At 38.0% G+C, this 72,089-nt stretch overlaps 2 long non-coding RNA genes across 3 annotated transcripts; both read left to right on the forward strand.

Moving 5' to 3' along the window:
• Positions 1–2,107: 2,107 nt before the first annotated feature.
• On the forward strand, positions 2,108–26,518 carry LOC138110798 (uncharacterized). Its single transcript, XR_011151066.1, has 3 exons — positions 2,108–2,245; positions 7,983–8,110; positions 25,982–26,518. It is a non-coding gene; the product is annotated as an uncharacterized lncRNA (long non-coding RNA).
• A 24,558-nt stretch (positions 26,519–51,076) lies between these two features.
• Positions 51,077–60,577, forward strand: LOC138110799 (uncharacterized). Of its 2 annotated transcripts, none has more exons than XR_011151067.1 (3): positions 51,077–51,149; positions 52,599–52,683; positions 60,375–60,577. It is a non-coding gene; the product is annotated as an uncharacterized lncRNA (long non-coding RNA). The 2 variants fall into 2 exon arrangements; XR_011151068.1 differs by lacking the exon at positions 60,375–60,577 and adding an exon at positions 54,035–54,127.
• Positions 60,578–72,089: the final 11,512 nt, after the last annotated feature.

The following is a 72,089-nucleotide window of genomic DNA, read 5'->3' on the forward strand; positions in this document are numbered from 1 at the left end:
ACCAGAAACGTTTAGGTTGTGTATGCTAAGTAACCTGTCACATGCCTAAAGCAGCCCTACAGTGTTTTGTTTTCTTTAACTAGTGCTTTAATGAAATTGTCCTTTGCTTTCAGCATTAGTATTGCCAGCTTGTCTCTTCTTCCCAAGCATCAGATTCTGGCTGATGTTTTTCTGTGCAATGCTACAGCAGCTTTGATTCTATGTTCTCAACCACAGGCTGCCATCTCAAACGGTCCCTTCCGTATCTCGCCTGAAGGAACTTACAAAGAAACAGGCATAATAACCAGTGGTTTTACTTTAAAAAATCCTTTCCAGTAATGCTTTTTCTCTCATGTTTTCTGGAATTTGCATGGCTTCTCTAGATCATGTTGTGGCATCTTTTCCTCCTCTTCCTTGTTCTTTCTTTCCTGCTTAGGAACATGGAGGAAAAGGTACCCTCTCCTGTGCTTTTCTGTTACTGGACTTGTTTACATCTCTCTCTGTGGATACAGAGAAAGAAGAAAGACAAAGCAACAGGGACTTGTAAGGACAAATCCCATGTTTCCAGGGTTGTAAGAACAAATCTGATGAAACTCCCTACTGAGCTCCAACTGTGGAGAAACTGCAAAAATCCAATACTTGCAGTGTCAGGAAGCCTTGCTGTGTCAATTCCAGTCTGTCAAGCTGGAATTACCTCTGGTGAAAATTGCCTTTATTTTTTTGTTAGCAGTCCTTTAAGTCAAAATACAAGATTAGGTAGAGCTCCACTGTATAATATATCCACAGCCAGTCTGCAGTGGCTGAGTGTGATTTACAGCTAGGTATATGTAAAACCTTTTAGAAATAAAATGGTTTTAATCAAAATTGAAGGTCCAAGGAGGTATGTCTTTAAAAAATTAACTCCGAAAACTTTTCATAATATGATTGATATTTTCATTATTTTAAAAGTTTCTAATTAACAAAAAAAGAAAAGGAAAAGCTTTGATCTTGGATGATGTTATGAAAACAGTGAAAAATAAGTTGAAACTGTTATAAATTATTGACTTTTTATCACTGGCTTTTTTGAGGCCTGCTTAAAAATTACCTCTATGAAATCAGCCACAGAAATAAATCCTAGATTTGAAGACAAAGAAGGTCTTGGCTTTGGTTCGCTGCTACTTGAATCTGAAGATTGTAGTGAGAGTCCAAATAATGTGGACATGTTGCTGTTAGAATACTGCACTCATTAGCACTGAGCAAAACTAACATTTATCTTGAATATACAGCATTTGCAAAAGATGCTATAATGCTTTTCCTAATGTTATGAACAACAATCATAATGTTGTTCAAACAGACTTAGAGATGAGCAAAAAATGAAATCACGTATTCATTTTAAATAATTACACGTTTTTCTACTTCACAGCTTATTTGTTACCTTTTGTTTCCGAGTTCATTTGTAGTAATGTTTTTTCACATTAGGGCATTCATATCTGTTTAAATTGGAGAGCAAAATTTTACATTATTTAATTACAGAAGCTTCAGTAAACACAATTTATACCTTATTAATGGCTTCTCCTTGATCTCCTACTCTTGCAGTAGGTTTTTAAAACAAATAAACTAATACTATCCTTATAAATAATGAGGCCAGAAGTCTGTGAAATGGTGGTGGCCATATTATTAGGTTAAATCTGCAACAGCTGTTTTCTCTCGATGTGAAATTACGAGGTAAGCTGAACTAGCCTTCACCCTGAGATTCTTTCATCTCTGAAATGCAACCAGGAAGAGAGGCATTTGGGATGGAAAGAATTGTGACAATAAATGATAACTGTTTATTATTACTTGATAATGATTATTACCTAACAAACAACAATCACATGTGCAGTAAAACTGTATATGTTTTGATACTTTGAGTTTCTTTACTTTTCCTTCATTGCATCTGACAAACAACTGAGGATCAGCTAGAGAGGTTGGGTTATTGCATTGATTAGTGCCTTCCTCACAAGCAGGAAAAAAACAAAGCTGTATTTTCTTCCTTATTTCACCTGTTTGTGATCAGAGGGACTGTCTTCCTCTAATCTTCTTAATGACACTATTGTAAACCTTCATTAACGTTCACAGTTCATTCTCAGCACCTGGGAGGCTGCAGTATTTTGCTCTTTTTAGAATAACAAAGGTGCTATGAAAGTTTACCTGTTGTTTGCTTTATCTTGCTAATGTGATATAAAAGAATCAGTAGAAGTCATAGCAATTATTAGAAAAGCAGATTGTGGAACAGTGATTTAACAAGGTACATAAGTCAAAGAGCTAAATGGTGAGAGATTGTTCGCTTGCTGTATTAGCGCAAGAATTGTGTCTTCTGAGGCTCTACCCCACAGCACAAGTTCAGTGGAAAAGCTGCAGTGGTGCTTTCACTGAGCCACTGCTGTAGCTCTGCTTATCCCTTGTGTTCTCCAGTTGGGAAAAAGTTAAATTTGTTATGTGGCTATCAAGATAGGAGGGAGGTAGACTTTTGTGTAAAAGCAAGTTTCAGTCAGCCCAAATGGCTGAACAGATGAGGAAAGTCATGGAACTTTTATGTCTGGTACTGTGCTGGAGTGGGGCTACGTGTCTCACTACAGTAATCAGGGAGAGGCTGTCTGACCTGTTGCTGCTTGTAGGTACAACTGGTTCATAAAAGGTAGTACATAAGTCAAAGAGCTAAATGGTGAGAGATTGTTTGCTTGCTGTATTAGCGCAAGAATTGCAGTATCCTGCACTATGATTTAAATAGAACCTGCAGTCTGGACATAGTAGTCTGGAAATGAAAACAGGTAACTAGGAGACAAAAGGAGAACTGGTAAGAAGCATGTAGGGACAGGAAAAAATGGGTATTGATTTGAGAAACTTATGATGTGAGCAACCAGTGGTGAAATTATTTTTGTGTGTGTTCTGTTGTCTAGTTCACTTGTGGGATTTGTCATACCTTGCTTCTCACAAGTGAATATCTCTTTTACAGGTTCAGATTTCCAGTATGATTTTAATTAGTACAGTAGAATTCCAGTGCAGTTGCACCGTTTTAAAGTCTGTAATTTCTCAGTACTGTTCACTCCTGCTGCGCTGAACAGCTGAGATATCATACTGTAATAAAGTCTTGTATAGGTTACTTATTTAATTTCCTTGTCTTTTGAAATAGATACCAGTTGCATAGTAGATGAATGTTCAGCATGGGTTGATTCTACATTGCATAGAAAGAGAAAACCACTGCAATATATTATTAGAATGACCTTCTTAATATTTATCAAAGCAGAATATGATTAAATATTACATTTATGATGATAATGAGCTGAGTGAAAATTATATACTATATTATAGACTTTCTTTGTTACAGATTTCAAAGTCTTGCTTTTATTTTTGAGAGTTTTTATAACTTGTTCCCTTCTGAAGTAATTTGATCTTCCTGATAGAAGTGTCCTAAGCGTCTTTATGTCATAATTTTAAGTGTAACATGGTCAAGAAGAATCATTCAGAGGCACATACTCTGGGACAGCATACTGAAAAACGTAGTTAAGACATTTAAAAAAAATAGCTCTTAAAAACAAAAACCAAAACCCTCAACAATGACAAAAATAGGAAAAAAAAAAAGAAAATTCTTTCTCCTGGCCCAGATCCATGGTAATATTTGCCCACAGTACACAGTGAAGTGTTAGCCTTTGTAGGTAAAATTTGGTGACGTCTTGAGCACTGGAATGCGTTAGTGTAGTACTGCATGGTGACATTCCTTGGCTGCTCACATCCGAGAGTGAGTAGCAGCCTGGGACACTTGATGAGTTAAGGGGAAAGCATGTATGGTAACATGCTGCACGTCATAGGAAGTTACAGCCTGGGTTTCTACATATAAGGCCATAGATCCGGTGGAAGCAGAGTGTCTGCAGAAAAACATCACAAGAAAAATAACCTATCACTGAATCTTTGAGCATTCCCAGATTACATCTGTACATTTTCCAGCAAACAATTGGCCTACATGTTTCTCTGAAATATGGAGATTCTTTGGTTGTGCAGTCATGTGTTGGCTGACAGAAGACTTCCTGTGAAATCTGTAAATCATCAGTAGTGCAATAACAAAAATAAAACCTAAAAAGATTATTTAAGTTAGTGTTCTCCTAAACAGCATATCTCCCTAGAGCATTAATGCATTTACATACAATTTTACAGCTTTGTACTGGATCAGAAATTGTTAGTGACCGAGGAACTGGCAAGAAAAAAGTACAACTGTAATGGTTTGATGACTGCTTGTAAGTAGCAGCTGCATTTCCTTTTCCTTCACTTTTGTGTTGCTTTCCAAGTGAACTAGTTAAACCGTCTTACTGCAGTCTGACCATCTTAAAGATTTTTTTTCCTAAAGCTGAGCTACTAAACTGGTGACCTAGCTCTCAGTGTGTTCTCAGCTGTTCTCAGTAATTGTTGCTCTTTGCATCAGGAAGGAGAGCAGAAAGAAGAATCAGAAGAAGGAGATGGCCAAGCAGTTGTTGAACTCTGCTCTTACCCCAGAGGCAAAAGCTGTCTGCTTAGAGATGATAAATGCAAGAAGATGCCATGGGGAAATCTTAGTTGTGGCTTACTATGCTGCCTCTAGAGAGGATTTCATTCTGCGGTGTTTGTCTTCAAGAACCTTTCATTAACAACCAATTAAGTAAGAGATTGTTCATTTAAAACAGAAGAAAATATTAGTTGCGGAGTCCTTTGGATGTAAGTGTTTTAGCTGGAGCCAAATGAATGTACTAGCAGTAGAAATAGACTGTGGTAAATTCTTGGCCACCACATTTGTCACCCCAAATGTCACAGGAATAAGTGTGTTGACAGATGAACTGGTCAGAAATCTTGCTTGTTGGTTTGAAAAATTAAAACACGGGTGCTCCTATTGCTTCCTGTAAGCTGGTCTTTCCCTAATAGGTTCAGTGCGAGAGAATGATCTGGTTCTGCAGCTTGGAGGAAACAGTCAGACTTTGTACAGGGAAGACTGGAGCATGTGCTCCTGTTGTGACCCCCTGCTTGCTATGGGAAGAGTATGGCCATGATGCAGGAGCTCTGTTTGACAGTGTTCATGTACTAAGACTAAGAAACCCTTTCTGTGGTTACTTGGATGTTGTTCTGTGTTGAGGTCCGACCCAGAAAAGCACTCCTGATTAACACAATACTCCAGCTGGTGCCCTATCCTGTTTGAATCACTTTGGGTGGTATTGTGTATTTAATCAAAGTCGTGCTTAATTGCTTTTCTGACACAGAGCCTAAAGTTTACCATTGCATGACAGTAATACTAGTGACTAAAAAAAGTTAAATTATCCTCTGGGTAGCACAGCTGCATTGTTTAACAGTCTCACGGATGTTTTACAATACAACTTTGCTGGGAAATTGCCCTCTTAAAACAGAAATCTTACCAAATATACTAAAAACATAATTCACTTGGTTAATCGAACAGAACTTCAAAGACCTCCAGTATATAAATGTGCAGCAGCTCAGGATATAGTGTGACCTTAAGCAGTAAAAATTTTGACGGACTATTTAAAGTTTTAAAATATCCCTTTATATCAACCTTGATTTGAGCAAAACATGCTTCTGTCATATAGTTGTGATATGACGAAGAGCTACTTTTCTACTGAAAATTACGATCTTCAGAGAGCATTTATCTTTTGTCCTCTTGTACTCTATTCCTATTCTGTTCTTCAGAACAGTAGCATGTTGAACAGTCTGCTAATTTGTTCAATAGGTATCTTTGTTTTTTGCATAATGTTGCTAATGTGTTGTTTGATGAAAAGGTTCATAGTGATTTATTGTAATATGGCTTAAGAGTAGTAAATGAGGTCTTTTTGCTTGCAACTTTCTTTAGTAGGGTTTTTGCTTTATTTAATTGATAGATATGATAACATGACCTAGTGAATTCCAGGGACTGAGTTATTACAGCTGTGATTTTAAAGAACAAAAATCAAAACCTCAAGAAATCCTGTACCCAAGGCTAAAGTAATATGCAGACAACATGAACTCAAGAAACCTTTGCGTAATAAATAAAACGACAAGATAGTGAATTGTCACAAACGTGTTTCCCTTGGTTCTGCTTATTAGGACTGACTAATATTAGTCATTAGTGAACAGGAAGAACTTTCCCCATGCGTGGCTTAAGCTGTTAAATATGTTGACTCATATGTTTAGAATGCATCATGCCGTGACTTATCCATGTTATATATAGATGTATATTTGGGATTCCTCATGCAAGACTAGGCATCAATGAATGTCTTGTGACTGAAGGCTGTAGCTATGAAAGGGAATATCCCAATTATTATAGAATCACACAGAATCATAGAATCAACTATCTCTATTGTCTGTAGGACCTGGACTTCACCTGTGAATGACAATAACATAAAAATTTGGGTATAAACAACAAAGCTATTTTTGTAACTTTGGGTTCTTTTATACATCTAAAGAGCCCTTTCACACTAATGTTCTCAAAACCATTCCTTTCCTTCCACTGCCTCCTTGCTCCAGGATGGCTTACTTCCAACTCATATAGTGAGTAGACCGCAGTGTTCCTTTTTTATTCTAGTGAGATTAACAACTAAGCAGTGTACACAAGATTCCAGGATCATCATCTTCCTGCATATGAAAAGCATTTGGGAGACTTTTTGAAGTTAGTGGTTTGGATTTTGAACTTCAGAAAGACCTTGTGTGGTAATATGGGTGTTAAGAATGGTTGACCTGCTCTGCAGCCAGGTATGTCTATAGACCTGCTTTATGCTGTAACAGATGCTGTGCTCAGTTCCCTGCTTGGAAGTACCTTGCATTCTGGCTTCCAGCACACAGCTTGGTTATTGGTAGCTTCTTCCTCCACTAACTGTACCAACCTTCTTTGGCTTGACATCATGCCAGATGGCTGTAATAACATCTGAGGTGACCGGTGCTTTCAAATGGCAATTCTTGGCTTTGCATGTCTAGTTTTAGTCTGTTGATTAGTTGTCTCTGAGATTTACTGAAAAAATTCTGAAGGTATTGACAAATGCCAAAATTCTTGAAGGGTTTTTGCTATACAGAAAAGCTTTTTTTTAACCACATAGGAAATCAGCCTTTTTGAACCAGGGATGGGATGGATAAAACCACTCATTCTTTTGTCTGTGACCTGTAGAAACTGAGGATGTGATAAATAGGTCAAGCTCTTTTCAGTATCCAACTCCTCCTTTTTTCTTGCCCAATAAAAGAGTAAAATAGCTGTTTCCCAGAAGTGAAATGTTCTTTAATCTTTGTGTGAATGACATTATGACTTCATTGTTTCGTTTAAAAAAAAAAATTCCATAAGCAACTCATTAAAGAAGGTAATTAGAAGAACAGTGCCTTAGCACACTCACTGAAGAACTTGCAGTCTTTCCCTGCTTGTGGTTCATCACGGTCAGAGGAATCTGGCATGCAGATGGTGTGGCACAGCGCTTTGTCAGACAGATAGCGAGAAGGCCAAGGGAGTCTAGGAAGAATGACAAAGCAGGATAAGCAGACCAAACATCTTAAAGATGTCTCACACATGCTCTCACCATATGAGAGTGTGTCAAATGTTCTCTCATGTGCCTTTACAAAAATTTTGGTGGACTGGATTATTTGGTGAGACTTTAGGGGAAAATTTTACTCTAAAAAAGGATTCTGGAACTTCAATCCTAACTCTGTTTTTTCATTCTTTTTCTCTTCTATGAGCTTGATTTTTGTGTTTCAGTTTAATTCTTGTGCTAAGGGCTTTGACTAAAGGTGATGTGAGTACTATTCTTGTGAAAGAGTCTAGTCTTTTGAAAAGTAATGAAAGTCGTATTTGCTGTGGTGGCAACAGGCCCGGGCTGCATTTAGTTGAATTGTTTCTCATTTTGCAATGTGACGGAAAAGTTTTCATTTTGCCAGGATTGTTACTAAAACCACATTGATAGTGAGGATATATGGTGCCTACTATCTAAGGGGGCTTAAAAAACTGATAAAAATGTTGGACTCGCAGGAAACCGCTGTGATCTCTTTTTTTATAGGCCCATGAATATTGTGAAATTGATGTTTGAAATGCATAAAACAGGAAGAAGGAAGATTTAGGTATCTGAGGAAAGCAGAACGACATGTTTTTGCTGTACTGAATTTTGTATTTAGAAGAAATGACAAGGTATGTTTCCCTTTAACCTTCCATCAGTCTGATGACCTAAATGCATATTTAAGAGAAGATTTTAACTTGATCAAGAGAGTTTGTCTCTCTAAATTCCATGGTAGCAAATGTCTAAAAATTGTCTGGAGAAAATTTCGCTGTCTTCTCATTTTGGAAAGCAAACCCAACTATTTGGCATATGCTTGATATATATTTGGGCAATACTGAATGTATTACTGGTGCAGTGTGACAGCAGCCAAAAATGCAGTTTGTTATTTCTTATGGAGTCATGTTATACTGGAAAATCAGTCAGTTAATGCAATAAACTGTTTTCTAGTTTAATGTTCTTCATGCTTTCTGTTGTTGCATCCTGTAGATGGGAGGAGTCCAAGGTCACCTTCAATTCTGGCCACAAGACTGTTTTTCCATGATACCCTCAACTTCCTCCCCTTTCCCACCTGGCCCCAATGACCTTCCAGCTTCTGGTTTGCTAAGATTAATTTCTTTCACATCTACTAGTCATTTTCACATCTACTAGGCTAGTATTGCTTTATTGTATTCCTAGCAATCCCCTTGTATTGTCTCCATGCTCTACAGCAATGACTAAAATATATATCTAGCAATTATTTAAAATACATATTTTTATAAGAAACCTCCATAAATGACTAAAATATGGGAAGAAAAACATTTAATTCCACTCCTTTCCATAACTTTTGGGTTTCATGTAACTTTTGATTTTCTTTCAGAAAACATTAAAATGATACATTAGCAAAAGTCTTTCAGAACTGGATTCCTCTGAATGTTGTCACATCATACAGATCATATGAAGAGCAAATACCACTATAACTCTGTGGAAGGAGCTCTCCTCTTCCAGATTAGAAGGGGGTTTACTTATTTATTTATTGATTTGATTTTATATACTTGCAGTATTGTCACAAAGCACAGCTGAAGTGAAAAGGTAGTCATTGTCACAATTGGCATGATCTTTAATAAACAGTTATCTCAGGCAGTAAAGAACAAGCCTACTGCATCGCTTTTAAGTCCTTCTGTTTTCCTGCTTTCTTTCTCCTTTTTTGGGTAAATATGAGATCTTCCTTATTGCATTGAAGATCTGAATCTTTTGACAAAACTCTATTAGTCTGGCAAATTATTTAAAGGGTGCTTCTTTTAGTAATGAAATTGCATTAATTCCTTGAAAGGAGTTAAGTGTCCTAGAATTAGTGTCTTTCAAATTTGATAATCTTACTATCCCATAAAAACAAGCACTTTGTCAAAATTTTTAATATGAATTAATACAAATTTTGAGTAGTATTTGTGCAGAAGATACCTGGAGTCTTGTGGGTAGGCAGAGTACTTCTGCTGTCAAATGAATTGATTGCAGTCTAAGAACATCTATTTTAAATAGCTTAACAATTGTCCTTGTGACTCAAGACAGCCAGATAGAGAATATAAACTGTCTTTATTTCATTGCCTTTAGTGATTGTCTGCCAGGATATGCACAATGTTCTTCAGCTATATCTGTCTATACTGTCATTCACTATCTAGACAAGTAAGGACACTTGTAAATTTTCCTACAAAAGAAGAGATGAAAGGAAACAGGTCATTGTGGATAATAATTTATGTTGGATTTAATCAGTTGTCAGAGCACTTATCAAATAAATGATCTATGGCTTCTGTTTACTCAGTTCTTAGTATGCAGTAAGTTTTTGGAGTAGCCAAGCGCTACAAAAATCTTCCTCAAATAATCAAAGAGGAACTCCAGCACTCTCAAGTAAGAACAGCAGCCAGCTCTGGTGGATATAGAGCCAAATATGTCAGTAGCTGTTTGGTTTTCCTTGATGTTACAGATCTAAGATTGCTGTCCAACAACCCATATCAGGTAGATTGCTATTTTTTTTTCCTATTTTACATATTGTACATGGCACAGCAGTTGACTTATTCACTCCAGGCTATATTTTAAAAGCGTATGCTAATTTCCGGTTTGAGTGGTCCCATTGTGACTGTGTTTGCAGGATCAAATGTTCAACTACTGTGAGGTGGATATGATTTTGACAAACCCTACAGAAACTTCAGAACTGGATACTATGCAACTAATTTTCCAAAAATGTAAAGCTTCAGTACTGCTTGTCTGCGGCCTTAGTTGGTGTTCCTCCTTCATTTCATTTCACTTTGCTTTTATATTCAAGGTCACATTATGCCCCTGACATTAAATGGAAACTATTACAGTAAAGGAGTTGAGAAACCTTCCTCCCTTGTCTGTTCCTTGCAAAATTAACAACCATACTGGACACATAGCACCTAGCTGCTTAATCTGTTTTGTAGCATCTGGCCAGTTGCTCTGTTTTGTGGAACTTCAGGAAAGCAAAAAGTCCTCACAGGTAATCTGAAAAAAAGAAAGAAGAAGATTTCATTTTTAATATTAGAGTTTTTTTAATAATTTCTTTCTAAAAGCTGTCCAATTAATCCTCCTATCAAATCGTTATCTTTAAACTTGTGGTTTCTTGTTTGCATCCCACTCTGCAAAAGGAATGTAATCTGTTTATGTCCTCCTTATTTTTAGATGTGAATCTCAGCCAGCAACTACTTTTTTATTTTTTCCTTTTTATTTTCTTCCCTTTTTTTAGCAGTGAGATTTGACCTGAAATGCAAGTAAACTTTATGCTTATTTCATATCAAGGCCTCTACAAACCAAAACTGCTCTGTGTGTGGGTGGATGGGAGGAAATGAACTGAAGTTGCAGTCCAGTGTGGGAGTTAGACAACTTGTCTAGAGGACCATTTACCCTTTCTCCTGTTTTCTTCAGAGAATTTTGAATGCTCCATCTAAAGCTGAAGCTTTGGCCATTCTCTCTTTTTGCTACCATTTGCTGCTAATTTGTTTCTGAGGGCAAATAGCTTGCTAATTAATTTATTTATTCCGAAGAGATCTGGGAAGGGAGGTTCTGATGTGAAGGGAAGCTAATGGGAGATTAAAAAACAGTCTCCTGTGCTGCTTGTCTAATTTATTTAACTTATCCTACATTAGTATCTGAAACCAGCTGATGTCATAGGTCTAAGGGGAAATTTGACTCAGTTTCACATTTTTGCAGCCTGAGTTCCATCCATGTACTCAACAGCATTTTGATAGGCAAAGCCTCAGAATGGAGACTGTTTTGGTTTTTTCATGGAAAGAAGTTTCAGTCTGTTGGAGGATTTAGAGGGACTGTTTGAATCCAGACTGAGTAGCAATATAAGAGGTAGGTACTATGTAGATTTAGAAAGAGCCCTTATATAAAAGCAGGGGGGCAGTAGATATTACAGAAATATGATAGTAATATAAAATATTTGAATAATGTAAGAATACTAATTATTTTTAGATGTTTGTTTAAATTTAGAATTTGCTTCTCTAACATGGGTATCTGTGTTGTGTATAGAGGTTCAAGGTTTAATCACACACCGTATACTGAAAATGCATAATAATGCAGCTTGGTGTTGCAAGAATGTGTAGGAAATTTCAGGTTGGAGAGTATCACAGGTTGTCTCTAGTCCAATCTCTTGCTCAAAGCAGGGTTGACTATGGGGTCAGTAACCAAGTAGCCCAAGAGCTTTATTTAAGCTTTCATCTTGAATATACCTGAGGCTGAAGAGGACACAAACTATCTGGGCAACTTGCTTCATCTGCCCAATTTTCCTCATGGTAAAGATGATCTTCCTTATATCCAGTTAGGACCTCTCTTACTTCAAATGATGCTTCTTGTCTTTTGTCCTTCCTCCATGTGTCACTATGAAGAGACAGGCTTTGTCTTCCCAATACCTGTCTCCCCCATCCATGTACTGGCATGGTACTGTTAGGTCTCCCCCAAATCTGTCTCCCACAGGCTGAACAAGCCTCATTCCCTCACAGGCATTTCCTCACAGGACAAGTGCTCCAGCCCCCGGCCATCCTAGTGGCTTTGCTGCCAATGTATATCTTTTCTGTATTGGAAGCTCAAAAGTTGTTACCATAAGGAGAACAGAAAATAAGACTACCCTTTATCAGTTCCTTGCTTACGTTTGAATTGTGCTTCTTACTTCTTTTTCTCTACTGATGCAGAATATAAATTGTTCCTTTTATGTTTTTTTTTAAGCTTTCTCTGTTTTAATGGCTGTTTAGGTTCTCTCTTCTTCAATGCTTGGTTTTGACTAAGAAATTGACTAACAGCAAAGCTTTTAAAATTTGTGATGCTCTGTGTTCTTTTCCCCTCTATAGTGGATGTACTAAGAGGAGGGCTGGGCATGAGATCTGTAATTACCCAATACTTGGTTTACAGATGCCAATGTTCTGTAACAATATCCATGACAATAAATAAACAGCTATACTCATTTCAGTGTTCTCCCATGCCCAGAAATAGTTTTAGGGTACTCCATAAAGTTTTTACTTTTTTCTCTCAATCTGTAGGATTCACACAACTGATCTGCCCTTTGCTTGTTACTTTTTAACAGTAAGGGCATCTTACTAATGTTGTGCATGTCTTGGATTCTTGAATGACCATCATTAATGGGAAAACCTTCGTGGGAAATGAGTCATGTCTCAACTTTGTTAGCCTGTGGATAAGCCTGTCCTGAGTCTTTTTATGTGGATCATGCATGGAACGGCATATATTAAAGCCTAACTGTGGAACTTGGATCAACTTTCTGATCCTACTTGGAGTAGGAGGGAGCCATTCAACCCTGGCTCATCGAGTGCATTTGTGTTAAGGGAAGCCTGAAATCAGCTTCCTTGGGATGTGTAACACTAAGGTTGTCTCTACCTCACATTTCCCCACACCAACTTTTTTCTACCTTCCATCATGTTGCATCTACATCCATGTCCATCTCACTTCTGTTTTGCTGCATTTGCTAATCTTTATTTCATTTTGCCAAAGTAAACACTTCTGCGCTAGATAGAATTGTGATACTTCAATGACAGAAAAACTGTTAAAATCTGGGCCAGCTGTGGTATCCCAGTTATTTGGAATCTGGTTGTATCTAGGAGTATCCAATTCTCAGAACAACTGCGTGTTCATAGCTGGAGTTCACAAGTTAGCAGTGCCACTTTCCTCTACTTGGAATTTTCATGATTTTGGCAGTGTTACATAATGTCACATGGAGCTTCCCAGAAGTCTGGGGAACACAGAGCATAAATTAGTCTCATAAAATGAGGAGTTTTGTCGGTACTTGTGGCTGACCTGCCTAACACTGGATGAATCCTTGTTCCTATAAATGATCCTTCATGCTGCAAGAGCTTTGTTTAGTGTGTGAGTTTGCTTAACTGCTGTTAGAAGGCTTAAATTTACTTTAGCAATAAACTTTTCTCCTTTGCTGAAAAAGGTTGAAGTGTCTAAAAATTAAGTTTTAAGAGCAAAACAGTTATAGTATATTCAGATAAAAGTGTACATACAAAATCTTGCAGGCTCAGGTTTCATAAGAGACTTGGCCTAGAAGAAATTGTTTTCTCAGACTAAATGTAAGCTAATAACTGAGTGTTTTGCTGCTGCTGTGACCTTGCTTGACTTGATCTAATACGCTATATTTTGGTTGGGGTTTTTTGTGATGTAAAAAAAGGGTATGCATATTTCAGTAATGCTGTCATTCAGAAACCTCATGCCTTTGTAAGCTATTCCCTATTTTTGGCTAAGGGTTGTGTGGAGGGTGGGTGACACACCAGAACTTGATGATCTACCCAGTACATTCTGTTCTTTGAACAAAAACTGCAAAACCCCTTTCACTGAGATTGGTTTGAACCATTTCAAGAAGCTATCAACGTAGATTAAATAGTAGTATGGATATTCCCTTCTGAATGATGACTTGGTTAACACTACTGACACGTGTTAAACTTTGAACTAACAGACTTTAAACAAACATTGCACAATGCAGAAGATATGGAAAGGCTTTTGACTTGGAATCCCCAGATGTTCAACACAGTTTTGCACATGAATACAATCTTTAAGATTCTGGAAGTGTTCCTTATAGTGTACTCCATTTACTTTTTTGGTGGTGGGGAGATGTTGGCTGAGTTAAACGAGTTGCTGAAATGACCTGAATTCAGCCTGAAATGGTTAATCTGATAATCTCTGTCCACACTTCGAGCATCAGAGTCTACAATACTAAATATCAACATTTCCTCTGGCATTCTTGACAGCCTCCATGGGTAACATAGACTTTAGATTGCTTTCCCCTAGAGAAGGTCTTTTTTGACTTGCACTGGCACTGAAAAGGGCCCTGTCCAGTAGGATGTTAGCAATAGCTTGTCATACTAATAGCTTAAGTGGTACTTTAAGGAGGCTTGCTTTTCTACTACCTGCAAAATATGTTTTTCTGGGGAAAAAAAAGGGGTTTCTACAAACGTTTCTTATTTTTAACTGCATGTTAACAGCTTCTTTAGGAGGTTTAATGGTGCTTGTGTGCTTCAACGTTACAGCATGAATGTCACCCTTTAGAGACAAATTGGAGAAGCAATTTCTGGCTGCTCTCCTGCATAAAACCAAAACCATTTCTGAGAAACTCTTGTTACTATCAGCTAGACTGTCTGGAGTGCTTTCACCCTCAGCTAAATACAAGGGCAAAATACAGGAAATTTGGTCCAGATACTGCAGAGGAAAAAAGGAGCACATGCCCAAGAAATGCAGCAAAGTTAAGTTTTCTGGAGGGCCTTATCCCTGTGTGCTGAAAAAATGAGACTCAAAGTTTTTTCATTGAACTAATGAACTAATAGCAGCCGTAGGTTCCCATGACTTGTGTAAAGCCCTCTGAGTCTTCAGTCCTCCTTTCTGAGGACTGTCGGCGATTGAATCACACACACAGACCAGCAGGGACTTTGAATTGTTTATTCAAAGGAATGAGCTGGTTTTATACGCCTTTCTAAGGCACAGTATTTCCTTACATGGCGTGACCTATCCCGTGTTGCCACATCAGCAACACACTTTCTCAGTGTCCTTCTACGGGGTGGTCACTCGCTGTTCACCCATCCGTCAGCTCCCGGCAGCCTCCTCTCCATAGGGGTCTGCCTTGTGACACCTCCTCCCCCCAGGATCTGGTGGAGACAAGCCTCTCTGTGCCGCCGTGTGCTCCTTTGTGCTGCCATGTGCCTCTGCAGGCAGGTTTTACAGCTCACAACCAATTCTACCTTATAATTCCCCATAGAGGAGCTGTTGTTGATCATCTCGGTAAAAAGATAAAAACAGCACTAACAAAGAACTGAAAAAGGAAGACACTAATAGTATAAAGGAGATAAAAGTACAAATTAACACAGAGGTCTTGTGATACCTTGCAAAATATATACAGAGTATGCATTTATAAATTTAATTAAGACTTTCCTTTTAAATTTCTGATACCAGCAATACTGTAGATGACTTTTAATGTGGATTTGACAAAATCCCTGAATCATGGCTACAGAGTACATTGTGTCACACTGAGGAAAAAAAAAAAGATGTTTTAAGAGAGCTGTAAACAGAAGGCTAAAAAGAGCTGATTAAAGACATATGGCTCTTTCTTGAGACAGAGTGAGCTAGCACTAAGCATGGAACAGCCAAAGTAAGGAATAATTCATACCCACTTACCTGTGCCAGTCATAGAATGGGGTAAGGAATAAGATATTTCACAAAGATAGTGAAATATAAGAAAATGCCTTCCTTACATGTTTAGGTTTTCTAGGCCATAATCTTGCAAGTATGATTCTGCAAGGCTACTGATGTAGTAGAATTCATTCATAATTGTCATCTTGCTTTGTAGTTACGGATAGGCAAAATTGACTCAATAGGGATTTCAGTTCTTTATGTGTCTAGGGAAGAACTTGAGAACAAATCTAGATGTAGGTCATATGAGATCTAAAGACTGACTGAAAATATAAATTACAGTTCTTCAGTAAATATTGCAGAATATTGTGCTCATCTGCTTTTGAGTGGGCAATATATAACAGAAGTACTTTCAATATGATTCTCCTTTTTCCCCAAAAATCAGATGCATCTTGGCTCAATCAGACATATCCAAGGCAGAATTAAATGTCTTCTGACATTGTATAAGGATTTTTCAGGAAATAATTTTTTAAAGGATACATTGTGCTTATTTTTTTAACCCACAAATGGAAAGCTTTTGTCTTAGGAGAACAACCTTTTTATTTCCTTTGTGAATAATGGTTTTGGAAACATCCATGTCACCTTGGTATTCAACATTTTTTGTAAAAGATTCTACTCTGCACTTGAGAAAATGAACTAAATATCTTCCTAGTGTAAAGACTGGTGTTTGAATTAAGGAGTGGCTTGATGAACAGGACACTAGTTAACTGTCTTGCTAGCTTACTATTTATTCAGAATGCTGCATTGAGACTGGCATGGATTCTGTTAATGAAAGAAAGGCATCACAAAGCATGCTAAAATTAAGACTATCCTATAAACTTTCCATTCTAGATCCCAAATTTGTGCATAAATCATGGTTCAAGAATGATAAATTGTTTCTGAAGAGCATGAATTTAGGCATTTGCCCATTTTTTTCTTGTTTGCTGAAATTCTTAAATGTAATTTTCTTAATCCCCTGTGAATCCTTTTAGCAATGAAAAAAATCGTTGTGGAGTACATGCCTAATGTAATTCCCCAAACTCTGGCAGAAGTTATGGCTATTCAGCTTAAGCTGAGGTGACCCAGCCTATGTTACCTTTCCAGTATGCTTTCTAAGCTCTTTGAACTGGCTCTCCACATATACAAACTGATGCAAGCTAAAATAACCTTGGTGAATAGGGGAGCATGGGAGAGGTTGATTTTCACCCAGAAAACCAATAGGTGCAGTAATCTAAATGCCCATACTCATGCCAAGGAGGTGATTATTATGCAGAGCAGAATTTAGCCAGACTGTTAGAACCAGCTGCAGCAAGTTGTAGGAGGATGGTCTGCGATCTCGTGGAAACCTGTTACCTAATGTTTCTATGCCTTCTCCCATCTCATCATCAGTTACTGGACTGTCTTCCTGTTTCTTAGCTGAAGTTTACTACTACTAGAATTCTTCTCTGAACAGCCTTTAGCTTTGGGAACTCCTGGGGCCCCTGGTATGACTCTCAGATTAGGAGAAGGGATAGTGCTTTGAGAAAGCCAAAGGTTCCAGTAAAAGGAGCTCTACCCCATATGTTGAAACGCAGGCCATGGAACCACCAGGACATCCGGCAGAGAAGCTATTCAGACTCTAAAGTGATGAGTCAGGTAGAGGAATACGTCAATATTGTAGATTACTGACAGCAGCGGAAAAAATCCCTGCAAAACAAAGGAATGTGCGCAAAGCTGAATGTACATCAAAATGATCGTGTTAAATTATGTCTGACAGCAGGGAACAAATGAAAAAAATTCTCCACAGATGATGAAATTTAGAGTTAGTGGTGTAAACTGCAATAGCTCCACTGACTTCACTCCACATTATACTAGCCAGCTTTCCAAACAACTGTGTTAAAAAATGTTAATAGCATAATTAAAATCTAAGCACATTGCCAAGAGAAAATCATAACAGCTTTTTTGTTGTCTTCTCTCTCTTTTTTGTAAAATGCTAGGATCTGAAATCTGATGAAAAAATGAGCACTGTATTTAATTTTACACTCTCTGTGGATAAGGTTTGATTAAAACCATGAATTAAATGTATACAGCAATTCAGAGAACCTGAAATCCGTAGAAATCAGGGACTGCAGCTTCAGAGATGGTTTTCTGAGGAGCTCTTCAGCTCTGTCTTCAGAGATGGCCATTTCCACCCCCATCAGCTCTTTGTTGTAAATACTGGCATACACCTCAGTGCTCTCAGTGGTCTCCAGCTCTCAGAGTTGGACCTGTCTCAAAAGCATTGCTTCAAGTACAAACAGATCTCACAGTGTATTAAGTGTTCTTAGACGTGGCTGTATTCTCAACCTTTCAGTGACTTGCCAGGATGTTATACCCAAATCAGGCATGGCGCCTGCATAGTCCTTGAGAAAGAACATTACAGAAGCTCCTGATAATGGTTTTTAAAGGGAATTTATTGAAATGTTTTCATAACTTCTTTTTAAAATTAGCCCAAGTAGAATAAAATTTAAAGCAGTGTTTCCTTACCAGTTTTAAAAAACTCTCTTCCTCTGTGTTTCTGGAAATGATTCAATAGCATCGAGGTAGGTCAGGTAGTATTATGTTCTCAGCTATATTTTTTATACACAAGAGTGCTTTCCCAAAGTTCAGTGACATGGAAAACTAAAAAGTAAAGAACCCTTGTTTCATTATCAGTACATGCAACAGACTGTAACCTGGATTTTTCTTATTACACAAAGAAATTTAATCTAAATAATTCAAACAATAATAAAAAAAAGTGCATGGAGTATTTAATGAACCAGCCAGTGAAGTTAACAAGGAAACATTTCAGATAGGTGAACAGAGTTAGCAGCTAATTATACTATAGCTAAAGCAATACTGAGACTCCTTGTTCTTTTTTTAAGTTTATGTCTGATGGAATAATACAGTATACTATGAGAAGCATAGTGTATACCCACTAAACCACTGTGATCAGACAAAAAATTGAAGGACAAATGGCGTTGATTGGTTTATGAATTGGATAGCCCCAAGCCCTGATTCAAACACACGTGCCTGGAAAAATGGTAGTCTTGCTCGGTTTCGAGGGCTTTCCAGTATGATTTATACAGTTGCAAGCTAAGCAACCATATACATTTTTCTCCTTTGTGCCCCAATGCATCCAGTACATGACTGGGCCTGTATTCCTGGCTGCACTTCAAGGTAAAAGAATCACAAATAAATCAAGACAAACAGCATTTCCTAATTATCTTTCCCAGGTGACAAACTGAATTGGCTGTGCATACTGCAGATTTGCTGTATACTCCGAGAATACCTCAGAAACTGAAAGCAGTCTAGAGTCACAAAAGTGCTTTCTCTCCACACCAAAAATATTTTTGTTACCTGTTACTATAGTGGCAATTGGCTCTAATCTTCTTGACTGGCTACTCTTGATATTGAATTTTTTTAACAGATTTTTCTAGTTTCTCTATCAGTGAGGGCTGCTAACAGTAATAGAATAATAAATATGTTTTTATATATAATTCAGACAGATCCAAAGGTCACTCCAAATGAGCCTGAGGAGTCTTACACTTACGGACTTTGCATTGTTCAGGAGAATTTAAGTGCATCCATGTTACTCGTAAATATAATTTTGATTTTGGAAGGAGAAATTTGAAATGTTTTACAGCAGTAGAAATTGAAAATCATGATGCAGACAGAGGGCTTTCTTTTTTGTAGTCAAGAAGTCTTTATGTCAGTAACATTTGAATTAAGTATTACCATTTTCTTAATCAAGACTTTTTGAGGGACATTTTTCTCTGAGTATGCGGGCTAAAATATTCCAGACACCACCTAGGGTGATTAGTAGCAAGGAAAAAAGTAAGTTGGAAGTCACTGAACCAGTAAATGGCTTAGAGTATTTGATTCTGGTTATTGGGCTCACCAGCTGTAAAAATGATTGAAAAGAGCTATAATACACTTCATGGTTTATTTTCTTCTTACTATGAAAGCATTGAAATCAAAATATAAACTCAAATGATTGCTCAGACCCTGAAAAAGGAGTTAGACTTTTTCCTGGAAATAGGCATCTGCTGATGTGGCTGTTACAGGTGACTTCTCCCTCTACACCTCTAAAGGTTGTCTCAAAGATCCCTTTATAAAGGAGACCACAAGTAATGCTGTGAAACATTCCTGCTCTCCAGCTCTCCTGCTTTACAGTCTCTGTAAACAAACATTAGCTTAGATCAGAGAGTGTGGATACAAGATAACCCCTTCTGCAAACAGCTAAACTTCTAAAGCTAACACAGCAAGTATGTTGTCCCTCTCCCTGGACCCTTTGCTCGGGCGAAGGGAGTCTCCTCATAACTCAGCAGTCAAAGGATTCTTTGATGTGTTTGAGCCTCTGTGCTGAGATCCCTGCTCAATGACATGGGAGTGTTTAGGAGCTCCAGCTTTGTGAGGCTGAAGTGTCGGGTCAGGCTGAGGCATGATTTGCAAAGTTTGCCAAGACTGTGTCTGATCTGAGAGTGCCTGTGGAACAACCAAAACAGTGCATCTGATGTACTGACGTGCACATAACACTGGAATGGTGAGTGTCTTTGATTGCATAAAGGGGTACTTTGCAGCCTCCTGTGCCTGTGACTAAGAGCAGATACTTTCCAAATGTCTGGGGCTTATTCTGTTAGAAGAAAAAAAAAAAAAAAAAAAGCATTTTCCTTTTATAAGTCCAAAGGAACATTTCACAATAAAAAATACTTTTTATTTTTTTTAAACCAACTCCCACTGGTATTTTTAATGTGTCTCTGAGCTCCTGATTAAGAGCCTAATCCAACTTTTTCAGGAGGGGGGGTCGTCTTTGCTTTGAAAATAAATATATCTACAGAGCTATTTCTAGCTCAGAAAATGCAACATTTTTGAATGGGATATATTCTTAAAAGGACCCTTATGATTTATTTATGTGTATCCCTGTGTTTTACTTCACAGTAGTTCTTATTGCTTGTCTTTTATACAAGAATCCTTTAGGTATTGGTTCTTTTCTGTTTAATGTTTTCATTGTTAGCTAGGATTTTAAATTACGAGGGGATTATGACAAACCTAGTCCCTAAGCAGGAATCTAAAATTTGGTACTTTTATCCATGTATAAGTTACTTATATTAAAGAGGAATGACCTGATTTCACCTGTAATGCCAGCATTGCAGAGAACAACTGAAATTATGGACAGAAATGGAGATTTAACCCAATTAAAAAAAAAAAAATCTATTTTTCTAAGTAGACAGCTAGGAAACAGTTATTTGCGAGTGAGTCTTTTTAAAACCACTATAAAGAGACCATAATTTGGAGTGACAAGAAGATCTTTAAGTTGTTGTTAGTGGTATCATCATGGTCCTCTACCACTGATTTAGTCCAATCAGTAGAGCTGAGGCTTCATCACGAATTTCTGTTTATTATACCCTAAGTTCATCAGAGCTTGGGAACTCCAGAGTCCAGAGCCTCCATCATCTAATACTGATGATTTTAAAGATGAAAATTAACAAGCTGTTCTTTTAAACTGAGTGCAAGTGGTTTGATGTCTGTGATATTGTAATGTTAAAGATTATTTTTCCCTCACATAACTACCTATTATTTCTATCCAACTGCTCTGATATTCCATCCTAAGTATTCTATTTTTGTTAAACAATAAAGTTTTGACAAAACCAGAAAGATGTATTTTCATAAGAAGGATCCATGAACTTGCAGAGTTGAAAATAGACCATGCTATACATAACCCCTTATGTGGCTGGGTGTGAGTCTTCCTGGACCTAGAATTCCTAAACCTGTGTTAATTCAGTTCTTGTAGTACATTGTTTTGGAGTATATTTCCATGACCATATTATCTCTGTTGGCTTGTCCCTGGCCAGGTCTGCAGGACACCTGTTGAGATAGCTGCAAGTTTTTCAAAGCTGCCACTCAGAGCAGCATTGAAAATGTCAAGGCTCTGCTGTGAGCCTTCATGCTGCAAAAGCTGGCAGTCCTGTGAAAGTGAAACCATACTTAGTAGGTGGTATTAAGTGTGTTTATTTCTCAGAGCCAAACATCTTCTTAACTCTCAAATCATATCAAATCTGAGATTAAATCAATGCAATCTCCTCATATAAACACTTTGAAACACACCAGGCTGCAGCAACCTGGTAGTTCTGCAAACTACTGAAACTAAGCTATGTGGCTCTGATTTTTTTAATTTAGAAAATTGCACAAAGCTTCTTTTTTTTTCCTTTTCACTTGGCAAATCTTCCTGGTCAGTTGAGCTTATTTGCTTCAGTTCTGTGCAGTAGGTGAGAGAATGCTTAAACATCTTGGGAATTGCTACATAAATCTGCTTTATCTTCATTTCCTCCATCTCAATTCCAGCTAAAAGGCAAATGTAAGAAATTATACACAAAGGCAATTTCAGGATATATCCCCAACATCTGCAATTATTCTGCAAAGGCTTTTAGTTACACACAATATTGTCTAGACAACATAAAAAATAGTTTGCTTTTTCTTCAAATAAAAATAAACTCTAAAAATTTAAAAAGTGTTATGGGGTCTGACCAAAAGTAACAAAAGCTAAGTAAGTCCAAGCTAAGTTTGATTCAATCAGAGCAACTTTGCTCGGTTCACGCTGGTCAAAAGTACACAAGTGTATTGCAAGGCAGACAGAATTTGACGCAAAAGTTAGGGCTTTGCTTTTCACTTATTTTTTTGCTTTTCATTTATTTTTCAGAGCTTTTGACATTTTGGGGTAAAGGTGTTGTGATTAATGGGAAGTAGTTCACATGCAATCAACAGAAAGAATAAGAATTAGCTTCAGTGATTCTGAAAGCTCATGAGGTCCCTATTTGTATATATCCATTATGAAATATTTCAAACATCTTCACAAGCAATTTCCTACATCATTTCGTTATTCTATAATTACACAATTCTTAAATTTGACAATATGCCACCAAATGCTTACAACATTGTGTTACATTCTGTTCAATTTTATTGAAATTTTCCATAGAACCCATGAAGTTCATGAAGGAGAAAAAACGGGACAATATCTTAATTGTGAGGGGAAAAAATTGAAGTGCTCTAGATCGCATAATGCCTTTTTATATCTGAAAAAATTAGTGTGTACTGGGGGTGACTTCATTACCTTCTGATCAAAACTAACCCATTCAATGTGGAGAATTTGGGTCCAGTATTAGCTAAACCTAGCTTTTGTCAGTTTTCTTTACCTGGGTATATTCTCCAAACTATTTATAGAGCTGAACCACAAAAACTTACATAGACTGAGGTGTGGGAATTCTCTTAAGGGTGAAATAATCTTATAACAAAATAATTGTATCTAGCACTCATATAGTGGAATTACAACCTTGCATCAATATAAGCTATTTTTTATCCACAGGTGCACTGCAGAGTTGACTGTGGTTATGACCCAAAGATTTCTTTGAGCATTAGCTTTGTCCGTATACAAACACTCATGAGTATGATGCTGCATCCAGCAGGAATAAGCTGGCCATTTGGAAACAAATTAGCTGCTTAGGCTGCAGGTTTAGAACAGTTTGCCAGCACTAACACGATCATGCAACATACCTCAAGTGAAATTCTGCTTCGTGTCCCTCTTTACTGCATTCAGCACACCTGATGTGGTCTCATCAGTGCTGCTTAGAGGGGAAGGATGTCTTCCCTCAGACTGCTGGAGATGCTGTTCCTACTGTAGCCCTGTTTGCATTCTTTGCTGCAAGGATGCACTGTGGGCTTAAAATCCAAAAATGTTGAACATGAGAAAGGTTGAAATCTTTCCTTAACAAATTCATTGCAAATTTTAAAGCCACTTGTTTTGCTGAAGAACAAAGTGATGTTCTCAGAAGTTTTACCAGTATCATGTGGATTTCAAGAGCATTAATGTGTGATCTTTTTGCAGCATAACTATTCGTGCCTTAGTTTGGCTACTTCAGTGGTTATCTATCTAACAATCCAGCCCTGGAATCATCAGGAAATCTTCTGTACTGATGTGCATAAGAGGAGGAACACTCCAGGTTCTCCATGTTGCAGTTGCTTGTAAAAAGAAACCAAACCAGAGAAAGGCTAAGTCTGCTCTTTATCTGTCACTACATGGTGCTGCTTCTTTGTTCTTCTCGGAGATGAGGCCATGGAAGTAAGCATGGTCTTGTGCATGCAAGGTTCACAGCCATTTAGCAGTAAGTCATGTAGAGCCAGATTTTAATATTATTTACGTGCCAGCCTGAGTTTTTAATACCTAACTAGTGTTAGACAACTGTGGAGATTTTTTTGTCTGTTTTGTTTTTCCTTCATAAACCTCAGTTTTCTATCGGTAAAATTCAGGCAACTCTATGTCCTTACTGAAGGAGAGCAAATCTGAAAATTGAAAAGCAACTTTGAACAACGTAGAGAATCTTTTCTGTTTCCACTTTTTGGACTCCATCTTGTTCTGAAACAAAAACTTTGTCAAATACTGCTTCACTCTAATGCCAGGACTTAATCTTATTACTTAAAACCTCTGTTGGATTTTACAGACTTTTGTAATTAAAACTGCTCAGAGTTTTTGCTCAGGAAAAACTGAATTGGATCTTTAGGGTTTAATCCATTATTTTTTATTGATATTCCTTAAATCTCTTGAGGGCACTTTGCTCTTAAGTGCATGTTTGTTTTCATATACAAATACCACAGAAGGGCTTATCTTTAATAATATTTTTATTAGTATGTGTGTTTTACAGTTTTTAATATTTAATACACCTAAATAATTTACAGAATTTTAACCTTTTAACCCATTTTAACTAGTCACTCTATGTGATAAAGACAGGACTTTATAAGGAAGGAATTAAATTCATCCTTCCCCTACTAATTTTCATTGGGAGAATAAATCCTCAGCTCTGGAAAGTCAGGCCCTTTGGGCCTTCTCTCAGGTTATGTGAGGTCCACACTTTATTGAGGCCTGAAACTGGAGGTCTAAGTGCTTATCCTGCAGCAATTAAAGAGAACTCAACCTATCCTATGTGCTGCGGTCTATATTAAATATTTATGTTTCTGATTTTGTTTTTTAAAATTTGTGTGTGTTTGATTTGACTGTTATTTACATTGCTTTTCAGAGTGATCTTTGTAAGAAAGGTGAGCAAAATCTCTCATTATTTTAATTTCTGTCTATTAAGAACTTTCATCCTAACTCATTTTTCTCCATCTCTTCCCGTTGCTCTACCTCCTATGCAGTGTGACATTTTTAGAGTATTTTACATCTACTTTTCTTGTTTGTAGACCAGTGAATATCCTCACGCTGTGCTGCCTCTGCACTCCGCTGTGCTGAACTAACAATTTTTGAGGGGCATTCTCCCATCAGTGCAGATTTCTATAACATCATAGCCTTTTTCCACTGTGTTTGCTTGGATTGATGGTATATTTTGAAAGAGAGTTACTTCTTTGTGCTGTTATTGAAATTATTATTTTTTTATTCTTGAAACTTTGGAAAAAATAAATGTTAACTTGGTCATGATATTAAATAATTTTTATTATGGTCACACTGTTATTTGTCAATTTTCATTACACTAAGCAAACTGAAATTCTAACATTGCTGAGTTTTGCATGTCTCTTTTAGGGCAAAATAATTAATTTGAAGTACTTTGCTTCACCTTAGGCTATTTTACCTAGGGAATTTATTGTTGCAAAATTCCTGACACTGAGCTATCATTCGGTTCGGTACTCCAAACCTGAGTATGTTTTTGGAAATTGGAACAAAAAGACTAATAGAGTTATGCATTTTTAAAATGTATCTATCCTTGTCAGTATACAAGTAGCAATCCTACAAGATATTTGCTGCTCCCTTGCTAATTGTTTTACAGAAGGTTGAGCCATACGTGCAAGGCAAAATCAATTTTTAAATTTCTCATGGTCCTTAACCTTTCTCTTTTTCTCATGATACTGTGTTGTAGAGTTCTTTAAGCATCAGGTATTATAAAAATGCTTTAAAACTTACTGATTTACCCTAGCTGTTCTCTCTTTGTGCCACAGTCTGCAATTTGCCATTTACAAGTGCAATCAAACTGGTAGACATTAATTTTGTAATTACAATATCTCATTTCTATGAGATATCAAATCTTCCCAGATTTATACCCGAGATTTAAAAAAAAAGTGATAGACCCTATCTATTTTATTCTCCGTCTAGATAAATATATTTGCTGTATAACGGTTTCCATATATGCCTAAATTAGATGACAACAAGACAGAGTTAGCCTAGAACTACAGGGTATTAAGCAAGGAAATGTGAGCTCATTAAATAATTCAACAGAGAAAACCTCACAAGTAGTTGTCTCATCTGCTGTAAGTTCAGACTGTGGCAAAGGCTTATAAATTAATTGTTTTTTTTTTTTCTAAAGGGCTGTGTTGGCGTTTTTGGCGAGCAAACGGGACGGGGAGCCCAGACAGGCGTTCCAGGAGCCCTTTATTATTTTATTCCATTATCAGTCTCACATACAGAGTTGAGACAGAGATGGTACAAAGCTCACGCCATCACAGGCATCTAAAGACTTCCTTGTTACAGAGCACTCTTAAAAGCTTCTTAGCCAATTAGCGTGCTTCTAAAATTTACAGACAACTGTTTTAACCAATCTTCAATAGCACACGTACATCTGTTGTACACAATACTTGCTTGTTATGCCTTATATAATAATGCACAATATTCCATTATTAGGCTTAAACTTATCTGTCTTGCTAAGCATATTTTTTGCAACTTCAAAACCTATCTCAGCCAAACCTGGAAACTCTAACCATTTTTTTAATGTCCTTGCTTGCTATATAATTGTATCCTCTTCCATCTTCAAGTTTTCACAGCTAGAGCTGATTCCTAAATTCTTCTGCTTTATTTCTAAACCCTGCTTTTTTCTCACACCTAAAAGATTTTCTACCTTTTTGTGTTTCCCACAGGGTTGCAAATCCTCAATAAAAAATAGCCTCATGAAACCAAGGACAATTTGTTTTCATTTCAAGTCATAGGGCCATAGAATATTTTGGGTTGGAAGGGATTTTAGAGGTCATCTTGCTCCAACCCCCCCTGCCATGGGCAGGGATATCTTCCAGTAGACCAGGTTGCTCAGAGCCCATGTGAGGCTGACCAGCCTGTAGTTCTCCAGGTCTTCTTTTATTCCATTTATAAAAATAGGAGTTATATAGTTGCCAAAATTTTCTCATGGAACTGAACTCTAACACAAAACTGTGTTTTCTTCTTAGACTGGAAAACCAGGGCATTGCCATTTACACTTGAATGCCTTTGTATCATTCTAGTGGTGTAATAGCAGTCTAAAGCATTTTAAGTATGGATAGGGAGAAAGGCTTCTGAAGACTACAGAGAGTATTAATACTCTATAATGCATCACCAAACAATTAGAACTTTTTTTTTTTCCCCAGAATTTGGTCTATCAAAGCGGCTTTACTGAAAACAATAACTCATTTCAGAGCAATGAAAAGTTGAGTCAGAATAAGTATGTCTTCACTGTACCTAAATAGAGAGAATATAAGTAAAATAAAGAACATTTGGAAAATTCCCCAGTTTCATCTTCGAAAAGACAGTAGAACATTTACACTTTCAAAAGCTACAAATCTCCTTTTTAGACTGTGTTTGAGAGAGGGAAGCAAACCAAAATACTGATTGATAAATGAGTTAAAAATAAAATTTTTTTCTGTTAAAAAATATTTTACATCCAAGGGCTTGGATTTTTTTCATAGTCTGAATCTCCTGTTTCTGCTGTCACAAAATGGCATCAGAGCACTCAAGTTCTGCAAGACTAAATATTGCTCAGTGTCAGCATCAGGCCAGGGTTATTTTCCGAGAGAAATTTTGTATTTGGGGGAAAGTAGAAAGCATTTTTGTGGCATGCTGATGTTTGGAAAACAATGGTTGTTTAGAATTGCTTAGAAGAGTGGAATGTCAGAAGTAGTCTGAGAGAAAATGGATTTGTTGGCAGAAGACAGGCAAAGTGGTCAAAGCCATGTGCTAACTGCAGTTTGTGACATGGCTTTTTGATTTGTGCTGTACCTAGCACACCTGTGGATTTGGTTAATGTGCAGCAATATGGAGCTGTCTCTGTAGGCTGTCCAATTTCAAAAGGTACGTTTTAAATGTTAATTGCCATAGCCAGCAGCCAGTTGTTAAATTCCCGTAATATTATTAGCATGTCTAGAAAAATGTCAAACATTTTGGCTAACAAAAAATTTGAATTCTCAATAAAGTTGATTTGCAGAATGTTTTTTAAACATGTTTTTCTGATGTGCACGATGAAAAGCTGTGGGTTTTGAAATGACTAATATACAACATGGCTCTAGTTTAAACAACACTGGAAGTTCCAGCCTGCCTGATTCTTGCTAGGGCTTCAGTGAATGATCTTATTGGAAATAGATAGTTCCATAAACCTGCATTTGGAGATAGGAGTAATAACACTAAGTGCAACCAGATTGCTGGAGTAAAAATCCAAGCACAATTGCATCAGAACAGCCCTGGAAAAGTGTAGTTTGTTTTTCACTTACAAGTACAAGCAAATCCTCAACTGTTTCAGAAAAATTATTGAAGTTTCAAACCAGAAAGATAGTCAAAAAAGTGAGACAATTGGCGCACTTTGCTCTCTATTACAATATTCAGATGCCTTCTTCAGTTAGATAACTGGAATGGTGTTTTGTGTGCAGAGCACAACTACTTAAGAAGGGCTTAGCTTTGCTTTTTAATATCAAATATGAGAAAAGCAATCATATGCAAAATTTGAAAGTATCAGAATTTTTTTGGGGTGTAATTTTTTATAACAGAATCATGTGTGCTTATATTTTCGTGTGAAAATGTGTAGACTTACTTGGAAGGGGAAAAAAAGAGCATTTTTTATTTCTCATAGTTTAAATTTGATTGAATCTCAGAGTCAAAACAGAATTCAGGAAATGTGATGATATCTTCGCATAAGCAAGATTAACTTTTACTTAAAGCAAAAGTAAAAACTGAAACCCCCTTATTTTTCAGATTGCTCTGCTATGTTAACCAGCATCTGCTATATCACAGTAGATGGATCTATCCATCTGTGGGGATATACAAGTTTGCTAACTTGCAAAAAACTTAGCTCTGTTAACTTTTCCTGTCCCATTTCAATACAATTACTGTGCTCGACGAAACATGATACTGCTGTGGAGAATCAGACTATCATTATCTTGCTTTTCTGATTATCTAGGTTTTCTCACTAGGTGGTAGACAGAAACAGGCATTGTGTGGCACACAGGGAGAAAGAAGCAAATAATACAATATGAACACTATAGTGAAGCAAAGTGGTGCTCGGCTCTTGTACCCCCAGGGGTTGCTTTGGGTCTGAGTCTGTTCAGAACTGAAGAAATACAAGAGTGACTCTGCAGAAGCCATGTCTGAGGTTGTAGACCATCTATGTAGACCTGCTAACACTTTGGTATTACTTTGCTTTAATGTGATTCACATACTTCTCTTTGATTTGATTCCATAGAATCATAGAGTCATGGAATTCCTAAGGATGGAAAAGACCTTTAAGAGCATCAAGTCCAACCACCAGCCTAGCCCCACCACCCTGATCACCATTAAACTGTATCCTCAAGTGCCATATCCCCATGTCACTGCAATCTCCTTTCAGATACTTGTTGATAAAGTCTCCTCCGAACCTGCTTTTCTCCGGGCTAAACTAATCCCACTCCCTCAGCCCCTCCTCATCACACCTGTGCTCCCAAACCTTCACCAGCTCTGTTGCTCTTCTCTAGTCATGTGCCAGCACCTCAATGTCTGTCTTGTAGTGAGGGGCCCAGAAGTGAACACAGGACTCGAGGATTGACCTCACCAGTGCCAAGTACAGGGGGGACAATCCCTGCCCGGATCCTGCTGGCCACACTATTGCTGATACAGGCCAGGATGCCACTGGCCTTCTTGGCCACCCTGGCACACACTGGCTCATGTTCAGCCGGTTGTTGACCAGCATCCCAGATCCTTTTCCACTGGGCAGCTTCCCAGCCACTCTGCCTCCAGCCTGTAGAGCTGCAGGGGATTGTTGTGATACAAGGGCAGGACTCAGAACTTTGCCTTTTGCGAAGCACAGATTTTGTAGCTGTCTTCTTCCAAGAAGTCACTAGTGGCATTTTTCATGTCTTTTGAGTTAAGCCACACATTAATTAATGGACCACTGCCACTCACTTTTCAACATTCTGATTGGGGAAGGGACTGGAACCAAATTTAGTTACTACGCAAAAAAAGATGGTGCTAATATTTCTTGGCCCTTGGTATTTCTAGGCTTACTTCCTTAAATTTTGCTAAATATCAACTTGGGTCAAGCCCTATTTGTCTTTTGAAGGCTTTGGAATCATAGTGAAATCAGTATTTTCACTTCTAGGGTTATTTAAACTGCTTCTTTCCAAAGCCGATTTGGGAACCTGTAGAACTGAAAGATTTTCTTTTATGTCACTGCAAATTAATATATATATCTTTGCTTTGATGACACCTGTAACTGCCCAGAACAAAAAATTTACAAACCAAGCAAATACACTTAAAATCCTGCAATCCCACATAGCTGCCTTCAGAAGCAAATTGACTTTTTGTAAGTGAAACTGTTGTCAGAGACTTAATTGCTTTATGGTTCCTTGGAAAATGATACATGACATGGAGAATGCAAAAAACTCTTACAAGTGTGATTCATCTGGATTTGATCTAAAGTGGAAAGGATGTACACGTAGAACAGGCTGAAAAGACAGACCTGTTTATGAAGTTTGCTCCTGCATTTTTACATGTTCTACTAAGCAGATCTCATGTACACCTTTGAATGAGAGCATTTTCAAGATACTTTTTTCTTAAAACCTAGCAAAAGAAAGCAGTAAAAAACTAAAGAGATTGCTGAGAAATTAAGACCAAATATATCCTATGCATGTATTATACGTGATCTTGAATGCAAGTCAAGCTTGTTCAAATTCCTTTCTTTATAACATTTGGCAAAAGGAAATATAAAAGGCTTTCTAAGGAAAATACTAATTTTCATAGGAAAATTAATGTATCTTTTCCTGAATTTTTTTTTCTTTCCACATGCACATGCTCAGAAAAATCTGACCATCCCTGCAGATGTTTATTGACATAGAAAAAGAAATTTAGTTTTGCATTAAAAGCCTCAGCAGCAATCAGTTTCCTTTTTCTTGCTTGTTCCTTATCAGATTTGTTCATCGACACTTCAGTATTTTCAAAGGCTTATGGTGATCCCTTTACATTTCTTTTTTAAATGCAAAATTCTATTTTGCTGCAATTCTGAGGAAAGGCTTTGCTGAAGCTTTAGACTTCTTTTAGGATATTTTGGAAATTCTAGGAATGCAAACACCATCTCACCACAAAAGCCATCAGCCATTCCAGGATTTTTCCTCTTTCCCTTTCACCTTTTACTTTCTGAGGCTGAGGTACAGAAGTCACCTAACATTTGAAAAACAGATACATTTTTGTAATAAGTCAAATGTCCTGCTTCACCTTTCAATTGCATGAGTGCAAATCTTCTAGTCATTGAAGCCTGAAGGAATCCTCTCAGGGTGCACCAAAGGCTGCTGGGTCCTGTGATATCAGAAGAAAGTGCATGGGTGCAGCTGTTTCAGGTAACCAAAGTTTAAGTTCTGAAAAACCTCCAGATCGGTCTCATCCAAATTTCTGTTTTGCAGAAATCTGGAAATTCAGCTGCTTCCTGCAAACTGCCTTCTCTACAGTCATTAGGTTACCACTCATTGCTCTTCTGCAACTTTTGCACTTTCAAAGCTCTTTTCCAGTGTACATTTTTGTTAGCTAAAACTTCTGTGAATGGGAAGAAGAAACAGCTACAGCAGTCCTTAGGTGATCTCAGGTTGTAGGCAACTTGCTTTCTTCAGTTTGTTATTTTTTCTCACTTCTTAAATATTTTTTCTTGTTCTGTCTCCTAGAGCTTTCAGTGTCATTGGAGATGTGGTGCATCTTCACATCAGCTAGCTAAAGGAGCTCTGCCTCCTCTGGATTTGCATGCTAAGCCTGAATTGTTTGAAGACCGTAAGAAAATGGGTTTTAAGGCATTTAAATACTTTAAAGATTTGGAAAGCCATCCCAGAATTCAGATTACTTGATCACCAATTGGCCATGATTCATCTAGAATAGCAACATTTACATCAGATGTGACAATTCTTGTCCAGGTCTAAGGGTAAAGCTCCTCATTTTTCTCTTTAAACCAGAATTCCCTGAGAAGCTACATCTTCTGTGATGAATTGTAATGATTGTTTGCTGTGACAAACTGATGTTTATATAGTAGAAAGAGACTTGAACTACTTGCATCATGGAAGCAAAACACAGTGCCATAAAGGAGAAAGGAAGGCTGAAATGATAACTTCTACCAAGCATTTTTAAAAGGCTATTTCTTTCTCTTTAGAGTCAAATTTGACTTTCACAAAAAAAAAAAAAAAAAACAAACAACCCAAAAAAACCTGCCTTGCTTGGCATTTCACATTAATTTGGTGTTGGGAAGAATCCATTTTCACAACGCCCCCAAAACAACAAAACAGAAAGGGACTAGTGGTTACATGGTATTCTCAGGGTGTTGCACCCTGTGGACTGGGGAGCTGGGAGCCACAGGGCATCCCTGTGAGGGCAGCAGGACATGTTAGCCAGGTCCATTGCACTGCCTCAGCCAGGAGTGGCACAGTGGAGCAGACCCAGTCCCAGACACTGGGCACTCCCCCGGAGAAAGGGATGGCCCAGGTCGGGACAGAAGGTCAGTGTGAGGGTGTGGTGAGGTCTGCAATGCTTCCCGGCTGGGGCGTGGCTGTGGTGCAGCCGGAGTGGCAGCTTTGGGACAGCCCAGCCCTTAGCCAGGCACCTACAGTAACTGTTTTACAGACAATAAGGGCTCAATTAATTCTATTTCTTTTTAATGGGGCTATTTAAAAATGAAGGTGCAGAATGTGGAATTGCCTTCACTCCTCTTTCTCTGGGTGCCTTGCAGATGTACGCCTCAACTCCTTCATCTGTAACTGGTTAATACAGTCCTTGTAAGACTATCCCTATGACAAGAGTTCATACCCCACTTTTGTTACAAGCATTATGGAACATGTATTTAACTCCAATGTAGTCAAAAGCTTTCTGGTTGAATGTGCCACTTTAGAGCTGAAGATGTTAAACAAAGGCACTATGAATAAAAAATGCAGATCAACTCAAAACCAATGTTATATATTATATCAACCTTGTAGGACATGATACATACATATATATATATATATAACACTAGGTATACTGTTCTGGCTGAAGGGCTTCCATAGGACATTCTTAAACAAAATTGCTGCATTGTAGGAGTGATGTTTACACCAGGTGCAATAATTTCTTTAATAGATGTTACATTTTTAACTACTGAAAATGCTGAAATATTTACTTTGTCTTTTCAAGGCTGATAACCTTAGAATATTTAGAAGTTTTATGTACAGAAAATCATACTTGATCTACTGATACCTTTAAACATAGTCATCTGTTTTTCTCTTGTTATCACATTAGAGCACAATCCTTGCTTCACGTTTATGGTGCACACAGAACCCTATTCCATTTATCATTCTTAACACACATCTGCTTGCACTTCCTTAGAATGAATTGTTTTCAGCTAAAAGTAGCACTTGGCTATAGATATTTTTATTTTTCAGTAATATTTAATATTTTTATTTGGGAAAGAAATCCTTGTCTTCAAGATTACTTTTTTGTAACTCACTGCAAATCATTATAATGTGCTAAACCCTCAGATTCTTTGAATGTCCAGCACAGGCATCTGTGTTTAAAGGTTACTTATTTTCTAGCAAACACAAGTCACTTGGTTCCTACAAGTGTTATAAACACTTTGTTAGTATTTGCTTAGAAGCACAACCTTTTCAGCATTATGTATTTTCTTAACACTTGCATTTGGTCTGTTTATTTATTTTTTTTTCTGGAAAATTGAAAGCTAATGTAAGTCACTATTTATGAGCCTTTGAAAGATTAATGTTTCAGCTTTGTACTGTACATTATGGAATAGCACAGTCACTCATCCGTCTAAGTCTAAACACACACATATGCAGGATGTCTGATGAACAGGAGCACTATGATATTTGCAAAAGTTAGGTAATACCAGAATTGAGCTTTAGTCTCCTTATGAATGGGCATATGCATACTATTTTTGTTCTAGGGAAACAGGTAGTTTTCTTCAGAAGCTTTCTGTCTTATTCACAGTAAAGCCTAGCTGATCTTCATTTAACAAGAGGATTATTTTAGTTTTTCTCTTACTTTGCAGTTGAATGGATGTCCCCATGTTATTTTAGTGTATGCTATTGAAATTCTCTCCTCAGTACCGAGTCGTTTTCATGGTGTATTTCTCCTTATGTCCACAGCTGTAGTTCTGGAATGCCTCATTTGTTTTCACAATATCTCAGTAAGAGGGGAGGAGGGTATTATCAGATAAACAAAACTGAAATGTGGAAATGTTAAAATTAGAAGCTTCCACTCATTATGGGCACAGTGTTTGAGAACATGTGCTTTTCTCCACCAGGTGAATCTAGTACTCATCTGACAGGAATGGGTGAAAGTAGGCTCTTTGTAAAATAGAGTGTAAATACATAAATTTTTTATTCCATCATCTTGATATCAACATTGTTTACAAGCTTTTTTGCTGATAAGTGTGTTCAGAAATCCAGGAAAAAGTGGTATTTAGAGGCCAGGGTTCCAGTCTGCATCTTTACAGGAGCATCATTCAAAAGACATTTTCCTTTGTGTCCAGGTTTTGCAAGCTTCTACTCTGCAGCTCATCTCCTTCTGGCTGTCTTTGTTGTAGTCCTGTATCTCCCCTACTACAACTCCTTGTACAGTTCCATTCCTTCCATTAAGTAAGACATTTTCTGCTTTCCAGTTTTTTCATTTCAGTCTCATTTTCAGCATTTTCTTGTTGCAGGTTTCTCAGGTAAATCCAAGTCTCTGTTCTGGGCCCAGCCTTTGCCTGGTCACTACTATGTGATCTGGTTTTGTCATATACTGCCTCCCCGGAAACACCCAGCTAAGTTTAATCTCACTTCTAAATTCTTGCCCTGGGTTTCTCACCCCATTTTAATGCTGATCTCTCTTGCCAGTTTGCAGTTAGATGCCATTCAGTGACTGTCCACCTTTGCAATGTTAGGTCCCGCAGGACTGAAGGTGTCCAGAGCACTGAGAGGAGAGTGCTGTACTGGGGAATGTGTCTGCTCAGCTATGCATTCCAACTCAGGAAATAGGAACTATGCATTTTTATTTTGCCTTGGGAGAAGTTGTCTAATTCAAAGTCATAATAAAAGGATCTCCTAAAAGAAACCATGAGAAATGAGAGAGTTTCATTTCCCTGGCTCTGTCTTTCTGTGACCTCTCAGACAACATGGTTCAACCATCCTTCTCCTGGGTCTGGTAGGGAAGGGGAGGGCAAGAAATGCCTCCTTCCTCTCACGGCTGCCAGACATGGTGAAGTGGAGCAGCTGCTGCAGTAGAAGCTGGAGTGGGAAGCCATTCCTGTGTGTAGGTCTCAATTCCCTGGTTGGTCTCCCCTGTAGCAGCCTTTGCTGTGTGCAGCCTGCGAGGAGTGCTGAGGAATGCTCTCCAAGGGCCTGTGCAGGGGATATGGGTCTGTGAGGACCATGGCCATGTTGGTGACCTGACTTTTCCTGTCATGGTAGAGACATTAACCTCAGCTTGTTCTGCTGTCTGCATGCCAAGCCAGCCACTCAGCCAGAGCCCTTGCCACTCATTTGTCTCCTAAGTCCAGAATGGAGGAATCATGTCAGCTGACCAGAGAGATGGGTGGTTTGGGCAGGAGAGGCCAGAGCACCTCATGCTCACCCCATTCTCTGTGACCCTGGTCCATTCTTCCCATCCTCTCTCCTCTCTGCTCAAGCCTGTGCTGCCCCTCTGCTCACCAGACCCTTGAGCTGGTGGCAGAACCAGAGCACTGGTGACATCAGAGAGACGCTGCAGATGACAGCCTTTCTGCAGGTCTAGTTAAGTGGTGTCAGATTTTGTTTTAAATAAAATGGAAATGCTACCTCATTTGCACTGGTAATTTTCAAACCGTGAGGGCTTCTGAATCTGTTACAATACACTTCAGAAAACTTCAAAGTCCTAAGAGAAAGCAGAAGTCAGATAATAACTGCAGGGAAGGGGAGAGCAATTCCTTGACGAGGAAATCAAAACAAATTAATAAACTGCTATTTTTATTTCTCACAGTTTGGGGATGAAAGATACCAGAACTTCAAGAATTACCAGTATACAAGCACTTTAGGAGGTGTCTCAAAGGAGAAGGAAGTTTCAAGTGTCTGCTTTTATCAATCATGCAACTTTGAGATGTTACTCAGTGTTTCTGTCACTTCCAGGCCTCTCAGTCATGTGTGCATGCTTGGCTTTCTGAGTGATACAGGTCAAGGGCAAAGTGCCATGCAACAGTTTTAAATTTAGTGGTTCCCAAAACACAATTGTGTTGATGAGGTAACCAGCATAATGATGTGCTTTGTCATTTTATAGAGTAATTTTTGAAAGATTAAAAACTTTTAAAATTTGGAAGACACAGTAAGGCATGAATGTTTGGCAAGAATTTCATAGATCCATCAGTAAGGCAATGAGACAAATTGATTCTGTTTCCAAGGGCTATTTGTTTTGTTTTGTTTTGTTTTTTATTTTCAAGTGCTCCTCAAATATGCCAGATTAAGAACTTTTTGGAAACTGAAGATTTTTATTACTGAATATATATTGAACCATTCAAGACCCAAAAATATAGTTCAATTTTTCTTTATTGAACTGTACTGCAGTTTAAGAAACTGCCCTCACTTTGACAAGCTTGAGGCGTTGACCTGTGGGGCATTAAATGAATAAATAAACTATTGCTAAGGTTACCAAACACTGCACTTGAGTAAACAGATGCTTCCAAGAGCCATAACTCACATACACTTTAAAAGAAGCAGTATTGCTCAAATCATGTGAGTACTTGATAATCTCAGATTCCTGTTTCAAGTTAAGTGCTGTGGTGGACAACTTTCTGAATTGCATATTTTTTGCCTATTAATGCTTTATTAAGGAATTAATGTCTGGAAAACGGATCTGTTTGAGATCAACTTATTGCCCAATACCTACACAGAGAAACAACATAAATCACAAAATACATTATTTTCTCAAAGGAGGCCTTGGCGTATACAGACATCCAGCTTCTTTTGGAATGAATCACACATAGAAGCTGAACTTCTCACTTCTATAGTGACTCATTTTAATACACTTCTTTCTTAGATCCTGCTCAAGAAACAAACAAATTCATCAGCACAAATATGCCCTATCTCCACTGTTTATTTCAATCATGTTTGGTTCTTATCATGTCATGTTTTGTGTGATGGGGGGACCCAGTGCCTGAAAATGGACATAAAGCCATGTGTAGTGTGAATGGAATGAAACCTTGTCTCCTTTTAAATTCATGCACCGGAGTGTAAAACATTTCCTATTGTGTGAAAACGTCAAGGAAATATTGACCTAGCTTGGTAAAAGGAGCATCAGCAGCCCTGTGGAAATGAGCACAGATTGTTTTGACTATTTCAGTTGAAAGGCACTTTGGTATCTGAAGCAATCTACATTGTGTGCTCAGATGTAACATGATTTTTATTCCCCTTAATTGTCAGGAAAAATGGAGGAAGATAATATCATTAGGTCACCAACAAAACCTCAGGCTCATAATACTTTCTGATGCTGAAATTGATAGTTCATAGATTGTATCTATTTGGAAATTACTATAGTCCAAAAAATGAGAGACTAAGTTAGATATCCAGTCACCTTTTGAATGCTTTCTAAACCAGCCTGGTGTCTGTGACTATGCCAGTTTTTTCTGTTTGGTGTAAGCAGCTTGAGTGGGACAACCTGGTTAAAAATAACTATTTACATTTGCCATTTTTTCATTCTCTGATCATCTCATTTTTTGTGTGTTTATTTAACAAATATGTAGGCAACATCTGGAAAGGACATCACTCTTGCAGTATCTCACTTCTAAAGTAATTTTTTGTATTAGATAGCTGTCAGAAACCAGTAGAATTACCAGTAGTTTCATGTATTTTAGAAAATCCATAAAAGAGTATGTTTTTTAAGCTAAGACTCAATACTGTTTGTATTTATCAGATATCTTTCACTGAAATGATTCCATACCATCTCTGTGTGTAGAGCTTTACATGATGTTGCAAATTTCACTGTTGTGGGATACATAAATTGTAAGTAGGAGTCATTCTATATAATTTTATGCTTATAAATCTAGAAGTGTATCTTGTGTAAATCTTTTCTGTTCTCATTGTAGGCTACTAGCTATTTATTCTTTCAGTGTTTCCCTGTGGAAAAGAATGATTTAGTTTTAACTCATCTTTCCTGTCATATGAAATGACTGACCATAGGAGAGGTTGGAGGAAGAGCTGCTGAAAAAGATGGGAGGGGACAGGGACTCTGGGGTCACTGATTTCTATGCCAAAGATTACAGCACAATTTTCTACTTCAAATAAGATGCCCTAAACAACAGTTTTGGATCATGCTTACTCCATGATTGGATTGCATTCCTTTTGTTGTGAAATATGCAAATTTCCACATAGTGACAATACCTGCCAGAAATAATGTTTAGTTATGGGGCCTGAAATTTTGGGTAGCTAGTATAATGAAATGCTCCAAAGAATTTCCAGCAAGATTTGCTCATATATTTGGGTAGTCTAATGAAAATCTGTTAAGTCTAAATTTTATTCATTCTGTTATCAGGCTACAAGGAAGACACTATAACTTGCAAGAGGGGAGGGGAGGAATACAGACATAAGAATTAACTTCAATTGAAAAATATGCTTGGAGTGGTTTTTTTTTTATGTAGGATTGAAGCTGGATCCTCTTCTATATTCCTTGCCAGTTCAACGGCTTAACTTAGTAACACTTGTCACAGCTAAGAACTATTTTAAATCAAAATGCAGTTGTGAGTTTGTGGGAGGTATCAAAGATCAAATAACCCAGAGAATGAAGTCCATTCTCTTTTTCCAAGATGATGTAGGTATATCTTTTCCATATTATGATGTAGGTATATTTTCAGACTAATACAGAGAGCTGGCCAAATAAAGCTCCCATAAAGGTACTGCTTGTATAAGTTGACATTATCAGTATATTAAAATAAGGATGAAGTATTGAAGGGAAAGTACTGTCAAAGCATATGTGCCTGAGTGTCCTGACAGCCTCCTTTTTCTCTGGTGTGCTAACACATATTCCAGTTTCATTCTACCCAATGTGTCATTTACTGAATCACTGTACTCTCAGTGTATGAACAAATTGTGAAGAGGATGTTTGTTTTTCTGACTGGGGAGAGAAATACGTGATTTCTCTGAGTTTCCTTTGTTAATTTGTCATTCATTGCTCAAGTTGGCTAGACTTGAGATAGCTGAAGGTGACCTGATTTTGATCCTGACAAATTCCATTGACTGTGATAGAAGGAAGTGCTGTAGAAAATATATAGTTGAGTGTCAGGACATAATTCAGCCACTCAAGATAGGTATGCACAATGCCTCATCTTAGAAATAGCACAATTGCAGCCTTGTTCAGTGATATTTTTTCTGCAAGTTTCCAAACTCTTTCATTGAGCGCAGTAGAAATTGCACAGACTACGCAGAAGGAGTGGTGAGAGTCTGTGACTATTTTGCAATATGATTCCACGGCTTCTCTAGCCATAATCTTGAAAGTCTTAATTTCAGAGAGTTACTACTAAGACTTTTAATCAGGTATCTGAACTTTGTATATTTAAAAAATTACATCTGATGTACTGACAAAGGAGGCTGGCTGATTGTAACTACCTTAGGTGTTACATACTTCCTGATCCCGAGTCACCGTGCTGTGAAAAGCAAGTAACAGCAAATAATTGATTTAAACAATGTTAAAAAGTTTTATTTACAGCACCTTTACTTTCCAAACATTCAAACAAGTTACATGCAACACTGATTTTCTCAAATCTCATGAGCTTTAGACAGATTCCCACTTTTAAAAATGACATTAAGAAGTGTATTACTGGGCTCATCTTTTCCACTGCCCTTTTGTTTTGAGTGTGCTCAGTTAACAGTTTTTCTCCCTAAAAGCAGACCAATTTATTCAGGACTGTGCAAATCACTGTAACTTTGCAGTTTATGCATCGTGTTCTGTAAGAAAGCCAATTTTTACACCAAAAATGCAAGCATTTAAAAAAATCTTCTATGCTACTCCACTGCCTCTTCTAGCTGTGGTTTGTGAGAAACCAACAACGTACATTTTAATTCCAAGAAAAAAAGCCTTTAAATTCCCAGAAAAATCTTGAAAAACTGTGAGTCTCGTTCTCTTTTTACAGAGAAGAAAAAAAAAAAAGTCTTCCACATGAGGCACTGCTTTTGTGGAACTCTTTTTTAGTTGCTTAACTTTGCAACACCTTGGAACATTAGCTGAACTGCCTTGTTCACAGCTATCAATTCCCTGAGGTGGTGGAAAGGTAAGTGCTGTGACAGTGATGGTAAAACCCTTCGTGGATCAGTTCCATGATAAATAATTCTGTTGGTGAAGCAGAACATTGTACAGAGAATCCTAGTCTTCCTCCAACTCTTTTTCAACCTTCTGGCATATGATCTAGTTCTGTAAGTAGATAAATGTTTGTTTGTGCCTCTTGAGGTAGCTTTTCTTTTTTCATTCTGTAAAATGCCTTGCTTCTGCAATTAGCATCTAGGTGTAGTCTGAAAGGCCCATCAGATTTTTGAGCTGTGTCATCCTGTTCCTTTATAACACATTTCAGGTTTTTTACGTGCTCAGGAGAATTGTTATTTCAAAAATTCTAGTGAAAAAAAAAAAAAACCAAAACCCAACAAAAACCAGCCAACCCAAAACAGAACAAACAAAAAACGAAGAGTGGTTGGAAAATTATGATACTTGCATCCCTCTGCCAGATTTTCAATCAAATCAGTGGTTAAGAAAGCAGTTCCTTCCAAGCTTTGGTGCAGGCTTGTGGCTCTTCAATGAAGGCTTTCATTATTAAGGGATTTTTAAAATGTGAGATATAGGGAGCAAGGAGGGCTTGTAAACTTGGTTTGTAGCAGCAGTGTATGTCCTTCATGTCATTCAAAATTCCGTCCGAATAGGGACCAGAGTCTGTACTCAAGAGAGCACTGCATTTCAGTCTGATAAGAGTACAAATAAGTGCTTTCATTGAAACAGAGTGGTTCAAGTCCATGCCAAAAATAAAGCATGTCTGTACATGGTTTACTCAATCAAGAGTGGTTTGCTGTGAGATAACCTCAGTGCAATTTTATCACTGGTATGCCAGTGTTCAGTAGTAGGCAGAAGAACCCAAAACTGTTACTAATTCCATTCCCAAACAGATGAAAACTTATCTTCTCACCTGGTCATCATTTCAGGCATTTATTTCATAGGTTGAATCCATAAAAAATGTCCTCTGTAGCTTTCCGTTGAGAAATTGTTATTCCTTTTTATATTTAAAATCAGTGTACATGCTTCCAGTTATTTCTTGTTACACAAACCAGATCTTACTACAATTAATAATTTGTCCCAGATTGTGATTGGTTTTTTAAAACAAGGTAATATTTTTTAGCTCTATAGAATTTTTATTGTACACTATACTCTTGTAATAATCATGTTATGTTCCTGTGAATTTCTGTGAAAAGAGAATTTAGCTTTACAATGCTGTAGCAAGACAGGTTGCTTTACATAATTGTCATGAAATCAAAGGGGTTAAGCCTTTCAGAAGAAAATATAATATAGCAGCAGCTGAAATTATGCTAGAGTGGCATAATTTTCAGATCTCTCCAAATTAAATCTGATAAGCTGTGGCTGGGTAAATAGAATGGTTACAAGTAATATTGTCTTTGAGAACGTTTTTCTTGTTTGCTTTATATCCATGTATATTTTGGCTATCTCCTGGGAAATTGCTTAAATAATTGCAGATAGAATAACATTAATTTTCAGCAAGTGCTGAAGTCATGCATCTATCTATCTATCTATCTATCTATCTATCTATCTATCTATCTATTTTAAATCATAAATTTAGTTTATTATTAATCTGAAAAAGGTACTTAAGACTTGAAGTAACCATACAGATGAGTGTCCTTGTTGAATTCATTGCTCCAGATTACAGAGAGCTGTTAAATTGTTTTAAATTGAAGTTTGGGAAGAAAAAACATAGTCTTATTTTTATTACTTCAATAATTAAAAAATGGGTAAATAGTATCTCTATAGTGCCTTTACACAAGCTTTTCCTGTAAATCCTTGTTGCATATCTCAACTTTGATTTCATCTCGAGCCTGCCAGGCTGAATGGAAGATCAAAAGTAACACTAGCAACATAGTTTATCATAGAGCATAGATACAAGTGTGCTGGATAAAATGCCAAAAGGATAGAAACAAAATAAAGAAGAGTCGGCTTCAACTCTCTACAGTGCAAACCACTATTACTGGCCTTGAATCCACCAATGCCTTTGTGCATACAACTGGAAAACACTGGGAGATGGCGAGAAGCTTCTCCCACAGTTCAGAAAACTAAAAAAAACTAAAAAAAAAACAAAACAAAAACCAACAAACAAACCAACCTAAAAAACGAAAAAAAAAAAAAAGATGAACTATCTTTTTCAAAATTAAATTTCTCTTATTAAATTAATTGAAAATAGTTTAGGTCTTTGTCCCTTGCTTTTTAAGGTACCTCTCAGAGTAAAGAAAAAAACTATTACAGGGTTAATACAATAGTTTTAAAATTTCTTTTCAATATCGTAGTGAGAGAGACCAAAGTCAGAATTTTACTGAATCTTTTTTTATCCTGAAACTCTTAATGCTTTGTTTATCACATCACAGCTCAGCTCATTGATTAGTCATCCTAAAATTGTGTTACTGTGGTGACAAGTAGTACTTCCATACAACATTAGGCAAAACCTTTCTATACTTTCATTCTTCTGCTTCATTAAGTAGCAAGAAATTTTTCAGTCACAATTAAAAACAAACCAAAACAAGCTCTAAAAACTAAAAGAAATCAGGCACTAGTCTTTCATATGCATCAAAAATGGGAGGAGGAAGTCAAATGCCTGATCTCAGCCTGGGACCTCTGGCAAAGGTACCAAATGTAGAACGTTTAGATTTTTGCGTGAAAAGTGGAATGAGTGGAGACATAGTGTCTGGATCCACAGTGTCTGGAGCTCATCAGCTTGTGGGAGGCAGCTACTGGAAAACTGGGTTAGAGTAATTCTGGTCTCTGAAAATGCCACAAACCCACAGTGGTGGCACCATACTCTCTCAGTAACTGCTTGGAAAGGTGACTTTGTGAAGTTCTCAAGTGTTGCAGTGGGGATACTGCAACACGCCTATATCCAACCAGGAGTCCCGTGGAAAAGAAATATATACGGACGGATTCTTGCTAGATGTTTCAGAGATGTTTATTTCCCCAGCCGCATGGCCGGGCTCTGCCGAGAGAACTCTTACAGTCGGGACCCGAGCTGCTTTGCCCGCGCAGGGGAACACAAACCAACCAATGGGGAACGAGGCTGAGCAGGGGCAGGGAAACCCCGTGCCTCCCCTCAGGCGGGGGAGGAGACCCCAACATCTCACCCGTTTTATTTTAATAAAAGGAGAATGAAGACAACTGGATAAACATAACAAGAACTGCTTCAAAACAAAACAAGCCACCCTCCTGAGTCTTTAAATGTCCAAACAGATTCTGTGGAACATCTTAGGGCTGACAGAAGGGAGACAGAACTCTCTGGACATGCCTGTGGGGAAACTGAGGCAGGAGAGGGTTCAATCTCTTCCCTCCCCCTTTTCATCCCCCCATCGGCATCGGAGAGGAACTGTAGGGGAAACAATTGGCAAAGGCAGGGTTTTGTGAGGGGAACCATGGATGAAAAAACGGATTGGGAATACACTGGGGGTAATAGGACATAGGGTAAAAGGGAAAGGTGGGATTAGGAAAGGGAGACTGTAGGGGGGGTTTACAAGGGAGATATTGTCTAACATGACTACGATTTTTTGCATATATACTGCCTTTTACAGGAACACCATCAGGCCCAGTGACCTGCGATGCTTGTAACCCTTTTCTACCTTGTATGATTTTGAATTCCACCACCTCTCCATCTCCCAAGCTTGGGATGCATTTTTCAGGGTTATTCTTTTTAATAGCAGTTCTATGCACGAATATGTCTTGCTGGTTATCACATCTTGTTATAAAACCATAGTTTTGTTTAACATTATACCATTTCACTGTCCCTAAGATCTTAGCTACTATGGTCTTTTCCTTTTTCCGAGTGGCTGCTGTTTTCTGTCTCGCTGTGTCTTTGCTCTCCCTTTCGGTCGCTCCCGTGTTGGAACTGTGGGGGCTGCTGGTTCCGGCGCGCTTTTCCCAGGGTCGCGTTTGGGGCCGTGCGGGCCGGGCCGGGCCGCGCCACTCCGTTCGCCGTGCGTCGCCTCCTCTGCTCTCAGCTGCGTTGCCACTGCCAGGGGCTGCGCCCACGTCTCGGCTGGGCCCCCGAGCCCCCCCGCGCCCCGCTCCAGCGCGCGTTTCGGCTGGGCACGGCTCCACTCTGCCGCCAGCCGCCGCCCGCGCGCCGCCCCTCTCGTTCGGGCGCTCACGGGGCTCGCTCCACCACGCGCTGCGCGGGGCCGGGCGGGCACTGCCGGGTCCCGCCGCTCCTGCCGCGCCTCGCTCCGCCGCCGACACTGCGGCCCGCGTGGCTCCGCCCGCGCACGGGAACCGTCTCGCTGCTGCTCGCAGAGCGCTCGGTGCACGTGGCCTGGGTCGCACGGTCCCTGAGCCAGGCTTCCCTTCACCAGGACACAGCTGACATTGCTCAACAGTCTCGGTTATTAAATAATATTCACGAAAATATTCTTCCATCGGCATATATTTTGACTCAAATATTAACTGGGTCCAAACGGTCTTCCAAAAGCTCTTGGTAAGAATTAGATCCCAAGAAACATAGAAAAAGTTCTTAAACAACCATGCCAGGAAGTGTTTCAGTTCTTTCTGAGCTTGAATCAAGCTAAAATTTACAAATCGTTGTTCAAGAATCATTTTAAGTTTAAGATAAATGTCCATATGCGGCTCTGAAAGCCAAGAGTCTTCCCACGGTTCCTCCATAGTTTAGATATGGAATAGCAAAACAAAACCAAGAAGAGGAATCCAAAGTTTCCAGGGTTTACTCACACAAAGTCGCTTAGGGATCGGGGATCGTTCTGCCCTCAAATCTCCACCATTATGTTGCAGTGGGGATACTGCAACACGCCTATATCCAACCAGGAGTCCCGTGGAAAAGAAATATATACGGACAGATTCTTGCTAGATGTTTCAGAGATGTTTATTTCCCCAGCCGCATGGCCGGGCTCTGCCGAGGGACTCTTACAGTCGGGACCCGAGCTGCTTTGCCCGCGCAGGGGAACACAAACCAACCAATGGGGAACGAGGCTGAGCAGGGGCAGGGAAACCCCGTGCCTCCCTCAGGCGGGGGAGGAGACCCCAACACTCAGGAGCATACCAAGCCTTTAATTTAGAAAGAAGAATGCACTACCCTTGAATTGGCATGAGCCTACTAAGGTCCAGAAGGCTGCAGCAGTCACAGGCATTTCTCTTCCAGTGTTGGATCATTTACAGAAACGTCCCATCCCTGCTCTTCCATGCTGCAGCTCTGTGTCTGGCAGATATTCCAGAAGATTGTGAAGCTCACAAGGTGAAGTGGAGAATAATATGGTCTCTTTACAAGAGAGAACACCTCTCTAACTCTCTTTCCCTGTGGGATACATATGCATTTTGCTGAAGTATTTGTTAAAAATTTAGACATTTTGAATGCAAATAGTAAAATACTTTTTTTCTTTGAGATGTGATTGCATCAAAATAGATCTATTTCTGGTCCTGGATTTTTACAAGGTTCATGTTTTTTCTCTCTCCAAATTTTGAGAAATCCTTACATAGCTCGGGTGCTGGAGATGACCTCAAAGCCACTTATTGATATTCCAGAATGTTAATGGCATAGCATGAGGAGGAAAGTGGGTTTCTAAGGAATGGAAGTAATAACTCAATAACTGAAGTTGTGCCACAGCTCTGTTATAAATTTTCATTTTGACACTATATCACCATGTCTACCCCTGCACCCACAATATTCTGCTGAAAGAGAAATCTTGGAATTAATGAAATTTAACACAATCCATCTCGACCTAGAGAAGATTGTTAAAATATGAAAACAGGTTTAAACCTAGGAGGAAGAAGGGATATGAAGTATCATTGTTTTTAGGATTGGCAGGATTTCAGTAGTATATATGAAAATTTAGTTGCCTTTGGTTTGCTTGTACTCTCCCCCCAGTGGTAACTGACTGCAAGTGTGGGAAATGTAGCAAATACAGTAAATCCATTTAAACTTGAACCAGAGTGTACTGGCCTGTGCAGTAATTCAGCTAAAAGGGAACACAAAAGGTGAATTCTGTGGGAACTGAGCATGCCTAGTACAGTCCGAATTCTCAGTAAGGATCTGTTGTGTTATTACAATCCTTTCTTCACTGTAAGTCAACTCATGTTTTTCAGAGGTTAGACTGGCCTTATTCAGTTGAAGTTCTGCAGACATCAGAATCTCTTAGATGGTAATAATTGAGTCATCCTGAAAACATCTTAAGTTTTAGCCAAAACAGTTAATATTTGCTGAAGAATTACAGAAGTGTGAAATGCTGAAGTAATTAAAATTTTGACAATCCTAAAGGACATAAAGAAGTTTGTCTTAGTAATTTCATCCATTAAATGATTACCACAGTATGGTAATCTAACTTTCACTCATGCTAGAAGCTAATAGCTTTTTTTGTATATATCCCTAGGTTCTGGAGATCTCAACTAAAATTGTAAACACATTGTACTTGACAGAGCTGTGATAAAAAGTAATCATGAACCCAAAATGTGATATGGATGATCTATCATTTTTCTTAGTCTACATCTTTGAAAGATTGAAGAATCATAAAAATGACATTCTTATATGTCTGCTAAATTTCAAAAGTGATCCCATTTCTCCTTAGGCTCATTACACTGCTTTAACCTCAGGCCTGTTCTTCTTCCCATGACTGCTTTCAGTCTTTTCTTTAAGATATTATCAATGCAAGGCTCATCAAATGCCAGGAATTTACAGATAATCCCCAATGTCATCAGAAAGAAAGCAAACTTCCAATAACTTTGTACACCTCATGTCACTTTGGTTTTAAAATTCCCTGGGAAATTTGGTCAGCAATCAGATTAAAATAAACATTTAAGCATTTCGAAAATGGCATTGCAGTTCTGTTTTTTCAAAATTCTTGTCATGTTCTTGGCTTATAATATCATTGACATGACTTGGTCATGTTTTGTTAAGTTGACCTCGCCGAGGAGAAGTCCAATTTTAGGACAAGGCAACAAGAGGTTGTTTTTGAATGTTCGAAGAGCATCATTTGTACTTATAAACAGTACTAGATTTGAACTGTTCTCTCTCTAAATCCAGCTGCTGGGTCATGGAAAGCATTGGTTTCCTGGCATAAGAACCAGGAAAAATGCAGAAGAGAGGGTGAGAGTGAGTGTATCTGGTGAGTAGAATGGAGATTGCTTGAGAGGTCAAGTAGTGCAAGGATTACAAGTCAGACAGGAACTGGAAGGCCATGTGAAAATGATGTAGGTATAACTTGTCCCAGTATGGTATGATACAAGGGGCAGGACAAGTATCTGCCAGGGACCTGTAGAGCTGTGCTGCTTGATGAGGAAAGCCAAACCACATGGCGTGTTTGTGTCTTTGGTCTGTTCCTTTTGACCTTCATTCTTTCGACACCATTTTTAGAAATCTTAGTCATTGTATGGCATTAGCAATATATTTCCTAGGAGTTCTGGGACTTTCTGGGTGTTGCAACCTTAAATGTTTCTTGGGAAAATGTTTTATTTGTGAAGCATCTTTAAGTAGTAAGATCAGTGTTCTGGTTTGGGGCAAAAGCTTCGCTCTTGTCAACAAGAAACTATTCCTGTATTATGTCATTTTCTCTTCTTGACTGTAAATTTTCCTAATGATGATGGTAACTTGTGTATTGTAGAAGAAATAGGTTATATTTCACTAGATGGAGTTTTGAAGAAAAGGCAAGAAAAACGCACCAATCAAGTTAAAAACAAACAGTTAAAAATTGCTGAGTTTATTTTGCTGTAACTGTACATATGTGTTACGCATTTTAAATCCTCATACTTTTTTGTTGGAGAAAACCTGGTATCAGAAAGCTACAAGACAGGAATATTTGCTACATTCTTTTACAGAGAAGTTTTATGTCCCAACAATTGCTAGGAAAGAGTTGGTTTCAGACATGCAAAACCATTTAAAATGTTCTCTATTTATTTTTAAGTTATATATAACATATATATGCAATGTAAATACGATATTTTCAGGAATTGCCATGGAAAAAAGAAATACTTGATAAAGGAAGTTATTCAGTTAATGGTAAAAAGTGTTACTTATGAGCAAAATCATCAGAAAAGTCCTCTCCAGCACCATCTGCAACACTCTTGCCTTCAGCAATTTATTTGTTCATAGCACCAATTTATTGCACCAATAACTGAGCATTTAGTTTTCAAAACTGAATGTCTACTATTTTTTATGATGTAATGATAAATTATACACAAATGTATTGTGAACAGGTGCATATTTGTCTTATACAAATTTTCATTCAGGGAAGATAAAATTATAGACTAATTCAGTTTGACAGGGCCACAAGAAAAGTTAAGGAATGAAGTTATACTGGGTTTATAATGTGATAAATTACTTCAAATGAATTTGAAGTGAAGGAAAAGAAAGAGGAGTCTTGATAAGGTGGCAACTTGATCATTACTTAAATGGTTGTGATTGAAAAACCTGGAGTACTGACATCTGTAACAGAGACATCAGTGCAAGGTTTGATATACAGAAAGCAAAAAATTCTATTTTGAGTGAACTGGAATTGTGAAGTAATAATTTCTCTAAAGACATATCTCAAGTTCTTGACATGGAAGATGCTAACAACTTTTTTGAAACATAATGCCATTTAGAGAAACTGTACTTTAAACAGTTAAAATTTTCTTTACAGTTCCAATTGCAGAAAGGTTTTAAGTGCTATTTCAAATCTACTTGACAGTATATCTTTACTTGTTTGTGTTTCCTTTGCAGAGGTAACTTTAGATGTATAGGGCTCCCACTGACTACCAAAAGTTTTGTCTGGCATAAGAAGATAAAAATATGGTCCATAATTAAACTTTAAATGTAAAAGCATTTCTGGCATTAAAACAGTTCTCAGAGCCATTCAGTGCTGTTGGGTTTTAAGGAGCAGATATGTTGCAAAAGTCAACTGCTAAATAAAACTGAATTTCTTTATAAAGGAAAATTTTCTGCCTGTGACTCTTATTCTCTTCGCTCTTACCAAATTCAAGCTAGGGCAATTCTGACTGCCTGGCCATTTCATTCATTAAAGTTACAACTTGAATTCTAATACTGAACATGTAGCTACCCTGAAAGTTTGATGTAGTTGTTCCTTGGATGTCACCAGAGATATACCAAAGCATGTCTATAGATGCAGAGGCATGAAATGAATATTGTTCAGAGGGAGCTGATACTGTGTCTGCATGAAACTTCTGAAAGACTGCTTGAAAATATTCTCAATGAGAAAATAAAACATTTTCTTCCTTGTTTCAGGCCTACATGAGGCATGAAATTGTATGAATTTCAGCACAAGAAGCAAGGAAGACTGATCCTGGGGCAATGAAGGGAATCTTAAGCACGACATGCAGGGTTACTCATGCTGATATTTTTTCATTGCAGTTTGTTTGCATTAAGGTGCCAAGAATTTTTAATATACATTAAGAGGAACTGTGTGCCTGCTTACTGGCTGCACAATCAGATCAGACTTGTATGGTTTGTTTACTATAATACAACTGCTAAAGTCTGCAGTTGAAATTATAAGAAGTGAAATGGTATGTTGTTTTTCACATCTTCGTGCTATGTTTCACAGAAACTTTTAAGCTGTGTTGCTTACAGATTTTATTGAGGTATAGATTCAAAAACAGATAAATGTCTGTTTATTTGCATAAAAAGAGTTAGTCACTTTCTGGAGCCAGAACTTCATGGATGGGCATTCTTTGGCCTCAAAGATTTTAAACATTTCTATCAATGTAAAAAAGCTATTTGTCTGAATGATTTTTTTTAAATTTTGCTATGCTGTTTTGTTGGTTTTTTTTTAAAGATAATCAGTGCAGTATAAAACAAACCAGGCCATGATTGTCAGTACCAAGCTAGTAAACATAATTGACTCTTGTTTTGAAGAAAAAGTAAGGTTAACCAGCAAAGGTTAAAATTGGATGATAAAGTCAAAATTAGAGAATCTCAGCAAGAAAACGGATTAGTTTTTTAGGTCAAAAAAGGTTAAAATCACTAAATATTAGGGTCTTCTCTGGAAGAGAAATTGCGACATAGATGCATGAATCCATGAGATAGACAAGTTCAAGTATTGTAGCCCTCCCTGCTTGACACACATTTCTGGCAACACACCATCCTCTTTATCCTCATGTTGCAGGTGGTGTAGAAACCCTGAAAGAAACATCTCAGTGAGCCTACATTTCTTATACCTCTTTATTATGGGGGTATGTTGAGTTTAACACTTCTTGACTCACAAATATGAACAGCAATGTGTGTATCAGTGCTTCTGTGTTGATGATGGTTACTTTGGTGCTCACCTTCCATGAGATGGTGCTTCATGGACATAGGACCTTCATACAATTGTGGAGGAATTTGGTCTTTTTGCTCAAGTGGACACCATGAGCAAAATGAACATGGGAAATTTATACTTTATTGCCTATTAACAGAAACTTCTGATCAATGTTTTTTGTATTAAGAAGAAAAGAACACAAACAATTAAACAAAGAAACATTATGCTTCCCCTTTTCCCAAATTCAACTCCAGGCAAACACCTGTCCTCCCACTTCCTAGTCTCAACTTCTCTCATTTTTATTAAGGGTTACACTTGGTCCATACAAATTCCTCCACTGAGGTGAGGAGCGGTGCAGGAGGTTGGTGCTGTGTGTGCAGATTTTGGTCTGCAGCTTTAAGCCTCTTACTGGTCTTCTGCTGCCATTTTTAATCAGTTCCCCTGCCCGTGTGTAGGTTGCCTGTGCACTCAGCCTCTCAGGGCCTTCTGTGGCCAAGTGTGGGTTGCCCAAGCACTGCAGCTCCTCAGGGGCAGCCTCGTCTTGGCAAGGCATGCAGCAGTTGGGAACCTGCTTCCTAAGACACACACCCCCTTCACCCCCAGTGTGTGCGTGCTATTCAAGGTGCTTGTATTTCATGAATAAAATGTTCTTTGAGTGTAGTTAGGGGATGGTTCCTCAGCTGTATTGGAGACTTGTCTGCAAGAGAAGTGACCCAAGTTCTGCTCCCTATCCTGACTAAAATCTAAATATTTTATTCTACAGATTAGAAGAGCTTTAGCTAAGGAAGCAGAAAGACACGTGGCCTGAGTGATTCCTGAAAGAATGCCTAAAAGGTAGGAGTCCTTGATCCAGACGTGAGTCTGAGACTGAATTCAGACAGGGACTCAAACTCGAGACCCTGTATGTGAACATGAGTGATTTAATCCTTAATCTTCCACATGCCATGTAAATGCTTTCTCATTTGCCAGTGAGATGCCAGTCACCACCATGACTGTGTGTCTGCAAGGAGCCTAATCCTGTCATTTAGCATGCCCTTATCTCAGCTACTGAATTTAGGTACCAGGTCATCTGACCACTGTTTTTCTAGAGATCTCAGGTTAAGAGTAACATCCCTTGTCCAGACCAGAATATTGCAGGAATGCCAGTGGCACAAGACTGTGATCATGTAGGTACATTTCAAGCCAAGGAGGAATGTGGTAGTGTTTTCAAGCACTGAGCATGAGGTAGATGTCTGTCTGGGATGATTTTCTGAGATGCTCAGTTGGTCCTAAAGGCTTAAAATCCTGTTTTAAGAACCAAAGGGCATTAGTTTATAAATGCAATTAATTTAATAATTTCATAATAAATAGAAAAATTTTAAAAGACTGTGGAAGAATAGGGTCCTTTTGAGAAGGCCTGATGACAGACCAATTGTTCATGTTTCCAGATATTTCTTGATTAGAAGAGCTTTATTATATCCTTTTTTGCCTGGTAGGGTATTCTATCAGACATGATAGATTGAAATAAGGTGCTGAAGGTTTAAATCATTTCATCACCTGTAGAAATATCTGGCAAAGATTTTTGTCTGTGGGTGAATATGTTCATAGAAGGTGCTTTGCATTTCTTAATACTTCTAGCTTATAAATGTAACAAAAAAGAACAATAAAATACCAATGTGATTTTCCAGAACACTGAAATAGTTGCAGTTCAGTTTGCTGGGACAACACACAGAGCTTCTATCAGGGACAGTGTAAATTTTCCATTCTCTCTTTTATTTTACAGTGAAGTATGTACCTATACTTTGTTTTTCAGAACATTTTTTCCTCTTATTTTAATGTATGGGGAAAAGACTCCTTTCTTTTTCCCTCATAGAATATTCTAGTTCTGACTAAGCTGCAATCAAAAAATAATATTGGTTATTTTCAAGTCACTCACAACTCACATAAGGTTGCACTGTGGTTACTTGCTATTCTTGTGGTAGATACACATTCATGGTCATTGTATCTATTGCTCAGTGCTTATGAGCTTGCTTTGGTGACTGCATTTGCAAGTGCTGAATGCTATTACTGATAGATGTCGGCATGAAACTACTTACTTAATTCCACTGAAATCTCTGGGACTACTTGTGTCCTTAGGGTTAAGCATGGTTCAGTATTTTGCTGGACTGGAGTCAGAAAGTTCAGTGCTCTTTCAACCCAGCTTATTAGGCACTGACCATTTAGTTTTAAAATCTTAATATAAAGCTTAATTTAAACCTGGACAAGACCAGATTTCTATCATGTAATGCAATCTACTCTTTTCAGTTTCCAGTGTAATGTTAACTTGCGTGGAGACAGAAGTGCAACAGGACCACTTGCGTAGTAAATGAAGGGCTGCCCAAGTCGTAAGGTAATGTGTTGACAATTCATTTAACTAACTGATTTAGCTTAATTTTTAAAAGAGTCCTAACTGTATATCGTGTATAGACAAACATGTCTGATGCCCAGAATGACTCACGTTCAGTTGTTAATATAATCCTGGAGATAAGGTATTTGACTAGAGCATGCCTTCTTGCATGCTGAAACTGAGATTGTTATATAATACCAGGAGAAGCAAACAACTTTTTCAAAGTCTCATGGAAACCATTCAGGAGAGGGAACTGAATGCCAATTTCATTACCACCTATAAGGAACCAAACAATAAGGTATTGTAGGCTCACAGACTGAGCTCAGAACGGGAGGTTTAAGTGCATCAGCCAGTAGGCAAACTCAACCAGGTTAACTCCTGCAAGATAGAAAATATCTGTTAACAGAGCCATTACATGTATTTTAAAAGTTTAAAAACTTTTGTGAGGAATGTTCATGGGATGAACAAGGGAGGATGCAATGTACCAGGGCAGTTCATAGTAAGAATGGGTTCATAGTAATTTTTTATTCACTGGCCTCAGGATATTTTACCATGTAAGCAGCTCTTTTAATCTGCATTTTACGGACCTGAAAATGAAGAAGTTAGGGGCTGGGCTCAACAGGAACAATAACATTTTAAACTAAGGAAGGAAGATGCTAGGGAAGTAGAGAGGAAGTGTTTAGTGTTTTTGTGGGGAAAAAAGTATTCTGATGATTCTAGTTCTGAAAAATACTGATGTAATTTACCAAGTTACCAATTTTTTTCAGAATATAAAAGTACTGATAAGAATTTTTTTCTACAAATCTCTTAGGCATTTATAAGAAAGTTCTCTTTATTCCCCATTAATCAATCGAGCAACTATGAAAAAGAATCAATGAGCAGGGTCAATGTACTAGGATCTTACCTTTGCCTAGTTACATCCAAAAATGAAATAACAGTGCAAAGCAGATGGATTTAAGAGATAGAAGAGCCAAGATGGATCTGACTATATAGAAGTCCTTTCCCGAGGGAGGAACTTTCTGGAAAGGTCTACAATATCCTTATAAAAAAATCACAAGAGAATTTTTTTCCCTGGATAATGATAAGGGCTACAACTGCAATAATTCTAATTATAGTCTATTTATAGCATCCTACTGTTGGAACTTTTCTACTTGAGCATACAGAATTAGAATATTTTTTTTATGTCATGGGACCCACTAAAAATGCAAAACTTCTGTCAAAGATAACGCAGGAGAAAATGCGCTAAATCAATACTTCCTTCCTTTTGCTCTGTAAGCCCAACAAGGATAAAGACAGCTGTCATTAAATCTGAAACAGTGATTTGATGAAGCAGTCAGAATATCAATGTTTGCAGTCTCATGTTGGTGGAATACTTCCTTCAAGCATTTTCTGAAGAGGACAGAGGCAGAGCACCACTGAATAATACTTGCAGTACTCTTCAGGATGTTCTGCCAAGAAGAAGCTCCATCTCTCTTCCTGGAAGAGGTGACAATAAAGATTTTCATCTTGAATTTATTTCCAGTTAGTGTTTACCCTCCAAACACAGCAGATTGCATTCATTAAAAATCATGTTCAAAAATGTTGACGAGGAGAAGGATCTTTGCTGCTGCTGAACTTTTACAGACGTGCCGATATTCACATGCATGCCTCACACATTGCAAGGCTAGCAGTTACATGTAATAAACATCAGATTGTTCTTCAGTGATGTAATTTTTTATACTTGTTAAAAGGAATAGTTCTCTAATTTGAATCTAATTGTGGTGAATCATATCACTCTTCACAAGTGAGATACTGTAGTCCCATCTTTATAGGTGAGAAAATCCAAAAGAATTTGTAGTTTATAGCAGGTTTTGCACAGCTATAAGGGATAAACCCACAGAATTTGGTACTTCTGTTGCTGTGTGCTGATGCAGCTGTTCTTCACCAGCACCTCCACAAAGCAGAAGAGTAGGAAAAGCTGTAGGTGGGATTATTCATTCATTTCTAGTGTATCCCAGTGAAGATTCTTCCATACCAAATATAGGACTCATCAGTCTTTAAAATAACATCATGTAAGGGAATTTCCAATACATTTTGTTTCTATTTGTTTTATATTCATGGGTTCTCCATGAATATCTCCAGGGAATATTTCTTTAAAATTCCCAGGATGACAGAAGAGTCTGGTGACAAGTTATTATGAGAGCCTTCATTTCCTTAGTGCAAATTCATATGTGACAAAGTTTGAAAATATTTTTTGTATTGCAATACTTAAATATTATGGGAGCAAGTAAGGCCTAGAGGGGCAGGGAAACACAGCTAACATCCGTTTCTCAAGAACAGTAGAATCTCATCAGTCATTCTGAGAAATGTGATTTTAGATCCAGTTTGGGACTTACAGCTAGCTGTAGCTGTAAACTTTTTCAAATGGTTTTCTGCTATTTCTGTGGATCCATAAATCCCCATTGATGTGCACATATAAAGCAAAATCATTAAAAGTTTCAACAATAGCAATGAAATAATAGAATTTATAGTCCAGTCTGGCAAATTGAACCCCTTACAAGATGCTACTCAAGAGGCCTGAGATAATTTATCCATTAAGTTAGAAATAGAGCACAAAATTCTTATGCTTCATGCACGGTCTCATTATTAACAGAGAACATAGACATTGTGAACACCAGGATTCATACAGTACTGTAGGGAGGGCCAAGAAGTCCAAATTTTTAGACTGAATTTAATATTTGAATTGGGTTATAAAAAATTATATTGTAAGATGTCCAATCCTCAAATTACTTCTAGTGTCATCTACTTGTGTCCCCTTCATAAGTCATCCATAATAACCCTTCAGGTTTTTATTCCCCAAAGACCTGTCAAAATGTGAAACGGGACTGAGCTATTTGCCTCAGATGTGGTCCAGACTTTTTTCAGTTTTGAGGAACATGTTAGTATTAGGTCCACTTCACATCTTGCTACTTTCCCCCTAGGTTTCACAGACTCGTGGTTCTCTCACTGGACTTTCCCATCTGTGACCTAGGGAAGCCAGAAAATTTTGCTGCTATAACATGAACATGCTCTTATTCTGTCACCCCTGACTTAAACAAAGCTAATAAATGTCTCTGAAATTGAGCTTTACTTCTTGAGAAAGATTCAAATGTTATCATGTAAAAGGACCTGAACTCATGTTTATTTCCAGGGTACTTACTATGTATTTCAGGGAAAACTAGCAATCTAGAAAGTGGATTAATCTCTTCAAAACTAACATCCTTATGTAGGACTTTCCTCTGAAAATGTAGTTCATGTACCTGACCTTTGAAGCTACCTTATTGTAGACCTCCAGCTGAAATGCTGGTTGTATAATCAAGCTAGGATTTGGTTTATTTTTCTTCTGTTGTCATGAATGGGTTAGTAATGAACTAGCATGGTTTGCAATGACACATAGAATATGTTGTCTTACAGCTTTTTCACAGAGTTCTGTCTCTATGTGTTTGCACATACATGCTCACAAGAATTAATAAACCTACAGAGCCTGTATTTTTCACAGTGAAGCTGGTAGTGTCAGTAGTGTCTCTGTTGGAGATTGCTTGTGTTTGTCTTCTGTTGTCACTGTTTTTGTTCAGCCACAAAAAAAAAAAAAATGCTGAAAAAGCTTTGTTGCAATTAAGAGTTTTGGCAGAGATTTTTAGACCAGTGTTCAGGAAATCCAGATAAAAAGAAATTTTGGTATTTGATAAAGTTTATTCCTTGCACTTGTTTCCAGAATGTCAGTATAAGTCACAGTTTGCTATGCAAGCCAGGAGGTTAAAAAGAAGAAACATTTTAAGCATTCCTGCTTGGCTAGTCAGTATTGAGCTGACTATCTCCCGAGGTTATGAATGTTCTTCTGCCATTTTTTTCATTCTTTGAGCCCAGGCTTTGCTGGTGTGATAATTTAGAATTTTGAATCTGTATAAAGGGTGTCATGTGTGTTTCAAAGTCTGTTAAAACCCAGCCCCATATAGGAATGCCTTCTTATTCCTTATGCCAAATTTTTCTTGGGAGAGAAATTCTAAGTGCACTGTTGCTTTACACTTTTAGACTTGAATGTATCTTTTTACAGCAGACATATCTCCTTTTGTTTACTGTAGTAGCTGTTATTTTATCACAGATTTGTGGACTGGCAGAAGTCTTTGTCAGATGCTCACATGATTTATTTTCATCATTTTGCATGTTGCTGTCTTACTGAAGTTATGTACTAGTTCCAAATTTATTATGCTGAGACACACATGGCAGTGTTATGATTATAACTTAGTATTACTGGGAAAAGGCATCAAATAATGTGTGACGTGTTGTTTTTAGTTCTCTTCTGTCATAAATTCTGCAAGTGATTTGGCAATTAAAGTGAAGCAAGATTATTTGTAAAGTGTGCAGAGAAGATAGTAAAAATTGCCCCTTTTTTGTAGTTTCCATATCCCAGAAACTGGAAATTCATTCTTGGTTCATTTTCATCTGTCTCAGATAGTGATTACATACCAAGAGAGAAACTGAGAACACAGCAAAACTTACCTGGTATTTCAAACAGTGAACTTTTCTCTTATCATGGACTTGTAGATGTATTGCTTCCCGTATCTTGATGCAAATGAAATAGAAGAAGAATATATTGAGTTGGATTCCTTTCTGTGCTTAACTTTTGAATGCAAGCTGGGAGGCAAGATGATGACAGGCTGTTGAGGACTGTGAATTACTTTGATTTCAATCCTATTTTTAGTGGACAGTTTTGGAATCTTCAAAACAATAAAATGTTCTCAGTTGAAGATAAAACAACTAAGCAGGCATCACAACTTTAGTTGTCCCTTCACCAGTAATGTTTTTCTCCCGACAGAAGTATGTAGAAAATAGCATGTGGTAGGCTTGATGGGTAATACGTAGATTGAGTAGGTGGATATTCATCACCACAATTATTTTCTAAATAATGTCTAAATGTATATTTATGGGAATACTTTTTAGATTTATGATCCAGGAGTGCAGACCTGTCCCATTTTCCAGCCTTGTGCCAAGGCCAGATCCATGTATCCACCAGTCCTTCCCTCTGTGCTTACACAAGATTCCTGTGGAAATGAAATTCTATGCATGGACAGGGAAGGAATTGGAGCTGTATTTCAGCATATCCCTTGTTTGGATAATGGGAGAACAGTATTCTAGGGACCCAGAAAGAACTGAGTCTCAAATATTCATGTATGTATTTCTAAAATTTTCCATGGGCAAAAGTAAACTTGGGAACAGTGAAAGTGAATATGAGTAAAGTGGAAGCAGGGGAGAAAAGGGCAGATGGGATTTTGCAGGAACAAAGGAAAAGTGAGTGCACTGGGCAATGGGAGTGGATAGTGAGGTGAAGAAAAGTGGACTGTGTGATTTCCTGTTTTTATGGACACTCTTCAACAGGTGGATGGTAAACCTGGATGACAGTGACAGAATGTGCGCCTTGAGTAATGTGGTAACACCAGCAAAGCCAAGAGGCTCTTCATTTCCTGCTGCTTCTCCTGTTTAAAGGAGCTCTGGAGGCTTCCACCCAGAGTACAGGGCTTGTCTCTTCTCTGCTATGCTGGAAGCAGCAGCTTCTTTCAAGGCTTGTCTCAGGGTTTTGAGGTTTTTATCTAATACTGATAGTTATGAAATAAACTGGGCTACAGTAAATTCTGGGCTTTAAATGTGTTCTGGTTTTCATAAGAACTTGTCACCCAGAAACTGATGATGCTTTCATCTTGATAAGAATTATGACCTGGCAACTAGGAATTTGATTTTGGTCTGGGGATTTTCTTTCAGTGTAAATTCAGTATCTTTTCCTAGAATATACTCCGCCTAATCTCTGATCCCTTTTACAGATGTTAGATGCAGTGCCATGTCAAAATTTGCTGCATATGGGAGAATCTCAGTTTTAATTCAGTGATATTCTAGTCCTAGTGGCCTTAAGAGAGGAAAAAAATACTAGTGGGTTAATAAAAATGATGAAATTAACAATGTTTCCCTCAAAGCCTTAGTCCCAGAGTCATGCAATTTGAGTTAGCGATTGTATATATTACTTATTTTCTGCAACTGATATTGACATTGCAAGTGATGACAATGAGCATTGAGATAAGATTTCTTGTGATAGCAATTGCAACTAATAGGATCTACCTGTTGACTAATTACTTTCATATGATAAAAGTAATACATAGCATAGTGGTTGCTCAGTTAAGGAAAATTATATTACATCATCCTATTTATCTCTTTGACACAGAACAACGATGAGTGGAAATACCCTATAATATTCTTATATGTTATGAAATTCATGTCTGAAATTGTACCAATCAAGAAAAGACTACTTAAAGGTCATTTCCTGGATGGGGAAAGTTATGACTCATAAACACCCCAAAATATCTGAATTACCAAATATTTTTTCATGCAGAATGGAAATATATTTTAATTATACTCAGTCATATATTATTAATAATTTCCCATCTTTGCATAAATTTTCCCAGCTTGCACAAAGAATTCTTTGGCAGATAACAAAATGTTTTGTGGCACTGTGATAGCACTTTTTACTACACAATATTTAAGAAATTCTGACACTTACAAGAGGTTCCAGGAAATATTAATCTAGTTGGATGTGTAAAACCAAACACACACAATGTGGCAGCTGTAGCTGCTGAAGTTTTTCTCCAAAAATGAGGCAGTGAGGTTACCAGAGCTAAAAGGAGACTAAATTAATGTATTAGACATGCTGTAAAGATCAACCTGTAAGGAATGATGGAGGAGGAGCAGGAACTGGGAAAGCTACTGAACCTTTGTCATCAGCAAAGAATTTCCTCTGTAGTGTTTGCTATCGTCCTTTAAAAGATGAGAAAGTGTGCAGATGGAGCACGTGAGGTTTTTAAGAAAGCTGTATTCAGTTAGATCATCTCAACTTTTCCAAAAGAACTTGTCTCAAAATAATTTAAGCCGTATGGAATTCTGAGAGATGACTGGAGTCATCTGACTGGCAAACATACAGGACTTATGGATGTAGAAATACACTTTATGGACATCTATCACCTTAAAAAAGTCATATAAATTTATCTGTAAACAAAAGAAACCTTGAATGTATTGTGATTTAAATTCTGCAGTTCATGGAGGTAAATTTCCCATTGAGATCTGCCCAAATCAGAATTTGCAGAATTTGGCCCAGTCACACAATTGGCACAGGGTAGATCTGTGGTGGCAGGAGGGCTACAGGAGTGGCTTCTGTGAGAAGCTGCCAGAAGCTTTGTCTGACAGTCAATTCTGTTCCATGACAGACCCAGCCTGAGCCCATGAATGGTGGTGGTAGGGCCTCAGTGATAGTCTATTTAAGAAGGCTGAAAAGCCACTGCAGAGCAGCAGCTGGAGAGAGGAGTGAGAATATGAGAAAGAAACAGCTCTGCAGGCACAAGGTCAGTGCAGAAGGAGGTGTGGGAGGTGCTCCAGACACCAGAGATTCCCCCACAGCCTGTGGTGCAGACCATGGTGAAGCATCTGTGCCCCTGCAGCCCATGGAGGTCCATGGTGGAGCAGACATCCACCTGCAGCCCATGGAGGAGCCCATGTAGGAACTGGTGGATGCCTGGAGAGGGTGTGACACCATGGGAAGCCCACACTGGAGCAGGCTCCTGACAGGACCTGTGGACGTGTTGGGAGAGAAGCCCATGTTGGGAGAGAAGCCTGTGTTGCATCTGGTTTGTTGGCAGGACCTGTAACCCTGGGGGACACCAGGCTGGAGCTGCCTGTTCCTGAAGAACTGCACTCCATGGAAGAGTGACCCACACTGGAGCAGTTCATGAAGAACTGCAGAAGTTCAGATGTCCTCCCCTGAGGAAGAAGGAGGGGCAGAGACAACACGTGACTAAACTGACAGCAACTTCCATTCTGTCCCACTGCACCACTGGCAGGGAGGAAGGTAGAGAAATCATGAGTGAATTTGAACTCAGGAAGAAGGGAGGGATGGGTGAAGGTGTTTTAAGATTTGTTTTGTTTCTTTACACTACTTTTATTTGATTGGTAATAAATTAATTTCCAAGTGTTGAGCCTGTTTTGCCTGTGACAGTAATTGGTGAGTGATCTCTCCCTGTCCTTATCTCAACCCATGAGCTTTTCAGTATCTTTATGCTTCTCCTCTTCAGCTGAGGAGGGGGAGTGATAGAATGACTTTGGACACCTGGCATCCAGCCATGGTCAACGCCAGTATAATATCTTGCCATTTGATATGTAACTCTTCATTATCCTCAGCTGTCCTGGACAAACATGTAAGTTGTGCACACAGAGCTTAAAAAGGACAAAATCCTGCTTGTCTGTTTTCCTGTGGTGGAACCAGTGTATGAATTAGAAAGACTGGAGTAGCATGACTGAGAAGGGAGAAATAAGTTTGGAGGTGTGGTTATCACACAAACCCAGACTTACTGGGAGAGGTAAAAAGAAATTTTGCATGCTTATGTGAAGCAATGGAGCACATATTCATGCAACAACGAGATGCATCTGCCCCTACAGCATTGTACACACCAACCCAGAGACCCCTATGTAGGACCAACAATCAGTTAGATGAAACTCATTTACCATCATAAATTAGGTGTACTCATATCCACTCATTTCCTAGCCAGATAGTGGTGTTGGTGGGGTAATTTGTTCTAATATGTTCAAATTAATTATGGCAGCAGATATTAATGAATGAAAAGACCCATTCCAATCCAAGAGCTAAGGTAAAATTATCAGAGTTTCCTGAGGGAATTTCCAAGTTCTGAGGTCTGTTGCCTCATTAATGACGCCATATTAAAACACTGGGTTGTACTGGCCCCCCCAAATATGAATTCTTCATGTTCTTTTTCCCTTGCAGGAATTTTTGAATGACCTATTTAGTGCTGGTAGACTGAAAGTGGGGAGTCAAATGACTGCTGGAACCACAGATGTTCTTGAAACATGTGAGCTTGCATTTACAAAAAAACCTGCAAAAAATATTTTGACACTAATGTTCCACCAGTTTCATGTTGGTGCTTGAATATCTTTGAGGATCTAGCCCTTAATTACTATACTGGAGGTAAACAGAAACATATTAGATAAGACAACCTGAGTTTTAAGAGTCTGAATATTTGCAGTTATTATCAACTTTGACAGGAACTGCCTGTTTGGTGCAGAAAAGAGGAGACTGATCACTACAGGCAAGAAAAATCACAGACTACTGTAATAAATTTGTCCCTATGAATAATTTCTTCATCTTCAACTAGAAGTCAAATCAAGCCTAAAAGGGTCCTAATAAAACTGTGTAAAGATGTGCACAACTGGAAGAAAAAGAAATTCTGAACAGAATGAATTCCATCCATTTTGCAATCTATAGGAAGACAGCTGCAAATGCAGGTGACTGCATCTTATATCACTGAGCTGCAAGACAAATCAAATCCACAGATATTTAATCCACATTTGCAAACAAAGAAGCTAGGAAACAGTCTGCAGCCCAAGGAAACAGATCTACTGTCACAGACACTCTGACTTTAGGAAGGTACAGAGAAACTGATTTAAAAGTAGTCTGTCAGTGACAATTCAGTCCAAAACAAATAATGTTAATTTAGCAGCATTTTAAAAGGGTGATGTGGTTTGGTTTTCTTCCACTATATCTCTGATATATCAAACTATGATATGTTTCATGCTGAAGGAATAGAAAAAAATAGCAGAAAATAATTAGGATGTTAAAGTGACTGAGTGACAACACTTACGTAGAGCTTTGCAAGAAAAACTCACAAAACGTAGTAAAAAACTCATTCCCACATAATTGTAGAAAAGGCAGAGGACAGAAAAACAAGTCTCCCCCTAAGCAGTTGTCATGAGTGCATGCTCTGAGGCAGACCTGATTTCAGAATAGAGGATATTTTGGCATTCAAGGGGCAGTTATGAAATATAAAAATGTGCGTACATCTCCTTTGTGTATACACATACTGAGATAGGTATGTATCTGTTTACATGTCCACATCAATGCACATTCTCCATCTGCTTAGCCCAGAAATGGTTAATTAATGGCATAGTTTCCTCTCCAGTTGGAATAGGCTTGCCAATGAGAATAGAGATATGAAGAAACGTGTAGCCTAGGGCAAAATGGGGTCAGTGAGTGGGATGTTGTGGTTTTTTCACAGCTTTGCTCAACCTATGCCCCAGAAGTGCTGCTAAAGGCAATGTGAAGTATGCAGGAGGAGAGTAGCTCAGAGGAAAGAGTAAGAAAATCTGCTGATATTGAAGTTATGATCTTTGAATTGTCAGTCAGAATGTGGCTTTTCCATGGTAGAAGAGCAAATGGTAACTCCAGACCTGATAGAACTACAAAATCATGGGTGTGGAAATATGGCCATTTGGACTTGGATATGACTTCTGATTTTCTCTGATGGCTAGTGTATGCCATTCCCTAGATAGCTAGGTGATAGAACAGTCTTGCTGTGAAACTCAGAGACTGAGCTTCTAGTCTTATTTTTCAGTAAAAAGAACTGATGCTAATCTGAATGGAAATTATCATACACTGAAATAGTTTATTATTCCAAAGTAAAGAAGTCATGAGAAAACATATCTCTGAAAAAACTACTTGAGAAATCACCTTTAGAAAACATGAGAAGCTGATACATAAAGGTCTTTGGGAAAGCAAACTGACAGAGAAGAAAGTGAAGAAGAGCTGTCATCTAATGAAAGCAGCTGTCATAAGAGTATAGTAGTAAATTATTTCCACAGAAAATAAAGATAAGAACAGCATATGATGTAACAAAGTTCTAAAAGTTTTCTATAAGAGAAGGAAAAGGGAATATTCATTTACCAGGACAGGAGTGCAAAGTACAGTTGATATTGAAAAAGCAGTGAACTATTTCTTTGTTTCCATTTTCAAGCATTACATGGAATTAAAAAATTGATTATATAGATATTTTCAAAAGGAGACAGAACAGTGATCCTGAATACATAAGTAACAGGTTGAAGGTGCCTAGATAAAATAAGTGTGGTCACATTGAATGTGAATGAAGTCCACTAATGAAAATTAGTGCAGCATTCTTAAAACAATACTAAAACTAGTCTCTGAAGGGTGAATAATTATCTTTGGAAATATGGATGATTTTAAAGAGGAAATGGATTTCAAGAGGGTTTCTGAAAAAAATTATTACTTATTTACAATAGGGAGAATGAATAATAGATAAACAACATGAAATTGTCTAAGACACATTACAGTAAATGTATGTTTTCTGTTTTTCTGAGTGGGAAATTGCCTAATGGAGCTGCAGATATGAGGTATCTTGAGCGTGGAACTTCTTTATCGTCACATCAATTCTCAGAAGTAAGCTACGGAAGTTGGGTCTGAGTAATGTTTTCCCCACAAGTTTTGTTGCACAACTGTCTCAGTGAGAAGTTATTGATTTACTGAAAAACTGGGAGAGTATTTAAGTGAGTCAGTCTCAATTTTTAAGGAATATTTTAGTGTAATGATTTAAATCTTGCAATAGAAAATAAACTGAAGCTAGTTTTTTTTTTTTTTGATACAGGCTAGGAAATGAATGCCATTAATTAGTGATCTACCAATGACACAGATATCATTTACTTAGAATTCTGTAAGGCCTTTAACATTCTCACACACAAAATCCTTTTCTCCAAACAGGAGAGATATGAATTTGAGGGATGGACTATTCAGTAGATAAGGAATTGGCTGGATGAATGCAGGCAGAGAGTTGTGGTCAATGGCTACATGTCCATATGGAGGCTGGTGACAAGTGGCGTCCCTCATGGGTCTGTATTGGGACAAGTGCTCTTTAATATCTCCATTAATGACATAGTGGGATCGAGTGCACCCTCATCAGGTTTGCAGATGACACAAAGCTGAGTGGTGCAGTTGCCACACCTGAAGGATGGGATGGCATCGGGACAAGCTCGAGAAATGAGCCCACAAGAACCTCAAGAGGTTCAACAAGGTCAAGTTCAAGAGCGCAGTGCCAGACATGAGTACAGACTGGGAGAAACCCCATTGAGAGAAGTCTTGCAGAGAAGGACTTGGGAGTTCTCATGAATGAGAGGCTGGATATGAGCTGGCAATATGCCCAGAAAGCCAGTCGTATCCTGGGCTGCATCCAGAGCAGTGTGGGTAGCAGGGTGAGGGAGGGGATTCTGCCCCTCTGCCCACTCTGGTGAGACCCCACCTGCAGTGCTGCATCCAGCTCTGGGGTCCCAGCACAGGAAGGACATGGACCTGTTGGAGTGAGTCCAGAGGAGCACCACAAAGAAGATCAGATGACTGAATCACCTCCCTTGTGGAGACAGGCTGAGAAAAACCTGGAGAAGAGAAGGCTTTGGGAGACATCATTGTGGCCTTCCAGTACGTAAAGGGGCCTTATAAAAAAGAGTGAGAATGACTTTTTACGTGGACAGACAGTGATAGAATGAGGGGGAATGGTTTTAAAGTGAGAGATTCAGATTAGATATTAGGATTAAATTCTTTGCTGTGTGGGTGGTGAGGTACTGGAACAGTGGATGTCACATCTGTGGAAGTTTTCAAGCCTAGGTTGGATTGGTCCCTGATCATTCTGATCTAGTAAGTGGCATCCCTGGCCATGGTGTGGAGGGTGGGAACTAGATGATCTTTATGGTCCCTTCCAACCCAAACTATTCTATGATTCTATGATGATCTGATTTGTGCTGCTTTATGAAGCAAATGTTGATAGAGAATGCACTCTTGGGTAACTCTAAATACCAAAGAATACTTTTTCTATTGGTAAAGAAGTCCTTGATATCACATCATTTACAAAGTACTGAAGGAACTCAGGTAAAGCAGAGGCCTGTGATGGTGCCTGACTTGCTCATCCCTGAAGAAAACAGAACCGTTTGTTTCTGAGCCAGGTAAATATCCAGGCTCTTCAGAGTGGTTTGCATTGAGGCCTTACGCACAAGTGCTTCAAAAATGTCTGCAGACCTGTTGGCAGCTAAGAAGCTGTGCAGTGTAATAAACTGGATTTGCCATTCTTCAATTCACTGTCTTTCTTGTATTATATAATTAGTGAATGAGAAGAGTAAATTGTAGGGGGAAGGACCGTTTCATACACAGAGGAGGGAGATGAAGGCAAGGAGATGTTGTCTGATGAGATGTTCTTTTCAGCTCTAAAGGTAGTGGAAAATGTTTGTTATAATACCTATCCTTCTAGATGGAAGAATAATATAAACAAGTCTGTTAAATAGTGCTGTTAATAGTCCAAGCTGTATGAAAGAACTCAGCCTTTCAAATGTTGAGAATGAAGAGGCTAGAACAGTGCAGAGTTTGAAGATGATTATTGGCAGGATCACCACCATAAAAATAAGACTTCTTTTTCATGTCTCCTCGCATGCATGTGGCTCAGGCAATTCAATAAGCCCTAATTTCTGACAGAAGTTGAAACACACAAATATATACACATATACAGGATTTTATATAAGAATACTTATGTCTTAGGAGGGACACTGAAAATTCCCCTTAATCATGTGAAAAAATCAACAGCTCCCTTTTGATGGCTCTACAGCTCTAGTAACAAAGAAACTTAAATTGTTGTCTTATGGTGTCACAGTGCACAGGTATATAAAATATATTTAGGTATAATTACTGGATGAATGGTCTTCATGGGGTAACTTGACTTAAAGGGTGACTGAATATGAAATAGGTATACAATTTATTCTTTAGAAAAGTTGGTTTTAGTGCAACAGACCATGTCCATACCATGCTCTCAAAGGTTCATGCTACATGGATTTCTGAAATTCAGAATGAGATTAAAGAGCTTGGTCTGCACAACATGGATGAAGTTTTCATAAAGGATTTTTCTGCTAATTGTTTCAAGACTAGGAAAATCTAGCGTAATACAACATGTGATAGCAATGCAATACAGAGATTGCTGATTAACAGATAGAAAGAATACCAGCTTTGCAACATCCTCTCTGCCTTGCACACTTCACTTCCAAAGTTTGCTGGAGCATGTAATGGTTTCTATATTATACTCAGCTAGAAATTCCACAGCTCTGGCAGTGCCAGATACACTATAAATTGAATTAAATATATCCTTTAGCAGAATTTATTGCTCCCATTCTGTGAATTGTTGCAAGTTTCAAACATCTGGACCTGTCATATCATATTATCTCAGAACAATAACCATAAGCTGAGAGACTTATCTGTTTATGAGAATGGTATCTGTGCAGGGCCACAAAATCATAAACAAGAACATTCATATTTCCCTACTTATCACCTTACTCTAGAGCAATTTACACTATACCATTTTGTGCCTTCATCTTAGATCTTGAGTGGAGATTGATTTAACAGAAAGGAATGCTTTGTTTATGGCTGAACATCTATTAAACATAGGCCTGGAAAATCCTTGAGCAGAGCAGGAAAAGTTAGAAGTCCTCTACTAAGGTTTCATTTACTGCTGCGTGTTATATAAGCCTTTTAATAGGCATTCAAACAGATGAACATTGATCTCTAATGCAATTTATGTTTCATGGTCTTATATCTGTTTTTTTTGGAAAATGCTGTGTGAGTAAAACATCCCTTTACTTAATTATCTGTATGTGGGTATTTTTTTTTTCATTTTTATAAATTATGATAAATACCTAAATTACTTGCCAACATTCTTTTTACAAATTATTGTTGTTATGATAATAACCTACTGAGGAGTCCTTTGGACACATGGGAACCTTATATAACCCCAAACCTGGAACATGCTGTGTGAGTGTAATGGTGGGTTGTGTCCACAGCCCACCTATAGCTGCTATTGGCCTCCTTCCCTACCAATGGCAGGTCCAGGGAGAGCTAAGAGTAAGTTTATCCCTACAGCATAACTTCACTGCTGCCTAAGGGGCAAACAGGAGCCTGGGGAGGCACTCAAGCACCACGTGGGAATGCATTTTGAAAGGTAAGTGGGAGCTGTGTAAGCCTTGGCCAAAGTTTTCAGAGGTGCTGAATGTGTGTGCTGACACAGACGTGCAGAGTGTCTCTTTCTCTGCCTGTACTTGTGTCTGATCAGACAAGCACCATGTTGGGCTGTTGTGGGCCAAGGCTGCTTGCCTGTTCTGACAGGATACCCCAGGTCAAATGCGGTGTAAAACTAATGCACCTACCTGGCTTCTGGTCTGAACTGACTTATGTTTGTCCAGGAACACATGCAGGGTCATAAACGTACTTGTTTACACCCATGCAGGTACAGATTATGTCATATGAATTTTAGTGACTGTAAATTTTCAAATTATTTACACATCTTTGAAAATTTCACTCCTAATAGCCTTTATAAAATTTGAATTTTGCACTTTCAGCCAGGAAGGCTAGTGTACATTAAAGAACATACAGTATCACACAGATGTGACACTGCCTCTGAGGAAGTTTTTAGCTTAAAGGCATTTGCTTATACTTCATACTAAACTAACTAGAAACATTTCTGTAACTGAAATGTTGCATAAAAGTTTACTTTTAGAATATAAAAGTGAAGAAAAGGTATATTTGTAGAAGAATATTTAGGTATAATTAGTATTGCTTACTCTTTATTGAATAATTGAAAATGACACTTCCGAGGAGTTAACTCACAAGTGATTACTGAAGCATGTGTATTTGTACTGTATGGAGTCTGTATTTTTATATAGTACCTTTCAGATAATATGACCTTTTCTTTTTGTTAGTGCTTATGATTTCTTCACATTTCAGCATCACTCTAAGGAAGCAGATGAGTTAATTTAATTAATTTCATTTTCTAAAACTAGTGATTGAAAACCTTTTGGGGAATAAGAATTAAAGATACAGTCAAGTTATTCTTAGTTGTCCTCCATGTTCAGATCAGATAAAATCTCAATGAAAATGGTTTGAAATTATGGCAAACCTTCACCTCAGGTTTTTCTTGAACCTTATCCAGCCCCAGTTGTAATCTCACATGCAACTCATCTGACAATTCATCTTTTCTTCCTTCTAGAGATGATCTCTGCACAGAATATACCAATAGCCCAAAATCACAAGCTCCCAATGGCTGATGTCTTCTGTATTCATGGATTGTGGCACTGGGATGAACATTTCCTGCGATCCCCTTAAAGGCTTTACCTTAAAATTCTGCACCTTGGCAAAAGGAATGTGTGCTCTGTGCTTCCAAACTTGTAGACCGTATTCACTTCACACTTCAGCCTACTAGTGCTGATATAGACAAAAGTTTCTTTATATCTGTCTGTGGGAAATTTTACAGAAGTTTTTCCCTTGAAGGCCATTTCCTTACCTGAGCTTCAAGTGCAAAAATAGAAACATGAAGTAATATTATGGGTTCCCAGTCTCAAAGAAAAAAAAAAAAAACAAAACACTTATAAGTTTTATTTTGTGTGTACAATTCAGCCCAGTCTTAAAAAGGCATGAAATAAGATTCAGGTTGTTTTGAACTCCGTGGCCAGGTTTTGTTGAAAGACTGAATCTCTTCAGCCTGAATTCTGCATTGAGAACAAAGGATAATCTGCTATTGTGTTCCTCAGTGTTGCAGTGTTACAAGGTTGAGTGAGTCAACCTTCCCCTGTTCATGTGATGAATGATCAGATTAAGATATTTCCTGATTTATGAACCAGGGCTGGTCCTCGTAAGGGTCAAATGGAAGATCACTCATGCTGAAAAAACCCACTCTGTTACAAGAGAGCATTGCACCTTTTGCTTGAAGGGTCCACCCATCTTGTGTTTACTACAGCAGACACTTGTCTTGAATTATGAGAGAGAATGCAGTATTTTGTTGGGTTGTTTTTGGGTTTTTTTTTTGGTTGTTTTTTTTTTTTTTTTTTAATTTTATTTTGTTGTTTTGGTTTTGGTTTTTTTTTTGGTTTGGTTTGGTTTGGTTTTGGTTTTTTATTAGGACATGTAAGTGAGACCCTGAAACTGTTTTTTGTAGTAGAATTTACACTGACACACTGTCTTTCTGATGTGTTTATATGAAGACCAGTGAGATGTGCTAGAAGCTACATCTGAATACTACCCACTGCAATGATTCTTAGATTAGAAAGGATTCCACCGCAGTTTTTCCATTTTATTTCATTTTATTTATCAACAGCTGTTGTCTGTTGAATGCTACAGAGCAAGCTCACCTATGAGGCCAATTTATTAAATTCCTGGGAACAGCAATGAGCGGCAATAATTTGTATATTCTTTTTGTGTCTACAAGAAAGCACAGAAGAGTAGCAAGCAAGAAATATATTTTACTGAATGAGTATCTCTGCTCTGTAAAAATAGTTTCTGTTTTTCTGTGGACAAAACAGTTTAATTCAAAATATTTTCATTTAATAAAATAAACAATCCCTGGGTTGAATTTACTCAAATAGTACACTAATGCAGGATGAACAGCTGATGTTAGACTACTGGCAAACAACACAGTCATAAGAAATTCTTTTTCTTATGCATGTATAGTTGCAAGGCTCCCTACCATAATTTCTGTGTGTTCTTGGGAGGGAGAGAGGCTTTGGCAGGTTTTTCTTCATGCCTTGGCAGTGGTAAAATTTCTAGCAGAAACATTAAAAAATATAGTTTTAGAGGTAAAATGCTACATACTGTAACATGGTCCAACTTACTCCTAAATTTTTGCTATTTTGTCAGGAAATAGTTTTACACAGACCACTTTTAGAAATCGGCTATATTGGGTCACATTTAAAGGCAGTTTTCAAAAATTCTGTAAAGAGTTTCATGCTATCTTTATGGCAAAAATCAGATTTAATTATTTGTTTCATTACTTATATAGGTGATACTACTTTGACAGCTGCTGCCACAAAAAACTAATTTGGCTTAAAATGAGCACAGCAGTAACATCAGTACATTTCACAGAGTTTTGCTGCAGCTGCTTTGGGATGAAACACAAAGCCTCCCAAATGGCTGCAAATGAAAAAAAAAAACCAGTATATGCTGATTTATATTGCATTTTGACGGTCAATAAAACTGGAATCTAGCAAGGGGCACATTAGAGCAAGTTCCATAAGAGACATCTGCCACTGATAAGTGGTGTTGCCAGTGCTACAGGACTCAACATCAGAATTTGACAGTAAAAAATGTCCTTACTGGTGTTTACATGTTTAATTAGCTGCTGATAGGTACCATGAGGACACAAGAATGTATTTAGGCTTATGTTGGTGAAAAGCATATGGTCACATGGTCAGTCCAGCAGAAAATATTTACAGCCTTCAAAGTTACGTCACACCCACAGCATGTGAGCGGCCAGTGGAAGGCTGATCTCTCTGGGAGCTCCAGTGCAAAACACCACAGACCTCAGCCTGGATGTGTATCATGGAGTCAGTCACCTGAGGTTAGTCCATTAGGTTCAATTTGTGCCAGTCCAGATTAACACCTTGATATGCACTGCAAAAAATATAATTATTTCCCTTTGGTTAGGAATGAAGACAAAGTGTGGTTCACCTCTTGTCCCTGTTTCCTGTCTTCACATGGCAAAATACACTCTTTAAGGGACACGGTTCTTGATGGTCTCACCAGAAAGGTCAAATGTAGGTTAAGATCTGAAGTCTGAATTACTTTTTCAAATTTCTTTTGGAAATGAGGCTTTTGCAACTCAATGGAAACATGGGGAGAGAGAAGCTGGAGGAACTTAATGTTCTACATATGATAGTTGGTCTTCATCAGGTGTGCTATAGCAGTGAAGAGTTTAGGTAGGCTCTGTATGCCACACTGTGAGACATTAACAAGTGGGGAGGACAGAGGTTTCCTATTTCTCTTACCACTAGTAAATTTGATGTCCCAGTCATATGGTGGCAAGGGGTGGGAGGAAGCAGTTAAAATACAAGTTTCTTGCAATTTGCCAATCCACAGCAGGATCTCTGGCTGCACTCTTACATGGATTAAAACAAGGCAGAAAACATTTTCATGCTTCATTTCTGAGTTTGCAGTATTTTAAACTGTAAATAGGATAATGAGAAGTGAAGACCTTCAGACAAGGGAACAAGCTCTTTTCATCACTGAAACTGAACTGTGGGTGTTCCCTTGGCAAGCACAGGAGTAAATGTACATCAGGAACACAAATTTAATGTCAGGAACATTAAATATATAAAGAAAGGGATTTTTAAGTGGTAAATATTTATAACAATACTTTGACTGAATAAGATTCTAATTAAAGTTTCATGGGAAATGTGGCAATTTTTGGTACATATTTTAAAAGAACGTTCTGTTTTAAGAAGTGGAAGAGTGTAAATTAATCTGAGAATCTGTAATTGGAAAATAGGAAGTGAGACAAAGATTACTTTCTAATGTTTCTCTAATTTGAATGGTGACAGCATTGCACACTATTTTTTTTAACCTTACCTAAGAGCTTGTCTGTCTATATGACAGGAGAGATAGGTAATAGATATTATGCTGTAATAGCTGTATACAAAGAACATTCAGAGCTCAGTTGTTTTTTCTTACAATAATTATAAATTCCCCTTTTAAAGTAATGGCT

The sequence above is a fragment of the Aphelocoma coerulescens genome, chromosome 5 (assembly GCF_041296385.1).
Source record: "Aphelocoma coerulescens isolate FSJ_1873_10779 chromosome 5, UR_Acoe_1.0, whole genome shotgun sequence".
In the NCBI taxonomy this organism is placed as follows: Eukaryota; Metazoa; Chordata; class Aves; order Passeriformes; family Corvidae; genus Aphelocoma; species Aphelocoma coerulescens.